Source organism: Taurulus bubalis (genome assembly GCF_910589615.1).
Source record: "Taurulus bubalis genome assembly, chromosome: 15".
Lineage (NCBI taxonomy): Eukaryota > Metazoa > Chordata > Actinopteri > Perciformes > Cottidae > Taurulus > Taurulus bubalis.
Window position 1 is genome coordinate 14,762,040 of NC_136603.1, and position 53,528 is coordinate 14,815,567.

Here is a 53,528-nt window from a genome sequence, read left to right on the forward strand (position 1 = left end):
TGAAGTAGGACATGTTAATATTTAAGACCTGAATCATCAAAGCTTATCTGTGCCTTTTAAAATGATAGACTTTCTTCTTGGCATTTATTCAGAGGGTCCTATCCAAGAAAGGAAAATAAAAAAAAAATCTTATGACTGAGCAAATTTTTTTTTCATCCTTTTCCAAAGCCGATATTCCAACCACTCACATCCCTGCGAAATATCCTGATTTATTACATCTTCAAATTTCAGGACAAATTGGTCTCCTCAAATATGCATCAACATGGCTATTAGATGAAAATGCATTCCTGATGTTGCAACATGAGAGAATGCGGGCATGGTCGTGTCACTGTGTATTAAAGGAGATGCCATGTTTTATGACCTGCAATACTGTTACTAATTTAGGGACACTTGATACGGTGCAATTAATTATAGGGAGACACAAACACCGAAACCCGCAGTGCTGTTTCTCTCTGCCCAGTTGCGGTCGCTGAGCTCAAGGTGACAGAGACACATGACCCACAGGGTTACGCATCTCTTCTAACAAGAAGAACAAAAGCATTGTGAAGCGGAACAGACCGTCATGCCAAAACACTCATAAAGAGGCATGAACTGGCAAGTCCTCGATCTCCACATCTTGAGAAATAATCACTCCCTTCTGGATGTGTTTATGAGGGCAGAGGGGCCTGTGCTATGACGCCTGTACAATATACCGAGGAAGAGGCTTACAATGCAGCTGATCTGAGCCTTGGACTCTCGCGAAGGGGCATGCCTGAAGTGACACTGTGCTTTCGTCATTTCTAAACGACAGACATGTATTCTGTTGTGGATCTATCACGGAGAGTGAGTCGTTATGAACAGAGCCAAATACAACATGAATTCATTGAGGAAGATGACATATCTCTCTGCGACCACGATGAAAAAAACATCACGCATTGTTTCGCTTTATAGCTACGGCTTTGTAATCGTAGGTGTCCTCCACATGTGCTTCAGATTAAATCATAAAAGTCAGGCATATGTTAACTTTTGCAAGGAAATCCTTTATCCTAGCGCGAGCTTATATAAGGTTTGCTGTAAAAAAACATATTTGTCCCCTGGCACTGAGCTATTGTTAAGTGCAAGGAAAGGAGAGTTGAGTCCAGCTCCTCTGTGACGACAACACCGTCCAGTGAAAGGCTCTTTCTGGTTCAAATGCATGGATCCAAGGTCGGGGCCAAGGAGTCTGGACATCTCGCAGCATGCCATCAACTCTCAAAGCACCACTACACACATGTTTTTGTGAGACCAGGGGCGGGTTTAGAAACTCTTGAAGGGATGGGACGAGCTGGGGCCCAGTTTTTAAGAAGGGGGCACATTTGTGAAATGAGTTAAAATATGTTAAGATTCAAATCTAAGGCCTGGGTTCTTGGCATGATAAACTGTACATTATTGCTAGTTACATTATTGTTTTGCATCTCTTTGTAGTCGTTTTGCGTCTCTTTAGTAGTTTGTCATGTGTAGTTGATTTATTTGTTTTTGCTTTTGATTAGCGTCTTATCAGTACACAGGTTCTGGTCCCGAGGCCCTGGGCCTTTACTCGGTGGGTCCGTTTAGTAGTCCATCCATCATACTATAACGATCACCCTCTGAATCTGATAAGAGGACACAATGTTACACAATAACATTGTAAAAGCATGACGAAGACTGAAACATACAGTGGGTATGAGTCATGTGAACCGTAGACTGTTTACAAATTAGGACAGGATTAGGATTGGGTGGATTTATGCCCCAGTGGAGGTTCAAATAATTCCATGTCAAATCCAGGGATATGTATGTTGTGTCCACCCTATTTAAAGCAGCCCTCTCGAGCTGATGGATATGGTGAGAGCACACAACATGCAGAGGATGTGCTATTCCCTTTCATGATTGCTATGGCATTGTTTCTGTCTAAGCTTTGCGAGCCTCCAAGGACATCTGGGGGAAACCAGGCATGTGTTTGTTTGTCAGGAGCCCATTTATAATAGATCCATATTTCAAAACAAAAGCAAACCATCAAAGTGTTTATCTTAATCATTACATCCTACTCAGTACAGCATTTATTAATTATGTTAAAATGAGGAAATGAGCTTCAAAACAGGAAAGAACAAAAGAAACTTTAGGATTAAGTGATACTTGATACAGTTGACTATGAATTAGCATCCATTTAGTGGATAGTTGGTTCATGTCACAACACATATGCTCGGTTTGTTTGAACCCACACAGTTTGTAGAAATGTTTAAAAAGAATTATGCCACTGTACATGCTATGATTTATTTTGGTTCCAGTCTGATTTGCATTTGGAGGAGGACAATTCCTCTGAGAATCCTCTCAGAAGAGTTGCATCAACCTTGTTCTCTGGTTGACGAATAGAGCTTTATGTGTCTCTGCGTGCTTGTTAAAACAAACGCATACCATTCCCTTTGGAACAGCCCCGACTTTAAGAGAGAAATCTGCTCTGCTCGTTTCTTCCTGAATGGTTTTTGCTATCGATATATTTTATAAAATATGAAAAGTTCACGAACAAACCGTTCCATTGACCTGAAATGTCATAAAAGTTTCCTGGAACGCAACTCGGAAGTGAAATAAAAGTGTTTGTTATTCCTGGTTCCGAGTCTGTGCTTTTGTTCTTAATTCTTAGTTATTGACTTTGTTACTTTTGAAGATTAGGATTTTGATATACTTCCTATGGATGATCTTAGAATATTATATCAAAAGGCTTTACAAATAGCCCTTCCTCTTCAGCCAAAGTTACGCAAGTGGAGCAACAGCTTAAGTACTGAAGAGTAACCGAGGCAGGAGCCCACAGCATGTACTGTAATGGAATCCAGGTTATGACCTATTTTTTGTTTAGATTCACCTTCGTTTGCATGTCATGTCTACAGCAGTTTATGTGATGAATGTAAATAGCTGTTGCAGGCTTCACCCTCTCACATTAAGGGTGCTGGGTAGAGCATAATGTCAGACTGTTCACTGTCGGCATCAACCACAGAGCATCCTGACGGGTCCGAGTTGCAAACCTGGTGACAAGACGTCCGGACATCGAGCTCCAGCCGCCTTGTAGTGCCACAGGACTACTTCCTCTAATTAGTTTCTTCATTCATCAGTCAGACCCTCCGCCACATGCCGTTGATACACAGTGATCCTGAACTTAAGAGCTCCCCTTTGATATGGAAGCAACGCAATTCATCACCTTCTCCACTTCCCATCATATCAGGCAGCTCAACACGGACAAATGACGTTGAATATAACGATTTCCCATGTGAAGGTGCTCCATTGAGTTACTTCTGATTTGACTGTAATCTGAATCTAAAGGTGTGATCACAAACAGGCCGAAAATAGCACATTCATATCTCTGGAACTCATTTCTCTCAGCGGCTGGGCCTCGCTGCGAGGTGTGGATGGGAAACGAGAGACATCGTTGTGGTGGCTACAGCTGAGAGGAGATCTATGTCTCTGCCAACTGTCCTCTCTACATCCCTCCTCAGATGAGAGCTTTATCCTTGAGGTCAAGCCCGCGCAGAACATATGCAAGTAATTTGTATAGAATAAATAACAGGATGATCTTATGACGGTCCGTGCAGCTGCTCCGGGCTTTGTTGTTGGCTTAGAGGACGCGGCTCTCTGTGCCAGGCTTCTACTGGTCACTGTGGAAACCTGGAGCTCTTTGTAAGTTCAAGCGAGTTATCGAATTATAACTTTACTAAGTGGGGATAAAGCACCAACAAATTAAAACAGGTGGCATCATACAAACTTGCTTTTTACTTTACTGTTAATAAATATTTAGTCCCACTACCAAGAGGCGCTGTCACCTATAACTGAACCAAGTGATCAAAGAGAGAGAGAGAGAGAGAGAGAGATACAGAGAGAGAGAGAGAGAGAGAGAGAGAGAAAGAGAGATCCTTATAGATGTACGTTTGTAGACTTACATTATAGGAAAAATATGATCCAAAGATGCTTTATTACAAATGGTGAAATCTGGGCGAGAAGATACTCGCACAGTTAATCACGACTTCAAATTCACACACCATCACGTGTGAAGGAGGGAGCTACTTGAGAAATGTGGAGCATGCAAATAACGGGTCATAAACTTCTGCGTCTGTTTTTTTTCTTTCTCTTTTTTATGTTTGATGATTCATTATATTGGAGAGCTAAGATAGTGGACGCAAACAGCTTTATGCATGTTGTTTTTTCACCCATTGACTCCACAGAGATATCATACCAGATCAATCATTTCCGTCACTCCGCCAGATCATCTGGCCAGTGCAGGTATAGATTATGGATCTGCTCATTTCCTTTATATGAGCCAAAGAGCAGATGGATTGCACATTAAAAGTATTCAGACGCGCAAATTGCCATTTATAAAAGCTACAAATGTGGGTTAGAGGTGACATCATTTCAGGAAGGAGAACAATTTAGAATGGCGTGATTCGAAAGGCCTCTGTAACCAAAATGCAGTCGGAGAGATGATTTAGAGCGAAATATAACCATCTTGAGTTTGTGTTATGACATCTGTTTATGGATGCATCACATTTCAGATGAAGGAAGGGTCTATGCAATAAAACCTCAATGCACCTCAAGGTTAAGATGCTCATTAGAGAGCACAACGAAGGAGGATCAACACATTACACACTGGGGAATTCAATCAGGTGCAAATGGATGCATGTGTGTTTATGGATTAATGTTCAGCCCACATGTTGGATATTGGCATCCTCTGCATTCTTACCAGGACTTATTCTGGCTCAGATATCCTGATGAAAACATTCCCTGGTGCTTTACAGAAAGTATTAACAACCTTGGTCACACGGTAGATTTACATTAGCCGGATGAGATAGGAACATTTTATCAGACATCTGTTCAACTCTGCTAATCTCAGACAGTTGGAACTGAAGTGCACTTGCAGAACCAAATGAAGCCGTGAACTGTTGCTAACACTGCACAGTGACTCGTGGTGGACTGTCATCCAAGAATACTACATAAAACCAAATCATTCTTATAAAGCTATGCTGTCCCTACGGCTTTGAGCTGGGGCTTCAGAGCTTATAAAGGGGATACAAGAGACCCCTTTAAGAGACTTTGTGGCCTCTGGGTTAAGGTAACAGTTAATTGTTTTGCTTGTGTCCTGAAGATATTCACACTGAGCTCATGAATCAAGCATGTGACTTATGCATCAAGCCACATCCCCTTGTTCTCCTCTTGCAGCACGCAGCCTGTGATTTATGGCTGGACAGTGGCCTGCAGAGGTGTTGGATTCAATGAAATACAGGGGAGAACATCTGGAAAGCCTATTAGCTCCAATTCCCAGCTTGGGTCAGTTTGATAGTGATGGCCGATGCAAGCATGGAATTGACATGCTGGTGCACACCGAGGGACACTGTGTCTTTCTCATCGAACAGACATATGTGAACCGAGGTTGTTCATATTTTAAGTAGATCAATATTAATGGTCCTACTTAAAGCGCCAGGTGAGCTAACAAGAGCCTTAAATGAGCCTCTTCCATGTGTCCCTAATGTCTCCCAGATGTAGAGCACTTCAGTCCTGTTGGCGTCCTTGGTTGGAAGCAAAAGAAACTCTTAATCTGAAAAATGAAAAGGCCTTGATAGGATAAAGCATCCATTCCAAAGCTGCGTGACACAGACAGTGTTACACAAGTCCTTCTAGTCAAGGATAATTGGGTAAAAAAGAGCATCGGCAGGGAGTGTCTGAACAAGGTACCCCTGCCTCCACTCATCTCAGCCCCGTAATAAGAGCATGGGGAGGTGTGTTGAAATACAACCCCGTCACTATTCATCCTCACCCCCTTGATGCAACAATGACTAGCATGCAGTCTGCTTTTCATTTAAGGGAATTACCTTTGGGAGGCCAGCAGACGTCTCCCAGTTGCTCTGTGTGTGTTCCTCTCATCCCTGCAGAGCTGTCTCATTAACACAGAACCCAGCAGGCTTGGTTTTAGCATAGCCCCATCTCTGTCCTGTCGAAGCCTGCAGTAGGCTGCATGGAAGCTGAAAATAATGACTCACACATTACCGAGTCCCTGTACACAGTCCCCAGCTCGAGCACCACTCCCGCTGCAGCGTAGGCCTCCAGCCTCTCTAACGACTTGACTGTAATTTTAAGGCCACTGCAGACTGAGAACGAGAGAACAAGCCACGGTTATGTTTCATGTTAGAAGCAGAAGAACTAAGAAGAAGTAGCACCAGCTTAGTCTAATTTATGACTTTCATGAGAGTTTTTGTGAAAGCTGGTGCAGCTTACCTAATGAGGTTTCTGGCATGGTACATAAGTTTATAATTTCAGTACCAAGCATGATCCGTAATTCATATAAAACTATTTATTTCAGTTTTGAGTGGAGCAGCTATTACTCTTCTTCTGTAAAACACGTTGTTCAGCCATTGAAAAGACCTAATCATTCAATCATCAGTAGGGTGGCTACTTCCTCTAGAACGCTTATGAGTTCAGGCGTCATCCCACGAGGGTGTGGCTCATATCATTTACATTTCATTAAAGCCCGCTGTGAGACATCATTGATTTCTCAGTAAACCAGGAGTTTCCATGATGCAAGCTTATGGGTGGGGGGAGCGGTAGACGTGTCACCCATCAGGAGCTGTCAGGAGCTGTCAGAGGACAGGAACCAGACCCTTGGCTAGGAGAGGCCAGGCCAGCCAGCTGTCACCTCTCCGACACTGGCTGAGACCATCCATCTGGCTGAGAGAGGCCCACCATGGGTGGAGAGGAACTCGCCAGATCCCCGACTACATGCACATGACGGCAGTAATTCGCACACACAAGCAGACATGTTTCATGTGCACATTGACACGTGAACAAATGTTTATGCACGTACAATGACATACTTGCACTTCTCTACGCTTGTACGCACGTATGAACTCGTACAATGCTGTATGCCAGGGCTATTTTTGGTAATCACCAGCACAATCTGCAGTGCTGTCCACATGAATCATTCCCCCACAGACAGATTCGGGGAACAGAAGTGACACGCTGCCATCGAGCTGAACAGACACAAATAAAGAATTATAACATTTGGCTGTAGCGCTCGCTTTCACATACACTAACTCTCTGTTTCAGAGTGAGCTTTAAACAGCATGAGGGATTTTTTCTCTATATACCTATGCATCATTATGGAGTGCATAAAAAATCCTCTGCTGGCTATAACATTTGAATCAGTGGCAAGCTTTATTTACTCCAAAATTACACATGCCACAGTAGTAGATCAATTTCTCCTTGTTTGGTTTTATCGGAATTTTTACTGCCGTGATACTCATGTAAAACAACAACATCACCGCACATTGGTCGAGCGTCAAACACATCCACACTGGCAAAGTTTAAGTAAGAGGGGTCAGTGGAGTTGCCAGACATATGGAGAGCATTTGGACCGATCCAGACTCTGCATCGACCACAACTGAGCCAACCAGAGTGTTCTACATCTTGTTTTGGTAACATCTAATTTTCATACATGTTGAATAGCCACAATTATCCCCAAAATTCTGGATATATTTTACACACAAAAAAAACATTAAAACTAATTATTCATTTGAAATTTTCAATATTTTTCAAGACTGAATTGTTCAATAATCAGTAAGTTAGATAAACCATTTAACCAAGGCCCAGTTTAAATGTGGGTGACCTCCATGTCAAACCTTCAGTTTCACTGAAAGCATCAATTATGTTTTTGAATTCATGAACAATGTCCTTTGCTTTCAATGAATACACTAATGGAGGCTCTATGAAACCAACAACAGCCAGAAATAAACTATTAGAATGGCCACAGTCACCCAGTGCTGTGGCCTATCCCTATTTTCTTCAAATTATTAACAGAGCTTGGTAGCCTAATTAATTTTAGAGTCAAGAGAAAGGTGTTATGTTTCAAAGCCAGGGAATCTCTGTGCACTCATATGCATTACGTTATTCTGGTGAACTCAAGTGATGAGAAGCAACAGCGAGCCATGAGAAATGTCATTAAAAGACTCAGGAAGGCAAAGACAGACAGAGGAGGAGAGCGGGCGACTGAGATCAATGATAATGTATCTGATGACATAGCTGAGCGAGCTGTTCCCCTCTGGTGGTCTCACCATCGACCAGCTCCGAGTGGAAGAGAGTGAATTTTGTTTGGATTGGCTTTAATCTTCACATCAGACAATGCAGGCGGTATATGCTGCAAGTCTTTTCCATTTTGCCACGAGATAATTGTGTCAGGTTCTGCAAGTGCACAAGTGCAGATACGTCAGCGTGGCCCGTTGACAGGCAGCTTGTTCAAATAAAGAACTGACAAAGCTCTAAACTGAGCGACTCCACTAGTGAGAAAAGAAGTCACAGAAACACATGCACATGACAACAGAAAACCAAAACAAAGTGATTCCCTCTGCTCTTAGAGACTGTCTGTTCATGGTGCTGAAAGGATATATTTAAAATTGTTGAAAGAGTAATGCATACAACACATAGTTACAAGGAGTTTAAAAATGTGAGCAAATGGAAAATGTAGTGACACTTCTGCCCATGCAAACTCAAGAGCGTTCAACAACTTGAACTTATCTTTGCATAATATAGTGCTGGTTGTTTTAAACAAGAGTGTGAAACCAGAGTGCAATTTTAAATTGACAAATAACAGCAGAACACAGTCAACAGCCATGCTTACAGCTTGTGAGCTAGCAGCATTGTGAGGCTGTAGCTACATAGGCAAATGGGGATTCTGAGCTAATTGTGAATACCAGCATGCTAATGCTAACAATGGAAATGCTAACATGCTTTGCCGGTGTAATGTTTCCCATGTTCACCATCTTAGCTTAGCTTGTTGCCATGCTAACATTTGCTTATTAAGTGTGGCTTCAGCTGCATGGGGTCATAGACCCCTGCAGCAAGCGCACTTCATGTTCTCCTGCAGGCTTAATAATAATCATAGTCCCAAACTTTGGCGCGTATCTCCTCCGGCAGTGTTGCCAGCACATGCGTCAAAATACATCAAAACGTGCTGCCTGATCGGGAATCGTGTGCTATGACTTTTCTAAAGGATTCGACCAGCCGTTTTCCCGAAAGGCGCGAAAAACGGTGAGAAATTGTCCCATTCACTTGAATGGGGTTTCGGCGTGAAGAGAGCAAAAAACACTCATCTTTGTGCCCATAGTGACTCGCCATAATTTAACGTAGAGAAATTATTTAAAGTTTAAAACGTTGATTTTGTATTTTGCCATTCACTCCGCAATATTTACTTTTGAGGCATAATTTATATATGAAAACTTTGGAAATATTGTGCTTGTGGTACACATGCGTTGTGGAATCCAACAAACGAATACTGTTTTGTCAGCAAGCCTGAAAGCGACATGAAGTCCGGCCAACTGCTCCATCAACCTCCATGTTAAATCGGACCACAATTTTGTCTCTTGACGGAAACGTGAGCACTTTATAAACTGATGTTACGCTCTCATTTCTAAATCCTTACAAATATTTAAGTAGACGGAAACGTTCTCAGAAGTCTTGTGCTTCTCATAATTACGTTATTTTCGCGATGCGATCCATGGTTGTCTGTCAAATACAATAGTTTGAAAGGTTGTTTTCTCATTAAATCCACAGTCCTGTCTCCCTCTGTGACACATTGACACAGCTGCTTCAAGTTAGCCAATCATGGCTGTCACCATGACAACCGGTCACACAAATGCAGGAGGAGCCAACTGACGTTGGTCAGCTGACATCCACAGTCTTAAGATATTCATATTTTAAACTCTACAAAAAACGTTTCACACATCTTATACATCATACATTGTTAGACTTAGACACACACACACACACACACACACACACACACAATGCTCTTGGGGGAGAGACAAGTGAATTTGATTGCTAGCATGAAGTTAGCTAACACAAAGTTAGCTTTGTGTTAGACAAAGCTAACTGACTGTGTGTGTCTATGTGCGCGCGCGAACGGCCGCGCGGGTGCACGAGCGCGTGGGTGCGCATACACGTGCGCGCGTGTGTGTGTCACTTTGAATCAGGACTAACAGCTCCACTGACGCTCATGTTCACATTATTAAGTCCATAACAATATTCAAGCATGTGGTTTGTTTTGTATACTGCTGCACAAATTGTCTGAGCAATCCACCCAACAGTTGTACAAATATGTCACCAAAAAAAAGTGTTATTATCCTAGTGGATATTAGTAAGAGGGGATCATTAAAGTCATTTGGATTCTTGGTCTAAAGGACAAAAAATGAGAACCAAACAATTGACTTGGACGTCCTTACATTACTATATTACTCTATACTACAGTCAACCATAAATATGAGAGCCATCTCCAAAGCAAAATCCCAAGAGAAACCGTAATGAAAACAAACAAATACTTCAAGATCTTTCCGGGCCATACAGAAGAAAATATTTACTTATTGGCCTAACAATTGATGTTTCATAGGGAAATTATTGCCAAGATGTAGTGTGACAGAGAAAGTTTGTAGGCACAAAGATGTGACCAATACTCCAAATCCAATCAGGCCACAAGGAGATGCCTAAGCCTCTGTAATTAGCTTTAAGCTTTCCTGATGTGAAGGAATCCATCATGAGACTCATGCCAACATGGCTGCCGCGGTGCACACCTTCATTTAGCCTGGAGGTCTAATAATCAGTGTGTTTATATTGCAGTCACCAGATATGAACATAGCAGCAATGTGTTTGATCGACCCTGTGTTGTTCAAACACAACCAAACAGCAATATCCTCCTCCAATTAAGTTCCTTATTAGTGGAGTAGCAACAAAATGAAAGACGTATAAATCTCAGCAATGACCTGATTTGATTTCCGCATCCGCAGAGCAAGGCCTCTGTTAATAAGACCACGAAGGAGCTGAGGTATTCGTAGTTATTAGAATTATTTCTGACGACTGACATCATTTGTGGTTCTGAGAGGACAGTCAAACAACATGCAATCTTTTACCTTACACCTATTTTATCTGTCCCATTTGTATCATTTATAGGTATATAAGTATTAATAAGTGCTTCCACTGTGTTGCATGCTGCCATGGGTATAATAATCTTTCTGCCTTGGGCACTTAAGCATAGAGGTTGAGTTTGAACCAAATATGCAGTCATAAACATCATCACCCAAGAGGGAAACTTTGTTTAAAGTAGTAAAATAATAACAATGATAAACAATGCTCCACTACTACTTCTCATAAAAGCAGGGTCCAATGACAAATCAGACCTTAATAGAGGTATTTTATAGAGATAGGAAAGGAATATTATTTCATTATGATGTCTCAGCCACATTTAACAATTTATCCACATAATTATGGTGGGTGCCCAGGTTGCACTGTCGCAGTAAAGTACGGCCGAGAAAGAGCCAAGAACTTTTATAGAGCAGATATTAATTGATTTGTCGTGACCTGCCCAGACCTGGCCTCCCTGGGCTCAGCTTCCTCAGTGGAGCAGTGCCAGGGTCTGTCCTAACTCTGCATAAAAATAAATGAGAAGCTATGGGGCTAGTCTCTAAAGCCAGAGGATATTGTTCGATTTCACGTCAGCCCTCCAGGAGGCAATTTAAACAACCCAGCTTGCTAATCAACCTGGTATAAAAAAGGCAGTTCTGGACGGAGGGTGGCCCATTCCTCCTTTTTATCTTCTTTTCTATTGCAACAAGACCAAAAGAAAGGACCTAAACAATCTGAAGGACACAGTGTAATTGGGCATATATCTAAAGGGACATTACACAGTGTAATGTAACTATATGATGTGGAAAATGAAACACATACTCTTACTTTAAAATGTCCAGCCTGGCATGGGCTGGCATCCCAGTCCTGTTTTTCTCAAAATCCAGGAAAAACTATTTTAAAAAGCCTGTTTGGTGACACAATTTTCCCAGAAAAAAAAGAATGCTTATGTAAAAATAAGTTGGCGATGATGAAACCGTTGCTCCACTGCATTTAAGACTCTGAGCCGGGATGGGAGCCTCCCTGCTGCCATCAACATATCAGAAATGTCTCAGTGGAACCACATTGTGACCCGCGTCGGAGGAGGCAGAGCCTCGATCCCCACAAATAATTCAATACTCTAATATCCCCTCGGTATTCCTTGTGACCACAGAAATATGATAGTGTTCATTCTCTGCTCGTGCCCTGAACCCACAGGTCAGGTGGTAGCAGATCACAGACTTCTATGTGACTCAGAGGTTAAACTAATCATGCATGACTTTCTCACATGGCCCAACCAGTGCCTGAAGAAATCTACACCAGCTTGTCATCCAGCAGCGGGTGAACCTGCTTTTCAAGCATTTACATCATAGCCGGTTTGACTGATAGTTTGTTGTGGCATCTTTTCACTAAATTCACCTTTAATTATGCAGACCTCCAAAGTCCCGTACACTGCATTTATTCAGCTCCTCATAAACACCCTGTTCTCCCTGAACTCAAAGCAATATCACATATCAGTAGAGAAATGTTCTGTAATCAATTCCTGTCAGGCCACATTTAACCATCACATTTTTTGACTGTGTATTCGTTCAGCTTGCCTCAATAGCTGAGATTGTCCTTCAACTCTCTCAGTGTTAAGAGGGTTATACAAAATAAAAAAACACTCATTTCTAATTGCTTATCAGTTCATGACTAGAAGAGCAACTAAACACTGCCCCCTACTGATACAAACGCATTCTTACACGTACTTACAAATATCTGCTGATGCACTGTCAGTATGTTTTGTGTATTGGTTATAGAGTTGCCGTGCAAAGCTGTCAAACACATCAGTTTGTTATATTGTATTTTATTATATCATTGCGACAATCATTCCACAATATTTCTTTTAAAACAGAGAAATCTGAGCTTTTATTAATAAACAAAAAAACAAGAAACTGGAAATCAACTACTTACACTAGTATTGGCTTTATAAATTAGTGCAATGAGACATTTTCAAAACATCCATCATCAGCCAACAATGCGCAAGAAATACAAAGTACAAATGCAATCTAGCTGTGGTGTCATGAACATGAATCAGGAATCATTAATGAACAATCAACAATGACAAATATACCATTTTTCAAATATTATCCCAGCAATGAACTTGCATAAACAAACTGGTCTCAATAAAAATAAAGGAGTGCACACAACATTTGTAAATACATGGAAGACCAAACTTTTCATGATGATCCATCATTCTAATCTCAGATTTAGTGTGTTCCTTGTATATTGTCATATGCATACAGCATCACACATATTCATCAGTCCTTTACGAACCCAGAGGGATTATTTGATGCGTGTGATGATTTTATTTTATAAATAAACCTTCAATCAAGCATTTTGTTTCTTAAAAAAATGGCAAAGACCTGCTGTTATAATCTTGTCAGTCACAACTCAGTTTATAATCATTCTATTCCTGGGACAGAGGATGCTGTATGCTGAACAGATTGTACTTTCTGGGCAATACAAATCAATTTAATTGAAATATGAACACAAAAATTCATATAAAGTCACAATATGACATATTAGTGCTCTTAAACTGATTCAAGTTAAACACATACATTCTTATTTATAATAGCTTAATTCCTTAGAAAACCCAAAATATACAGCACCATTAGTCAATTGTTAAAAAATAAACAAATTAAAAAAATACTTATTATATTGCAGCTGTTATTCAAACACATAACATGAATAATATCAAAAGAAGCGAAGAAGTTAAAAGTAATAGAAATCTTAAGAGAAAAGGTAGAAACTATCCTTTTTCTGTGTGAATTTAACTTCTGGTTATCTTCACTTCCTCCAAACTTCGAGTCATTTCAGGTGAATGCCACTCTGTGAGACCGGCTGTTGCGTTGTGTACAAGATGTTATCTCTGTTGTGTTTCTTCCACTGACGCATTTCGAATGTTTGTTTTACTGGTTTCAGGGACACCATCTGTGTCTTAATAACAGAGATAGATGAACCTCCCGTCTGCTTTCAACCTCTAAACTGTCCTTTTTCACAATATAATTGTCTGATTCTTTCATTGTCTGCTTCTTCGCCGTACTTTTGACTTTGCATTTACGTCTTCGTACTGAACGTATTCTCTTTGCCTGCCCTGTTGTTTTTACAGCTTCACTTTCACTATCTCCCTCCTTCTTAAAGCTGACCTTGTTGACCAAGTTGCATGAAGGCCTACGCAACAACTTCATCTTTCTTTTGTCCTGCTTCATCCCTACTGCAGCTCTCATTGTCTTGCGTTTCTCCTTGAAGGCCACACTGGACCTCATTTTGATCTTCAACAGCTTCGCCCTGGCCTTTATCTGACTGCCCCTCCGTCTCATCTGAGTCAGTGCAGGTCTTGAGATCTTCTTCTTCATCTGGTAGTGCATGTTTAGAGTCTGGGGACTCTGGACAGGTATCGGTGTTCCTGTTGTCTGGCTTTGTTGGTGTGGGGCTCTGAGGATGCTGGGAGGCGGCTGAATACAGATCTGATTCTTCATGGTCACTGACACCATCTGTTTTACGTTTATCTGATTCTTCAGAAACAGGTTCGACAGTTTCCTGCTTGTTGTCTTTGCTTGTGTTTGTTTCTTCTTGTGACAAGTTCAAATCATGTAATAATGTCCTTGAACCTCTCTGTTCAGGACCGTCTGACGAGTCCGATTCTCTGACATGTTTCTCGGCAGATTCTCCGGTGACCAGATCTGCGTTGGCGACTTCCTCGTCTTTAGGCGTCGTGTTTAAAGAGCTTTCGGTCAAAGGGGAATGTGGCTGAGCAGCAGGAGGAGTTTCAGCCTCGGCAGGAGCAGAGTGAGCCTCCTCATCCTCATCTGCCTCCCGCTCTGGTTCTGAAACAGACAGTACAAAGCATAAAAAGAGCGCCTGCCTGCTAAGAATTTGCAAAAGGATTAAATTGTTCTGGTTTCAAATCAATCAGTCTTACTACATGGGGGTTTCAAAATATGAGGAGAGCTAAAAAGCCATTTCCCAAGTAACCCACAGATGTATTTGAAATACGCAATAAAGTGATTCAAATGTAACTCCTCCTGTTCTTCAGTTAGACTTTTCTGTCAACATCAAGAAATGCCTTGCACCCTTTAAGGATGATCATTGGTCGAGGTCAATCTTTCCTCTATGAGCAAGGAAATACAGATTTGTTTTTCTTATATGTCAAGATTAATCAATCAACTAATGAAACAGCTGCTGCTTCCTTTTGCGTCAGCTATGACAAAGTATGTTTAACCCGCCGTGGGTGTTTCATCCAGAGTTGCGTACATAGACGCTACTCACACTGGGCTGTACTGTAGAAGAATGGTGTTGTCTATTAGTTGTGCTTGATAAAGTATTTGGGTAAAGTATACTAACTGTGAAGTATTTCACTTTAATTTTTTTTTTAAATTTTTTTTCCCGATGACTATTCTGAATCCAGCTCAGATATTGTAGTTTCCAAACCTGGATGTTCAGGAGAGAAGGGGACTTTTGGATCAGACTGCGTGTCTTCACTGAAGTGGTCCGCCACGCGAGCAGGTTCTGGTTCATTATCCTTCTCCGAGTCTGAGGGGTCGCTCCGTGGGACTTCTTCCTCTGAAGACTCTCTGTGTGGCCCTGCATCAACTTTGTCGTTACAAGCAAGATTATTCAGATACAGAGGGGAAGGTAACGCACTACGCGGGCAAAACACAGTTTTCTTATGCTCGTCTGGGTCATTTTGTAAGCAGAAAAAATAGAAAAGGGAAATTGAAGTAAAATAATGCTTTAAGAGATTAAACCACACAGAAGCAGTCAAAGCAAACCAATAGTTAGCAATGTGTGATGGTAATAATGAGTAGTACTGAAACAATATATTGATTAATGAATTGGTTGATCAACAACATAATAATGAATAACATTAATGGTAATAATCAATAAATACTCAAAGTCACTTATACAGCAAAAATGTGAGGACTTGCTGCTTTTCTATTATTTATTTTACTGTTAATTGCAATACAAATACAAGCCTGTGCAATGTTTCGGACATGTCCTGGAAAGAGTGAACAGCACACACAATACTTTGTAGAACTCTTTCTACGATGTATAAGTCATAGAAAATAACATTTGCTTTTGTGTAACCTTTTTTGGGCTTCTCATCTTCTTCGTTCTTTTCATGTTCTGTAAAAAAAAAGAGAAGAAGATAGGAATTAAATAGTTCAGAATAGTTTCAATCAAATTATAATCTGACACATTTCCTGAAATGATCTCAATATAATCCCTCTATTCAGTATAATACACAAAATATCCACCACAATAAAAAATACACACACAATTCATGAATATGTATCTAAAAGGCAAATGAAGAACGTAAAAGAAAAACGATAAATAGTAAAAACATGTTAATAGTATTATTATCATTACTAAATCCTATTATTTTAATACAAATGTTGTTTTGTATTTCCACTTCCTGCCAAGGCCTCTTTCTGGCCTTCAGTTATTTGACTGAGGCTTGAGATAAACATTTTGTATTTTAAATGATAGAGAATATGACACAATGTTATTTCACCATTATCTGAAAGAGGATTTGTTTTGCTCCGTTATAGTATGCAAACACGTTTCTTAGCAGCCTTTACCTTTTACAGCGTCATGGTCTGAATCTGTGTCTTGTTCTTGGTTACTAGCAGGTTCATCAGAGCTCATAATCCTATTACCTTGGAAGAAACGGCCAAGTGGCTGAGTAGAGGGAAGAGTGGATTCTCTGTGAACAAGAGGCCTTCTTTCAGCCATCTGAGCTTTCTTCATATCTGACCCTGAAACAGATTGAAATAAAACATATAATGTAACTCCCAAGAAAAAAAGAACAAGGTCAAAGAGTTCTTAAGACGATATGACCTTTAATCTGACCAACGTTTTCACATGAGAGCCATGGACCACAGAGTGCATCTACGGCCATCATCAAGATACGTAATAAAAATAGATTTAACAGTGGATGCAAAATAGTACTGCGATACAAAGTTCCCTTATTTAAATGTCCTTTTGTCAGTGTGCTACTGTCTCTGCCTCTCCATCTTTTTCTAACCCAACAGCGCCCAAAAGACTTCCTGCGCAGTGTCACTCAGCTCGTTGTGCTCAGATTTTGAAAAACAATAAATAATTAGGGATCCAAGATTTTACCACCAAAAAAAAAATTTCATACTGTCAACTTTTCAGTTACAAACACCTGGCCGGCCAAAATTATTAGTCAAGATTAATACGATTTGTCTATTGTCAAGACATTTAATAAAACAATGTTTTGACAATCTATGAATTGCCTTCGTCCTTTATGAGGGATGAATGCCAAACTATCGCTGGTCCAAGCGTGCATAGAGTGTCATACCTTCTGTTCTGCCAGGTGGTGACGGATTTTCCAAATCATATTTTGCAAAACATGCTGGAGCGAAGAGCATGAGGACAGAAAAAGAAGACAGAAACTTTAAAGTTGAGTTAGATTCAATAAAACAGCTGCTTGTGTTAAATAATACTGCATCTGAATAGTCTTCATACATATAAAACGTATTAATATAACGTATTATTACCATTAGTCTACTGTAGCTCCTAATACATGAACATCAGTGTATATATATTCTGTATATCAACTAGGTTGCTGAAAAATAAAATCATATTCATTTTAGGATCAATTTCTACATTTGAATCTTTACCTTTTTGGTGTTGTTTGCAGCACAGTATGGCCAGACCCACGAGGAGAGCCACGACGAGAAATGCAATGACTAGGCACACGATCAGTATTACAGATGAACTTTCGTCTGCACAGTAACACAAAAGTTAAACTTTACATTACATTCAGTAGTACCGTAAAACTGCACATATTAGTCTAGATTTTAACATGAACTCTGCCTTCTCTAATGAGGGTATAACCGAAGGATATATTCATTATGAAAATCACTTTAAAGGAGATCTACATTTATTTCCTTATTACTATCATTATTATTGATAACGTGAAGGAAACACACGAGCACATTTTTCTGTTTCGTCTTCTTTTGCTGTCACCACTGTTGCTAAATAAAGCTCAGCTGAGTCTGAAAGATCAAAGTCTCTGTTTTGAAGTCAGTGTCATTGTCAATGCAGCTTAGCAGGTATTGTTTCCGAATGAAACGCATCACAAATAGTGGGCTACTTATAGGAATATCCTGTGTTAATTAGTTTCTAAGAGGACATTTGAAAGCTTACCTGGGTAGCAATCCTTTGCAGTGAATGTAGCTTCTTGACTACTCAGAGTGTTGCTCACATTACAACTGTATACTTTATCATCATGTGTATCCCCCAGAGATATTCGTAGCTGTGAGCCAGGCCACACGTCTCCATGTGTTCTCCACTCAAACTTCATCAAGGACCGAGGTGGTCTGGGCTCTGCAGAGCACACCAGCTCTCCAGATACGTTAGAGCTGCCGCCATTGTTTATCTCACAGGATATGGTGGGCTTGGCGACCGTGTCTTAATGAGAACATCAATGAACAAAGAAGTTAATACACAGCAAAAGGAATACTTATTTGTTATATAATAACACCATTTTAAAATATAGCACAGGGTATAAAGAACATACAGTGCTTATAGGGGAAAAAAAATAAAGAATTAGCATCATAAAAGAGGCCGACGTAGAAATAAAACTGTTTTCTGTTCCTCTGCTTCTATGTTTAAAACACTTTTAGGAAAGAGTGCGGTCAAGACTACACTGACTGTTGGTACAAGATACAACATCAACGCCAACAACCCCCTGACTGAGTCCTGCCATACAAGAAACTCACAGGAATTTCTACTTTGAGTGTATACTTCCTTCTGCTTTTGGAACAAACACCCATAATTTTCTTGAGAGCAAAGTCTCTGAGAGAGCAATTATAAGAACTATAAAATCCATGTTATGGGTGACATATAAAGTAATAACGATGGTTTCGATATCTGGATCTCCTCATGGCTTTGCTGGGTGTGGGGAGCAGTCCTGTCTCCTGGCTTCTGCACGGACCAGAAAGCACCAGCATGCAGTCCAAAAGGATTCTGACACTGCTATGATGTTACAATACATGATTTACTAACAAAGACAAACAATTTGTCAATTTCAAATGAATAAAGGTGTAAATATTTCCCACAGCCCGTTCAGGTTGTATTGTTTTACACTAGTGAATCACAAGCTTTTCCACAGAAACAAATCCCTACAAAAAGATCTAAATTGAAATGATAAAAAAGTATTTGCCACCCCTCAGGCCAGTATTTGGTAGAGGTTCCTTCAGCAGCACAACAGCCTTGACTGAGTGGAAAGGTCTGCATCTATCAGGCTTGGACAGCTGACCTCTGCAACCCCCCCATTGTGTTGCACTGGACTGCTGGAAAATGAATCCTCTGACAAGTTGTTGTCTCTTGACAGCTGCACTAGGTTTTCCTCAAGATTTCTTTGTAGCTTTGATGCATTTATTTTCCCTCTGCTTTCACAAACCTGACAAGGCCACCGATGTTTTGTCGTTACTGCCGTGGTGTTTGCCACGTGAAAAGATACAATATTTCTCACTGGCAGTTGTATCGTCTACTAAGCGACAAGATTTTCTTTTTTGCAGTTTTTTTTTGTGTGTTTGGTTTTATTTCAAGTCATTGAAGGGCATGGAGTTGCAATAGCGACACATCAACGTCTACTTATATAATGTAACTTTAATATAACTTTGTTGATCGATTACATACAGTATAAGCACAAATAATTGTAAACGTACCTATGACCTCTAATTTATAGAAGGAACGATGCAACGCTTTGTTGACGTCTACTTCCAATTCATAGTCCCCGCTGTCTTCAAATCTGAGGTCGATGATGTCGAGTTCGGCAGAGACCCAGTCAAGAGTGATCCTGTTTTCATAAGGGCTGAAATCCTCTTGCTCTTTGCCATTAAACTCCACCACATTTTTGCCGTTGTATTTCCACAGGATTCTATCCGGATGTCCAGCGATGTCTGGCTTCAAGGAGACCTTCTCCCCCTTCAGCGCATATTTTGAAGACTGTCCAGCAACTAGACACAGAGAATAGAGACTTTTAGAAACATGCAGCGTAATGTGTGAAAGTACATTTGTAACATTGAAGGGTACGATGACAACTCAACACCTCAGCACATGGTGTTGCCAGGTCATTAGGTGTACATCCGTACAATCTAATGTAATCCAATAGAAACAATTCAGCAATAAATCCTATTTGTATTAATTCCACATGTTAAGTGTTTGGTAACACTGTGTTGAATAGGTGTTGATTTTAATCTGCAAACATGTTTGAGACGAGTGAGTGTTGGTGGTGTGCTGGACAGCATCATGCAGAGCTCTTTCTGACAAAATAAAAAATTCTATGATATCAATTGATTGTGGTTGTTATTAAACAACATTGCCAAATATTCCCTTGTTCCAGCTTCTCATTTGTGAGACTTTCTTGCTTTTGTGTGTGATAGTAAACTGAATATGTTAGGTTATAGAGGGTAAATGACATCAAGTAAGGAGTCAGAGAAAGACAGATTACAATCAAACACCATGTCACATCACCTTATAAGCAAATGTAAATAACATGAGAGAATCTGAGCCATGTCAGCTGAGACAACTCCCTCATCTAATGAAGACCATGAAATGCAGTTGAAATCTCCAGGAAAAAGTGAAATCAGACTATAAATCAAGATTATTTTGTTACAGCATTCATGATAATTCAGTCCTACATAACACAACTCTTGCATACAGTCTCCACAGAAAGGATCATTTTAAAACAACATAGTGGGATAGTTGCAGAGGCGTTATTAGATTGTACAGGTCTAACTACAGGTGTAAAGTCAATGTAAACACCAGCATACGTAGTTATAACACATTATTTATAAAAGGAGTAGGTGTATTTATTATTATTCCGAGGTATTGCTGTATTCCAACAATGCATGGGACTATGAATGAAACAGTGGATTGTTTTAGGTCATCAGGTTTATACCAGTCCATAGCATACCAAGGACATAGTGACATATTAAACAAATGTAGGCCTTCTTAACTTTCACTGGACTTGTACTGCAGCTGTGTGTTGCTGTACTTTTCATGTCGACACAAAACTGCAAATCTTAGCTACACCCCACGCACAAACTCACCTAGGCACGAGGTAATAAAGATGGAATAAAACAGGAAATACCGAGCAGCCATTTCAGAATGAGCTCACACAACGCGTTCACTCCGGCGCAGGTGTTGCAGTGATACAGGTGAAACGGGCGAAACAGGTGAACTGCCTTCCTTGTGGTAAATAAGTTCACAGTTTGTTGTGTTAACATAAACAAGTTGGGACAGGCTCGACCAAACTCTCGGGAGTATCTGCGAAGGTAATCCGAGGAGGAGCGTGTCTCTGCGATGCAGGTTCACGCCTCAAGCGAAAGTACTTTGACCAAAGAAGAACAGCAGAGAGTCCCACTGACTTCCTGACCTTCACAATAAACGGACCACTTAAAGGCTTCACCTCAACAGTATATAGTCATCACATGCCCCCTCTATTCCAGTCTGCACTGAAAGGCACTTCAGTTTTGTGTTTACATTTTTTTTAAGAAAGTGTGTATTTTTTTCTTAATTTTTCCAATTTAAGCATTGAGGTGGCTAATAAAGGGCCATCCGTTTTAACTCTACACATTTGCTCGCATAAGCTTTGCTTTATTTCATGATTTGAGCGACTTTTGTTACTGGACATGTCGACTTCGTGTCGGTGCGTTTTATTTTGAAATTATGCCGGAAGCTTGATCTTTTTGTTGTGTTCCGGTAGAAATACGTCAGGAGTTTAAGGAATACGCCCACCTGGAAATAAGCATAGTTTTAGTCTCTCATCTATAACACTATTTTCAGTGGTTCGTTTGACACAAAGGGTTATAATGTTTTTCTGTGCAGATAGGAGAATTCATATTTGCCTTGGATTAAGATATAACTTTGTGTATTTCATAATTCATATGTATTTGAATGAAACAAAACAAATTATTGTGATCACTGGATAGCGATTTTCAAAGTAAGTTACTTGTTTTACCCATCTTCTGGGAACACAATTCAGATTACACAATCATATACAAAATGGGGACAATTTCCTGTCCCCAGAACGTAAAACGTACTATAATTAAGGGTGAATATTGGATTTAAGATGTATGGTAATGTTAGGGTAAGGTTCGGCTTGGGTTAAGGTCATAGGTTAAGCATTAAGCTGGTAGCAGTGATGGTTATGGTTATAAGTCTTCAGGAAATGAATGCCAGGCAATGTCATGTTCCTAGAAGTCATGAAAAAAACGTGTGTTGTCTGTGTGTGTGTGTGTGTGTGTGTGTGTGTGTGTGTGTGTGTGTGTGTGTGTGTGTGTGTGTGTGTGTGCGTGTGTGTGTGCGTGTGTGTGTGCGTGTGTGTGTGTGTGTGTGTGTGTGTGTGTGTGTGTGTGTGTGTGTGTGTGTGTGTGCGTGTGTGTGTGTGTGTGTGTGTGTGTGTGTGTGTGTGTGTGTGTGTGTGTGTGTGTGTGTGTAAAACAGTAATAACAAAACACCAGGTGCAAGAGCTTTGGTTTGGTTCCTCAAACAAAGTCACATCACATGCTTAAATGCGTTACCTAAATTATTTACGTATGCATATATTAATTTCATCAAAATATTGGTCAGCATGTTTTTGCAATCTTTATATTAACTGGAAGCCATGAAACAATGTATTTCTTGGTATAAATAGTCTGATATACCAATGGATTACATTATTGTTTATCATACAACATGGTGAATGACTCGTAGTATTCCAAATTGGTATACAATTACAAAAATATGTACATAGCAACGCATGCAAAACCTTTTTTCTCCTTTCCATCACTCTCCTTGTGCTCTTCACATGAGTCTCTGTCATTTTCACTCTGAAGCAGGTGTTACTCTGTGTATGTGTGTGTAGGACTTCATGAGTGTAACACTGCCGTGGTGCGACACTCCCATCGGTAGCACACACTCCTCTGTCAACGCCCCTCGGGTAGAGTCCCAGCACATCACTGTGGAGATAACTTGGTTCTTGTTGTCCCGCCCCCCAGTGATGAAGAGTTTGTTGTTACAGGCAGCGATGGCGCAGCTCGCCCTCTCGCCTAGACGGGTCACAAGGGTCCAGGAGTCTGACAGAGGTGAGTAGCAGTACATGGCATGCATGGCTCCACCTGGGAGCAGGCAGAAACAAAATAACATTTTAGTTACTAAATATAGACACACTTGCTGTATACAACATGTGTTTCAGTTCCTTACACAATAAACCAGACACAGATGACCACATTCTTGAAAAACAACAATTAATTGAACATGTTTTCTTAATTTGAATGCAATCATTCTTTAGGAGTCTGTGTCGACACGGCTTTTCGCACATTGTGTTCATCTCACTTTGGAATAAAACTCTTCATATACACCCACACGTATACATCCTCCAAATAAAAAGTCACCAACTTACAGTGATGGAGGAAGGATTTTCATACTTCAACATAAAGAATACTCCCTTACGAATGAAAATGTAATTTAAAAGAAGCATGGAATTAAAATACTCTTATGTAAAGTACAAATACCTCAGTGTATAAATGTACTCAGTTACTAGCCACCACTGCCAACTTACCAACTATATAGATGCAGTCCTTGAAGGTGACTGCATTCGTGCATTTGGTTTCGATGGGAATGGGCGCCCGCAGATCCCAGCTGTCTGTGCCAGGTTCCCAGCACTGAACCTGATCAGTTGCCAACTTTCCATTCGGCCCGCCACCAATCACATAGATCCATCTGTCAAAACCTGCAGCAGCAAAGGAGCTCACACCGACTGCAAGAGGAGTCACCTGCAAGCACAGCCAAAAGGGCATTTAATGGAATATGGACAATCTAAGAGGCATAGAAGTAAATATGTGAGTTATATTGTTTTAAAGAAGTGCGCTCTATGGACTCTCGGATAGTTAACACCTAATGTACACTATTATAGTATTGTAATTAATGGTTATTACGGAGGTCCAAAGTGTTCAATGATAACACAAAATGATAATAACTAAAATAAATCACATGATGATCACATGAATACATTGTAGAAAATACGAAAAATAATAAAACATATTCAAACGAAGCTCAGTTTTATAGGTCTATTATATTTTATTTCATAATTCATAAAAAATTCATAAAAAAAATACAAATGCCCTTTTTCAAAAGACGGTTTTATGTTTTTTATGTTATTTTTCCAATAACACATCACTCTTTATTTTATAATGTCTCTTTCAAGACTTCTTATCCAATCCATCCATCTTCATCTTGCAAGCTGAACAAATGCTACCAGAATAATCCATTGAGTACCTGCGCAACCACAACAATGTCAAGGAATTCTGAATGCTGCTCATGAAATGTGACTTTTGAAAAGGGGCAGGTTAAAATAGAATGGCTATAATGAAAAAAACAATCAATCTGATGTCTGAGGAGGTTTGGTTGGAATGGAATCTAAAAATCAGCATGAACTGATTTCTAATTTTGCTACTTGGGAGGAGCAGAACCCAGCTGTAAACTTAGCAAACAGTCTATTTACTGTTTCTGGCCGCCTGATAAATGTTATGTCCAATATGGATTATAATTTTAGCTCTATTTGGGCCTTCACCGTCTTCTGGGCGGAGTATCTGGCTCTTTAGCTGCCAAATGCTTCATGAGGTATAAACTGCTGACTCAGGTGCTGTCAGTTTGTCACAATGAGCAACGGCGTTCACATAAATGAAGTTGTTATTGTACATATTTAAATTCCAGCTGCATTAAGGATGTGTGATGTAAAATTTACAAAAGCACTGTTATATATAATTCTTGTATGTTTACCTGTGTCCAGCGATTGTGAAAGGGATCATAGGCCTCGACGCTATTGAGTCTCTGAACGCCATCAAATCCACCGAGCGTGTACACCTTTCCCCCACGAACTGCCATTTTGTGTCTCCAGCGGCCAGTTATCAGGGACTCAATTTGGATCCACTTGTCCAAGGCCCCGTTATATTTCCAAACATCATGCTGTGTTTCTTTACCTCCTGCAACAACAGAAGCATTACGCAATATGGTCACCACTGAGTTTTTAGTGACCGTATGTGCTCTACATTGGGCCACGCACGTACCATTCTGATGTAAAATCCCATGAACTATAGTCTGAACTTTCACAGCGTACGTGTTGCTGAACAATTCAAGTAACCACAGCTGGGGTGTCAGTTCCTGAGTTGGGAAACACCTAAACCCACAACAACTGTAACGGCAGATTATGTCACATCTGCCGGTTGTTTTGTTCAGTTGCTCACTGTGGATTCACTGATCATAAGACTATTGTTTAACTAAGAGAAGCTCAGGAACATTTATAACAACCTGTTTAGATCATGACGATGTTAGAAAAATGAATGCATCAAGAGAGGACAAAAAATCATTACTTATCAGAAACATAATCAGTAGAAGGGGAAGAATTGCACTTTCATCTGCACAGTAGGGGATCTCCTATGCACATTACAGTTGCTTAGCTTCTTTATATAACACCTGAATCTCTCTCACCAGAAATATATACTTCATTGCGGAAGGTGATGCACGCAAACTCCACCCATTTTCTATTTTGGGATTCATCTTCCATCTCTGTAATTGGAAGCTTGGCAACCTCAAGCCTGCTGCGTCTGAGGGGGTCCAGACAGGTGACAGTGGAAATGAAGCGTTCATCTTTAGTGCAGCCTCCAATGATGAGGAACACCTCTGACAGAAAGTGCTGCACGCGGGGCTTTGTTCGTTCAGATACCACCTATAAACATGTTATACACAGCACATTAAACTATAAAACAATGAAATACAGCAGTTATTTTGATCACAAAATGATTGTTTTGATTCACTAAACAACACTAAAAAAATGTAACATATTAAAGGGTAGCTTTTGCCATTGGTGGACAAAGATGATGATCATTTTTTTAATATTACTAATGTCAGATGTTGCATTTTTGGTCTTCCCTGCCATACTGACCTCCCTGCCGGAGAGGTGATAGAGTCGGGCCTCTTGCAGCAAGGGAAAAGCCTCGCTGCAGCGTCGAATCAATTCATCTGACTCCACTTTTTCTACAAAATAAGCAGAATCCAACAGTGGCAGTCGCACATGTGAAAGCAACCTGGCCAGTGAAGGATAGCGCTCATCCTGCCGGGCTCTCACCCAGTGCATAAGTGCTTCAAAAACACACTCCTCGCACTTCACGTCAAGGTCGTCCCTCTGAAGGACGGCCTCCAGCGACTCTGCTGGCAGCTCCAGGAAATCCGGCTGCTGGACGACCTGGGAGAACTGAGTGGTGATGTAGTCTTGAGCCCTGGCCTTCAACGCCGGCAGGGCATGGCTTTCAGCGAGATTCAGGATCCCAATGCAACTCTCTAGGTGCAGAGACTTGCTTAGAAAGCCAGCGCATGCATCCACCACACGCAGGAACTACGAGAGACAAGGCCACCACAGGCAGTGGTATCAAGATCAAAACTGAGACGGCACTCTGATAAAATCACACACAGGGTTTCTCAATATCGTGCTCGATAAGCAGATACGGTAACATGCAATTTGTCTTAGAAACCCAAAAGGTCATACAAGGTTTTCCTTGTATCGGTCGTACAAGGTTATCCCTGTATGACCGATGCCACTTTGTAACTTCAATTAGAAAAGTGCTACTATATATACTACATGCACGTCCTCAAATTGTACCCTACATATTAATCTCAGTTCTAAACCCTAGTGCCAACAAGGATGCTTGAACTTCTTTTTAATAAAAACTAAAACCCTGCCTCCCCCCTTGTGTGGCGCAGCTGTGTAGTTAATTTAGGCCTGTATGGAAAACTGATCCTAAGTGTGAACAACTGGGCAACTTTCACTTCCCTCTTTTACTCATATCTCACTCCGTATGATGTTTGTTCCATGAATGGGGGGAAAGTGTCTCGAGTGAGAAGATCAGAACAATTTCAAGACTTTAAATCTAGTTCTAAACTACCGCAATTATATCTCTGTCATATAACCTGTCTTTCTGGATGTATATAAACATGCTTTTTGCTGCTAATTCTGTACCATTGTGTCTCCTGCCATGCCTTTGATAAACCATGCGCTCCAACTGAGTGATTCAATGACACATTATATTTGATAAACAGTTAACTGTTGCAGTTGGGTATTATGACTCTGCCACTGGTATCTGCCACTGAATAACCACATGATCATGCATGTGTTTCCACTTGCGTAGAATGGGAAGGAGTTACTCATCTGATAAAACCCTTTCACACCCAATTGGTTCAAGTCAAAAATGTGACAAGCTAAAAAACAAAGTGTTTTTTCTTTGTTGGTTCATTTACGTTTTGAGGATTTGTTTATGATCTTGGATCAGGTTTTTGTAGTCAGTGACTTAACGTAAAAGGCATGCTGACATAAAGTAAAAAATCAGCTTCTTTGATAATTACAGTCAACCTTTTGTATAGAACTCTTTGCAAAAGAGTCTGTGAATCCGACGAGGTGTGCGACGAGGTGTGCGAAGTACACTAATCTAGTATCTTCTTTAATTTGTATTGATAGTAATAGTCATTTTACCTGAAATTGACTGGCAGCCTCTAGTATTCTCTGGACATTTGAGTTTGTAAGGAGGGCACGGCTGGTGTAGGTATACTCCAGGAGGGAGTCCATCGTCCCGCTGTCCACACCCTTTATTTCCACATGCTCCTCATGACTCTCCTTCAGACCACTGCAGAACATGGCTCTACACATGAAAAATATATTCAGAAAAACAAGCAGTGCCATTACAGTGGTGTTAGACAATTTGAGATGTATTTTACCTGAAGTACTGACTGGCAGCAGCGAGTATGGCTCTATGACAAGGGAAGTCATGTCCCTGAACACACAGGACTACATCGGTCAGTTCTCTGTTCACTCGGAGAGTTTCCATCCCTCTCTGCAGCTCCACGGGTAGACCTCCATCTTCCCAACGTGACTCGCTTGAGCCTGTCAGGCTGTTTCTCGCCCCGTCTTGGCCGGAGTCCTCTGCGAGAAGCAGCAAGGGACAGTCTGTCGTCCTCTCCAGTGAGCCACTCATCATTTACGTCAGAAACTCACAAGAACAGCACGCAGCGACTATAGTTGCACCTGCACCTGTAGAAAGATCCCTGTGGTTTACGCCTGCAACAGTTGTGTCGCTTTGAGATGTGGATTTAGTTTTTGTCTGCACTCTTCATACTTCCTATTCCTGTTCTGTGAGTAGCATGCGTATGTAGCAACGCTTGTTTCTAGACACTTCCTCTTCTGGTTAATTTCCCCTAAGTCACTCAATTTTCCCCTTTTTCTCTGAAACACAATACCAGGTCTCCTCCAACAGAAAACACTAAGGATGTTTCTGCAAATGACACTCGTCATCGTATCTGCATGGGTTTAAAGTGGATTTAAGTGTAAAATCTAGAATTCATATCTGTTGTTGTCTGTCTGTCCATTGGCTGTCAACATAATGATTTTGTTTGACGGTCTTGGTGACTGAGGTATAACTGAGGCGCCCCTGAACAAGGCCCTTAATCCCTGATACATTAGCTCCTAACCGTTTTGTCTTGTCTATTAGTTTTAGGTTCTCAGATTGTACTTTTTTTAAGGCCTGAAGGCCTACGACAAAGCATAGATTAGAACAGCATGGGAATAAATACATTTGTAGATGGTGTAGGTACTTTTTCTTCATTTTTATATACAAAAACATATAATTAATAAATATTTCTATGATTGAAAGTAGTAGTTTAAGTAGAAGCAACATATTTACCACTACATTGTGTTTTAAAACGTATATCTCCATATAGTATTATTATGTTGTTGTATTTTCATTAATTGATATGCTATATTATAATATTATTTTCTATTTTCATGATTATTAGATATTAGTATGTTATAACAATGGGCCACCTGTCCAGCAAGCACCCGGCAGGCCGAGAATGGAGGCGCCTGGTTTGCAAACACCTCATTACGAACAGCAGGAGGAGCAGGATGTCTGGTCCCCCCTTAATCACACAGTAAGCTATTGTATGTATGTACTGTATTTCTGGATTCCAGCTGCATATATGTGCACAATACTCTTACAAATGAAAAGGTATTGTATATATTTATTTCAATGTATTTTATTCAAATAGTTCTCTATCTGTATTACCTTTGAACTCTCTCTGTGCTGCTCACTCTTCTGGGATCAATGCAGTATTTTCTTATTTATATCTTAACTTTACCTCTTATGAATGGTTACATCAAATTTCCCAGCATTTATTTACTCAATCAAAGCAGTAACTGAGGCTAGATGCTGAAACGTGAAAGAGACACAGCTGCAGCAGGGATGCATGCTTTCATCTTCTCCACTAAGGGGCACTACTGCCTCATTGGTGCATTCAAACACAATCGAAATGAGTCCAATCTTATTTTCTCTTTAAATGTTGGTGGAAATCATGGCCGACATAAAGTATGGAAGCCCATTTCTATCACTGTGATGAAAAATAGATACATATATAAGATCCTGTAAGTAATTATGAAATACTATCTCATAATTATGAGATGTTATCTCATAATTATGAGATATTAAGTCATAATTATTAGACGCTAAGTCATTATTTTTTAGATAGTATCTCATTATAATGACTTACAGGATCTTTATTTGTTCATCAAAGTGCCGAAATGGGCTTCCATAATGTTGCCTAGATGAATGAACGAAGAGGCTAATCGAATTCTGGTAAACCGGAAGTTAGATAGGCTTTACTCAGCCTCTGACATAAAGTTGTACAAATAGTTCGTGTAGTTCGTTCGAAGGGCAAACGCTTTAGGTCGATGTCAGAGGATGCAGACAGAATACACCAACTGCCTGCAGCAGAGAGCATCGCATTCATTTCACTTCACTTCCCATTATTGCAGGTATGGTTCATGCGCAATGAGCGCTATGAGCGCTTTTTCTACTGCATGAGCCCGAACGAGGACGATGTGAATTTACCGACCGCTCATACATGTCTAACCCAAAATCAGCTCGAGTGTAGCCCTGAGGCAGAACATATTGTGAGTTTGTGATCCAACACTCCGACTGCACATGTACTTTGTGAGACACATAAGTGACAACGATAATAGATGAACAAATACAATGCCGCAAAAATGCGTGGAGAATGCAGGAAATATCTAAGACTTCCTCTTACTGTACCTACAGGAAGCATTAACCACTTAAATGTCTGTGCAAGGGCACATACTGATTTTCGCACAGGGACACGCACTAAGGGCCTGGTCTCAAGCTTTGGTGTGAACACTGTTACTTCTGAGGCAGGTTCAGGATGAAGTGTTCTCTGACATCTTTTTTGAGGGCCAATTTACTCTTTTGTCTGGGGCTACTGCACTGCGGTAAGTAGCCTACACTGAATTGCTGCAGTTGGATTGTTGTACATATTTTGTTAAAACCTCAAAAACTAAAAAGAACAGAAATAAAGTATACTTTTTATATTAAGGAAATACTTCACACACTGTAAAAAGTTAACATGTCGTACTATGTGCATAGTATCTTGAAGACTACAGAGCTTTGCTTCACATATACATAATATTTTGAAAAACAATCTCCGCATACCTTACTTACTGTGTGACAGGTGCATCCGAAGGCAGGTGCAGTTTACAAAAAATAATGGTTTGTCCAATGTAATCAAATTAATATTTCATTGTGTCCGTAAAAAGTCAAATAAAGGTTAGATGCTGGATTGTAGCACACATATTAAAACATGTCTGAATCTTTAAGGTTTAATTGACTTCACCATCTGTTTTGACTGTGCTTCACACAGGAGAAGCCAGAGTGCACACTGAAGTACAGGCTGGGCCTCTGTACCGCGTGGTGGGCTCTCCGCTCTCCATCTCCTGCAATGTGAGTGGTTTTGCCAGTGAGAGCACGAGAAAAGAAATTGAATTTCGTGTCAAGAAGCCTGCAAATCCAAAATCTGATATCAACATCATCAGCACAGCGGACGAACAATTTTCCTATGCCGTGTATACAAGTCGTGTGAGGAGCAAGGAAATCACTGTGACACATGTGAGTCAAAACTCAGTCTTGTTTGAGATACAACGCCTCGAGAAAGGTGATGAAGGGGAATATGAGTGCTCTGTAATCAACTATGAATATGCTTATGATGGAACCTACAGCGCTATGACAACAGTGAAAGGTAAGCAGTCACCGTTCTACTTTTGAGCTTTTAAGAAGTACTTTTCAAGGTAGCCGCATCGCTGTATCTTAAGATGGCAAAAATGTGTGACTTTCATGTCTTTGTCTCTGTTTTGGATGTGGTGCCATAGTGATTGACAACTCCCTCAGTGTTTCATCAACTGCCTCCACCTCACTGAGCTATAATGAGGGTGATGCTCTCACTTTAACATGCCAAGCCTCCAGCAACACCGTCCAGCACACCCATCTGTCTCTCGTCTGGTATCTCCACAATGACAGCGAGGACAATGCTTGGCCTATCATTTCTCTGGATAGAGATTTCACACTTAGCCCTGGTCCTGGGTTTGAAGGGCGTCACCAAGCTGGACTGATAAGGTTAGATAAAATGGGAGAGGCCACGTACAAGCTAAACATGGCTCAGCTGGAGCTTTCAGACCAAGGCAGGATCTACTGCCAGGCTGAGGAGTGGATCCAAGATCCGGACAACTCTTGGTACAGTATCGCACAAAAGGATGCAAAGGAAACTACCCTGAATGTTAAAGCCAGAGGTTAGAAACAGCTATCATCTCACAGATTTTATCTATCAAATAGCACATATGATATGAGTCAATACGTTCTGCTTTGTTCTTCCTCAAGGCAATGGCTTCTTGACAGGATGTGTGTGTCTGCGTTTGTCTCACTGTGTTTATTTTTGTGCCGTGAGTAGAGGTGGTGCCAGACACGTCGTCTCTGGTGGTGAGAATCTCGGCACAGTCGGAAACTCTGCAGGAGGGGCAAGAGCTGTCGCTGTACTGCAACGTGGACTCGCAGAACCTGGAGGAAAGGTTCTTCTCTCTAGCCTGGCTCCGGGCAAATGTTGAGTTGGCCCGCATTGGCCCGACAGGCATACTGTCTGTGGGGCCAGAGTACAGTGGGCGAGTGAAAGAAGGAGAGCTCAGGGCAGCCCGGATTGGGGACAGAGACTACCGTCTCGTATTGCAGCCTGTCAGAACCGAGGACCAAGGAGAGTACATCTGTAGAGCATGGCTTCAGGACAGAGGCCAGGATGGTGCCTTTACACAGCAAGCAGCCCAGGACTCCAGCGCCCAGCTGGTCAGTATCTCAGCCACAGGTCAGTCAGCAAATGGGCCCACACACAAACAGACATTTACTCAGGCTTTACTTGTCTTACCTGCATGATTTAGCCTTGGTTTTCTTAATTGTATCTTGAAATTGAGGCTATTATTGGTAAGATAGTATTCTAAATAAAGTGAATGTGTTTCCATCTGTCTCATTGCAGAAAGTGGCCTCTCAGTTGAAATGCAAAACAGTGTGGCTGTTAACGAAGGGTCCCGGCTGGAGCTCACCTGTAAAGTGCACCGGGTCAACGGTCAGCTCTCCGTCACTTGGCAACGCAAATCAACATCCACATCAGCGGCCACGTTCACCAGTGTCATCAGTCTGAGTCAGGAGGGTGTTACGGAGAAAGCGGAGGAGTTCATGAGTCGCAGAGTACAGGCAACGCGTCCAGCGGGTGACACCTTCACCCTCGAGCTCGATGAAGTCACGCCTTCCGATTCAGGTGTCTACCAGTGTGCCGTGTCCGAATGGAAAATCAATAGCAAGACCAACAGCCAGTCACAGATTGCCACTGTGACGGTGGCTCCTACAGGTAAGATGTGTCCCCGTCTGTCTGCGCTGTACTAACGATTCAAGACAAATGAATGACGAAACCTGCATATTGAGACTGGTTTCTCTCTATATATATTTTTGTATCTTTCTTGCAATTTCCATTTGCATGCAAGAAAAATTATAAATTAATTGGAAGGCATTTGCACAATCATGAGGGAAATTATTCTGAATCGTAATCAGCACAAATTGTGCACTTTTAGCCCAATTACAAGTAAATAAAAATAAAAAATACTTTTGTTGAGTTGTGTAATACCGGTAACAGTCGGGTTCACTTCTTGGGCTTTAGACCTGACATTTTTGTCAATATGTATTTGTTGAAATGACTCGAGACTGTCTCAATGCATTTTCACATAATAACGGAAAATGTATTTTCTCAGAAAGTGTTAAGACCGCTTGAAGTTCGTTCTATGTTGCTGACATAGAAAGACTGGCATAGAAATGTTTTAATGTATATTTTGATGATTATGGGCATACTCACCTTGTCTTATTTTAAAGAAAGAAATCATATTGAGAAATTATGTGCACGTGTGATAAATTCTGCTGAATGAAGAGAAAAGACCCACATTTACTCGCATCTCTTTTTTACTTTGAACACTCATGATCACATGACATAGGATCACCAACTTCTGCTTCCTCACTCACCACCGCAACAGCGCTGACTATTTTACATTTTTCCTCCGCTCAGATTCTTTTCTTAAAGTGCATCTGATAAGTCGCAACAGCATCGTGACTGTCGGAGAAAATGTGGAGTTGATGTGCCGGGTCAGAGGGCCACGCGTACCGATAACACTAACTTGGAGCCTGCAGCGTCATACCCCAACCCCAGATAACATCCTGACTGTGTACTCTGATGGTGCCATCAGCTGGTCTGGAGACCAGCAGCGCTACCAGCTGAAAGTAGTGAACAAAGAGAATGAAGTCATTTACTATCTGCTTATCAATGGTGCGAGCCATAAGGAGGCGGGAGGCTACCAGTGTAGGGTGTCTGTCTTCCTGGAGAAGGTTCACAAGAAGTTGCCTCCATCCAACCAGCTAGCTGTTTTGGTGCAGAACCCAGGTACCGTTGAGATTTGTACGGCTAAATGTCGTCTTTGGAGCAATTTTGGATGAAAGCTGTATTGTGCATTCTATTTCTCTTTATTTCTCATATTTTTCTCCCTCTCATAGTGAGCAAGCTGGTGCTGAACACCACCCCTGCCTCGACAATAAATATCAACACCGACATAGAAATAAAATGCTCAGTTATCTCCAAAACCTCTGCCTCCTCCCGCTATGCTGTCACCTGGCTGCTCCAGCAACAGGCACAAAATAAGACCGTTGTGAGCTCAGACCAGGATGCCCTCGTGACATTCGGACCCCAGGTACAGCTGAGCCACAGGCAGCGAATCAGCATGAAGCGCACTAAGGGCCCTAGTTTTGAGCTTAGTATTCGGCAAGCTCAGATATCAGACAATGGCTCATACATATGCGAGGTGGTGGAGTGGCTGCAAGATCCTCTTGGGGGCTGGTATCAGCTCTCACCGGTGTCCAGAACTACAGAGCTAACAGTGGTCGAGCCTGGTAAGTTTGTGTTAAATAACTCACTGATTGAGAAACATTTAAATCAAAATGTGTCTTTAGTGTGTTTTCAGCACTGACAATCAAATGTGGTGTTGACAGTTTTATGCAGGTTGTTTTCTTTACTTTGTACATATGCCCTACTTGCTCTTCTCTTTTCTTATTACAGGTGAGTGTTGTGTTGTTAGTGTTGTTGTTGTGATTTCTGTTTCTGCCCTTTGCAAAGCTTCCTAATCTCCACTTTGTCTTCTCTCCCTGCTGGCTTCTTCCCTGTCTGTCTGTATACTTGTGAAATGTAATTGTAAGCCCCATTGATTGGTTTGATGAAGTTGAATAAAATGTGTCTATTTATCTGTGTGCTTTTTCGCAGAAACAAACCTGTTTATTTTAAAGGAAGAAAAGTTGTTGAACATGAGCAGATCCCAGGATTTGCTGATCCCCTGTCACATCACCAACCAATCCAGCAGTCAATCTGAGTTCCAGATCACATGGTTTTGGCAGAAAGAGACAGAAACCTTACAACACCCCATATTCACAGCTTACCGCAACTCAACCCTACAAGACAGGTTTGGGAAGGGTGATCAGCTAAGATTTGGCCATCCTTTGCCCAACCAATTCAGCCTGACAGTCCTGAAGCCAAGTCCTGAAGATAGTGGCCTGTATTTCTGTGAGGTAGAAGAGTGGCTCCCATCTCTGTCTCATGGGTGGAGGAAGCTTGCAGTGAAAAACTCAGGATACTTGACTGTTAATGTCTATGCAGAAGGTAAGCTTAATGTGATGCAGCATCCCTCAGCAAATAACAATGCTTGAAATTATATAAAATGATGCATTTGTGGGCACCAGTAAAACATTTCTTTGTCTTCTTCTTTGCAGGAGATGTCAAAGCCGTCTCTGAGCCAGAATGCAAGTCGGATATCTGGATGGGGATTCTTATAGCGATCGTCATCTGCTCACTGTTGGTCATGTTCCTACTGGTGCTGAAGATATGCAGGAGCAAAGTCTCAGGAGGAAATAAGTTGGATCAAAATCTGTGGGCAGAGCCAGAGCAACACCCACTGAAAACCAAACCCAGTGCAGATGACTGAACCTCACAGACCAGAAGAGGAGAGGGATAAAAATGCACTTCTATTGATGTAATATTATGCAATGTTTAATAATTCAAAAAGTTGCCCTGTACATATGTTTTTATTAATTGTTATTCAAAGTTCAGTAATTTTCAATTAAATGAATCTGTTGATAATGTTTTAAAAAAATAGTATAAATGTTTTACTGCCCGTGCAGCTGGGAATAATTTTGCCTTCATGAATTAATTAAATTCATTAAGCCTTTAAAATTAACAGGAACTTTTCAATTTACAGCTAGAACGTATCACCAGCATAGCTGAGCTTGGCAGGAGATTAATTTTATAAAGCAACATGTTCTGACTGACAAATTCCTGCCTTATGTAGCAACATACCAGGCAGCTTGATACTGTGTCTTTGATGGGGAGAAGTCAAAGCATAGCATGTCTAAGGGAACAGCTAAGCACAACGTGTGGTATTGGTTTCGGCAAGTAACACAGAAATGAATCAACCAGGAAGTGCTCTGTGGTTCTGCAATAGCACAGGATGACTGTGTGGTCGGCAAATGTGCTGAAAAGCATTTGGACAGAAAAGAGTCACAGTTTATACGATGAAGGTATCAAATCTGCCAATGCAAACATTTAATGTCCGTGTGATTCTCAATGTTCACTTATAGATAGTAATATGTGTATGAATGTGCTTCAAGGAGTCTTGATAAATTAAACATTTGTCATAGTTTTGGCTGTACTCAATCACATTGAAATTAAATTATTTACTATGAGATTAAATGTCTGACTTTCTAGGTTGTTTCAGGGTGTTCACTTCCATAACAATGTAGGAATTGTCCATTTCCTTATACATGGTCCCACAATATATGACCAGCAGATCAAAGATCCCAAATACACAGCCAGAACATTTTGTGTTCTTGATTGGCCGTCTTTCATTTCAATTGTAGCTATTTTAGACTGTTAAATTAAATTGTATCCCCTACAATTGGGTGGAAATAAATAAAAATTGTAGATTTAAGAATCTGAAGTACAGATTAAAGTCGGCACTCTAACTGAAAACAAGTCTCCCTCTCTAGCACGGGCTTGTACACACATGAATGCGTTCTGTATCGCTGCTATAATGCAGTTGCTGAATTTTAACAGATGTTCCGACTCAACAAAATTGGATGCTGGAGAGTGATTTAAATCAAACATAAACGAGAAGAAAGTCATGTCTATCTCTCTCTCTCTTTCTCTCTCTCTTTCTCTCTCTCTCTCTCCCTGCATCAGCCCTATCAATGTTTAACACCAACATCTGTATGAGAGACAAGAATAGAATCCATCGCTTGCCTTCACCTTTGAGGAAATGAGCACAGACACCAGATTACACCCATACAGAGAAATGCTCTTGCCGATAAGTGTAGATGTACAACTTAAGGTAAAACTAACAGCGGTGTTCTGAGAGACTAAAAGCTCGGACCTTCAAGGCGTAATCGTCTCAGCCCCTGAGAGATGATGCACATGTAGCACTGTCTTTGGTCTTGAATTATACCAGCCCTTCACAGTCCAGTGGACTGGCTCCTTCCAGCCTTCCTCTTAACTTTACTGTAATACCACTGTCTTGTGTTTCCATGGCAATGCCTGTCAGAGCAAAGAAAGAAACACTGAATTTGGGAGGCAAATCAGTGCTTGTGTCTTTGCAGCAAAGACTAGATTTACGGGGGCAAACTACAGCACACAGCCGTGCTAGAACTCCCTCCTCATGATATTTGCTTAATAAAGTCAGCATTAGCATAATAAACAGTAATTTCATTAGTTTTCGTTCTGACACTGAATGCAGTGCATGAGGCACAAAGCAGAATTTGTTATGTTTCTCTTTCCAAATATCCCAAACTCATATGTGTTAGAATACCTTTTGGTTCCCACTTTACCAGCTTTGAGCCGGTTATCTCTATTGTTATTATCTCACTCCAGATCTGATTTGGGGTCAGCTTTATGCTCTATCCTTCATGTGCCATGAATGGACTACATTTATGAAAACCACGTAGCCATTGTTCTATAACATCTTGAACTGCAGCCCCTTGAACTACAGGAGCGTGAACGCTGTAAGTGCACACACAGATAACCACTTCTATGAAAGCTGTATCATGCGGAAGGCAATATCACAGCAGTATCTGGAGTTAAAGAAACATGTACCTGTTAAGGAAACTGAAAGGTGATTAATCTGAAAGCTAAAGCAATGTCAATTTGCAAACCAGTTCACTTGCATTCCGTTCAGGTTTCCTAGTGTCAGAACCCTGGCTTAGAGTATGCTGTCTATCTGGTTTATTGGCACACATAAATGTCCCGGTGCCATAATTAAAATAAGTAATGCTTTCACTTACGCATTTTGTGATCTTCCTACTATTCCTAGTGGAAAAATTGGTAATTCCTAATTGGTTTCAGTAAAATGTCTGGACAACTATTGGATGATATGTGTGATCCAGACACAATGTATTGTTCCAGACATTCATGATGGACATGAATCCACCAACTTAGTTCAACTGTAGTGCCACCATGATGTTGACAATCTTACAGAGTGAAAGGTTTCAACTATTGCATGATTTGTTATAAATCTTAGTACCAACATTCATGTTCCTCTCAGAATGAATTTCAATACATTTGATAATCCCTTGACTGTGTCTCTAGTGCCATCACCTGGTCAAGATTTCAATTAGTCCGATATTTTGGTTTATAACCAAAATACATTTCCATCAGCGCTGAATAGGAAATATTAGCATGCTGCTAAAACACCAGACTAAGATGGTGAATATGGTAAATACTATATCGGCACAGCTTGTTGGCATTGCAAAGGAAAGCATGTTAACAGCTGGCTTTAGACTGTCATGAGAAGTCAAAATGTTCTCTGTAAGAAATGTCTATTGTGGTCTACTGGGCTTCCTGCTTTACTGTTATCTGAAGCAAACACTCCCTATGACTCTGTATGTGCTGTTAATGTGTATTTAATCATGTCCTGTAAAAGCTATGTTTCACACACGCACACACACACACACACACACACACACACACACACACACACACACACACACACGCACACACACAAACGATCAAAAGTAGTCCTGAACCCTCCTGAACAAGAAGATAATGTGTCCTGGCAGAGGTAGGGGCGACATGAGGGGATAGAGACACTCAAACTACCATCTGCACAAATTATGTAATGTGTCTCTTGAAATCTGAAAGTCTTCTCTGAAGCACTTTTGCCTCCCCTCACCTTAGCTCACTGAATCTCTTTGCTTCTACTCTCAACTGCTCTCCGGTCTCTCATGAACCCATCTTGCCTTTGATATTCCCTTTTCTTACAAGGAGAGGACACGGGCCTCACAGAAACGCCTTCTGTTCCTCCCCTGAACCGAAAGCTACATGCTTTTACACTCTCTTGTCTCTCCACATCAGTCTTATCATCCTCCAGCACTAGAGGGAGCAATTGTTGCTCAAACGGACAGAAACATGTAGTCGTTAACATGTTAACGTAGAAAAAGGTGAGAGTCAAATTGCAGCACCCAATCTGAGACTTTAAAACTTCTTTCTTTGCCTTTACTTGTTTTTATGAGCCAACTTGTTTATACGAGTCCTCTCAGAGCTCGGTGAGCAAGTCTGTGTGAGAGAATAGAGGATGAAAACACCTCAGACCACACATTGTCACCCAGATTAGCAGCGTTTGAGAATAGTCGAAGCAAATTGAGCATGAGTGACAGCCACGGTCTCTTGACGCAAACGCAGAGTAGGAATTACCTCATTCATCCGAGCCCAGCCCAACACAAGTGTATAGACACACAAGCTGTATACAACTCTTTAAACCGTTAAGAGCTGTCTGCCTGTTCTTGCTGAGGCCTGATTGTTATCCCCAGAGACAGCGTCGGCTGGTAGAAGGAGCTGGAGAGTCCAAAATAAAAACAGCTTAAATGGTGCAATATGAAGTAATAGCCTGTTCTGCTCCCTGTCAAGGGAGCTCTCAACAAACTCAGAGCTCCCGTTTTTTCTTTTTTTCACAGCCGTATTCTCACATACTGGAACTGCACAGATGAACACCCGAAAGCTGCTTTATCTGTGTGCTTCCTGTTATGATACTGTAACTTACCGATATGCGTCTTTCATGTTTGTGTGCTGCATATGCATGTTGTCGCTGCTACCTTTGATCATATTTGCAATGTGCCGTATGTCTCCTCTGACAGAAGATAGACAAACAAACAGAGAGGAGGATTCCGCATCATGTTTCAAAAGGAAATCAATCCTGCTCTTTTGTTGATTTGTCTATTGTGTTTTTTTTCTTCATAATATTGCCGGTGGGCACAAGAATAAAATGATGAATCTTAGCTGAATCTTGATTGAGTGTATTTCTCCGTTGTCTTCCCCTCTCTCCTATCCTCCACAGACCACTCCATTTAACATGACAGCAATAACATTGACATCCCGCTGACAAACAAAAGATAGATTTTTCGTTTTGGGATTACATTCAACATATTTTCCAGCGCTGATAAAATGATAAAGCAAACACAACATTGATACTTCTTGATTGGACTACAGGGGCTTTTACTGTGAGACTGCAGCTTTCCTGTGGTGCCAGCCTTGCAGCTATACTCCTAGTTGTTATCATGACTGTCATGATTCATACTAGAATCATTCACAAACCCTCTTTAATAAACCATTGGGCCTTTATATCAAAGAGCCATGTGACAGCAGCAGGTGCCCAATGTGAATAACTGATGACATATACAACTAACACAGTGGGAGTTGCCATGCATCTATTTGGCTTGCAAATGACGTGCTGGCAAGGGCAATCTAAATCAAGCATCACCAAGGAGACAGAAGAAGCACGATGTCTGAGATGTCAGACTTTTCAGTTTAGCACAACTGTGATTTCTGACTGAAGTTGTTGCAATAAACTTTCCTGGGTAAGAAAAAAGGGAAAACAACAGTTAAGCTGGTTCGCACTGTGTGTGTGTGTGTGTGTGTGTGTGTGTGTGTGTGTGTGTGTGTGTGTGTGTGTGTGTGTGTGTGTGTGTGTGTGTGTGTGTGTGTGTGTGTGTGTGTGTGTGTGTGTGTGTGTCTGTGTCTGTGTCTGTGTTTGTGTGCAGTTTGACGTTATCTGATTGTGATACAGACAGAGCTGCAGCAGTGAAGAGGCCTCTTAGCTGAGGGATGAGAGTGGGGGAAAATGTCAGCTGCTTCCAAAAAACATTCGTCCATCAGTTTTTCAGAGCCAGTCAACAAATATAGCTGTGCAGCTATCAGGGAACTCTATCAGCATCGGCCATGCAAGCTGCTAATCAGCCAATATATCAGCCCACGGCACCGAAGGCTTCCCTCAGTCCCAGTGGCCAACGGGGTCTCGCATCCAAAATGTTTTCCTGGAATTTAGAGGGAGAATACATGCCACGGTATTTAACCACCTTGTTGTTCCACAGTTTATGAGAGGAATAAGACCAGGAAAGAGAGTTTTGCTACAGGGAAAATATGTGCATCTTCCTCCTCACTTAATTTGCAGGCTTTCTTCTTGACGTTGTTTTCATGTCATTGTATTCTGTGCAGGGCTTCACGGTGGTGTAGTGGCTAGCACTGTCACATCACAGCAAGAGGGACCGAGGTTCGATCCCCCGATCCCGGGCGGTCCTTCTGTGTGGAGTCTGTACGTTCTCCCCGTGGCAGTTCCCTCTGGGTTCTCTGGCTTCCTCCCACAGTCCAAAGACATGCAGCTCAGGTTAATTGCACTCTAAACTGCCCGTAGGTGTGAATGTGAGCGTAATGGTTGTCTGTCTCTATATGAACCCCAAGATAAACTGTGACTTGTCCAGGGTGAACCCTGCCTTTGCCCAATGTCAGCTGGGATCGGCTCCAGCACCCTGATTAGGATAAGCGGTTTGGATAATGGGATGTATTCTATGCTACTTAGTATATAGTGTCTTTATTTAGCATAAATAACTTAACTTTTATTCCATTATATCCACCTACACCACTATGAAATGTTTTTTCCCCCTACACCATAACAAAAATGAAAGTAACTGGAAAGAAAGAAGTAAAAACTTTCAGCATCCTTTGCAACTTTAAAACACTATAATCCAGCCTTTGTGGATTACTGTATTTGCTTGAATGCGTGCCCAAATAAAGCAGGCAAATACAGTTAGGCAGACTAAGATGAAGTACGGCTCAAATCAGACAGATCCATCAAACAAACAGAGCCAATCTGATTGTGTTTGCTGTTTTCTTGAGGTAAATTCTGCACATTTGACGAGCTATATGCAATGCCACAAGGACACCAGCATCCCTACTGGAGTGAGATAATTGTGTTCACTGGCACAAGTGTTTCTCTTCTCTGCACCGGCATGTGTACATCTGACGATTCGTCTGCACTGTCTGAGCAATCTCTTCACGCCATAATGCCAGTTTTGACGGCTAGTGAGCTGATGTTTTCATTAGCAGTGGTTTAGCTGCTGTCAACCCCCCCCACACACACACACACATCACACACACACTCCTCTTCCTCAGTCACCAGCAACGACGCTCCGCTGCGCCCATCAGCTCCCATCAGCTTTTCTCTGCATGTGAGGTGCTCCCCCAACTGCTGTCGCACTAACTCATGTTGCTAATTAGCTGACAAACATTGTACAGTTCAACTGAGGGCCCGGCTCATTTACAGCACTCGTGTTTGTATACATCTGCAAATGTGCACCCCCTTATGATACATATGAACACTGACATGCATTTGCCCATACAGTGTACACACTTAATGTGTCATGTTTTACTTACAGAGCACATACATTCCATAATCTACAATTCTAATGTACATGGATATATATTTATTTATACTGTATATTTACAGAAGATATAGATACAGATATATAGATATAGATGTAGATTCAGATACATATATATATATATATATATATATATATATATATATATATATATATATAGATAGATAGATAGATAGATAGATAGATAGATACAGATCTAAATAGATGTAGATACAGATATATAGATATTGTAGATTTATTTTATGTATTATTATTATTTCCACTTTATTAGGTCCACCTAGCTAGATTCAGCAAGGTGTTGGAAACATTCCTCAGAGATTTTGATCCATATTGACATGATAGCATCACTATCTCCCTCACCATAACACCAGCAGCCTGAACCGTTGATACGAGGGAGGATGGATCCATGCTTTCATTTTGTTTGAAATGTTTATGCCAAATTCTGGCCCTACAATCTGAATGTCGCAGCTGAAATCGAGACTCATCAGACCAGGCAACGTTTTTCCAATCTTCTATTGTCCAATTTTGGTGAGCCTGTAGACATGGATGTATAGATATAGATGTAGATGTAGATGTAGATAAAAAAAATATATAGATATAGATGTAGATACAGATATATAGATAGATAGATATATTAGATTTAATATATGTATTTATTTAGATATATAAAGATATAGCTATATATATATATATATATATATATATATATATATATATATATATAGCACTTTGAGATTGCTCAAATATAAAGTGCAATACAAATACAATGTATTATTATTATTATCATTATTATTATTATATGTACATATATGTTCTATATGGCTATGCACTCATCCTCTTAACTAAAGTAGAGGATCTGATTACCATCCCCCTTTCAGAACCCCGTGGCTACCATGGTAACCAACACCTTGAGAATATTAACATTAAGTGAAAAAGATGAATCGTGAATTGACCAGTTATGACTGACATTTATCTCTGCTATATCTAATTTGTTATCGATATTCATGCATTTTCTGACACTTAGTATGAGTTCCATCATCCAGTTTTGGGATGCTGTCTATGTGTCTTTCTCTCGTGCAGCTCGTCTCTCTCTAGGCAGCTGGTTGATGTGACAGTGAGACAGGCAGGTCTGTCACACATCATCAGGGTCTTACAGTGACACAGTCGGCCTTTCAGGGCACACAAATGGTCTGGTCCACGTCTACGTCTACGTCATTTTAGTTCTAGCCCAAAGCACAGGCAGATTCAAAGTCATGATGGAGGTAATGAGAGTTCCCATGATACTTTTATGCGACGCTTTCTTTTATTCATCATCTGCCAGTCTCGGCCTAATTACATAGAGTACAGATGCCACCATTACAGAAGCTGCTCTTTTTATTTCTTTTATGGTTTGCAACCTTGAATAAGGACATTAACCGGCAGGCAGAAGCACAATATGTCTATTTTTGCAGCATTTAAATTGCATGCTGCTGATGGTAGTATTGATTGACTGTAATACTTTAATGTGAATACTATTGTGAACCAGTCTTTTGTCATTCTTTTGCTTTTTAGTCAAAGAAAAAAAATTTAAAAAGGGCGTAAAATTGCTGATGCAATGAAAGTTTAAACCACTTTGCAGCCCTGGAGACTGAGCATGCAATCAGAGATGTAAAAGCATATGATTTTCTTTTTTTGCAGCTGATTGGGGTGTGGCCAAGAGTGCAGCATGCTTGAACGTTTCACCATATAGAGAGCATATAGCAGCAGTTTTCTACTCTGTGCAATTCTTTGCTGATTTATCTTTTACGTTTTATTCTTTAGAGTACCAGATCATCCAAGAAACTTGCCCATAACAATTTAACAATTAACAAATACATTCTGTCAATCTAAAGTATTTTTTATTCTGAATAATGACAGTTGAATATGGAGAATATACTGACCGTGGGGGTATTTATAGTTTACAACTTACTGGAGATGCTGCCAAGTTTTTTCTTTTACGCTCTAATAACACAAATATTTTCTTCGCATTTAATAAGCTGTTTACAGCAGAGATAGCCAATTCTGGTGCCGTCACAGCTAACATGAAAGGCAAACCTCAAGCAGGAGACAAGCGTGTAGCCCGCCAGCATGTTTGTCACACTTAGCCTCGCTTTTCTGTATGTAAAAGTTGTAGCGTAAGTGAGTTTAGATCCTGATTTACGGTCACTTAACAGCGGAAGCAGCTCTGTTAATGAACCATGCACAGTATATTTAGCACTGTATGTGAGTTGAGCAGGGGAAGCTAAACAACAATAAAGCTTTATCATAACCTTGTGTCAGCGTTAGATCCTAAACACTGTGTTGGTGGTGGTTTTAAAACAAGCTGCCGAGGGCTGAGATACAGGTTTTACCGTAACAAAACTTACAAGTCTTTCATCCTGAGCGTCTCTTTGCCACAGCAGGCCCATTAGGCTTCATGATGCAGTGTGCAGTAATTGGTATTTCTGTTGGTAAGCAGCTTCTTTATCCCACAGCTGAGCCTCATGCTGTGCTGGAGACTGTCGGATATCAGAGCTGCCGAGAACACATGCCTGAACCTGTGCAGTGAGCGACATATCACTCAGATAAACACTTCAGAGGATGAGCAAACTCCAATACGTCACAGGCGAATTTCAATCATACATTTCGTTGGGAGAGATTTGGTTTGGTTTTTGCTCCACATCTTGCTGTGACGTACTCCCCTTCAACCTCTCTGTATATGATAAGCACAAAGCTACAATCTCTGTCCCAAAGGGATATGGCTGCTGCATTTCCCAAGCATACTCAATAAGATGACCTTAACACAGCTAGAGGGGAATTCATGAATTTACTTTTTCTTTTTTTAATGCTCTGTGTCATCAACATTGGCTGTTCAGTTTACACAAATGGCAAGAGGGTGGTTGCCCCTTTGATGTGGTAATACGCTGTTTTGATTTCTGTGTGTGAAGCATGTTTTACGGTGAGAGGCATTCCCAACAGCTACTACTTCAAAATCAATTAAAACTCTTTTGCTAACAGCCCTGCCTGGTTCAGAAAGAGCAAAACTACCCCCTCTTCTCACTCTAAAATGTAAAAATGTGAAGAATGGGGTCCAAGCAGAGCGTAGATATGGAGCCTGGGGAAATGAGAGCAGGCATCATATCTTTACTTCATGTGGGCTGTTCACAACTTGCTTGCAGAAGGCCTTTAGCGTGTATGCTTGGGACATGGGCCAAATAGGGCCAATACATTGCTAGTTTGTTTTTCCAGACAAATGTCTTTAACTAATTCATGAATATATTTGCAATGCAATGTTGAGAATGTATTGCATGGGTAATCAAACTAATAAGAAATGTTTTGACATGACTTGGTGCCTCCAAATATCCTATTCATTTACTTTGCACGAATGAAAGTCTTATTAGGAGAAAAGCAACATTAGAAACAGCCTTCAATGCTCAAGATTGAAACCAAAAATCACTTCAGATCACAACAAGTATTTCCAACTGGATTTAAGATGGAATTGTCAAGACTTGCAAAATGTTGCATGTTATGATTCGTACTGTTTCGAGGGTTTTCGAAAAACTGATGTGTGTCAAGGTTTGTTTGGGCAAGATCGGAGTGTGCGTGCATGACCATCTGCAGGTTCACACGTGTTGCTATTTTGCAACGTCTCTCTCTCTGCAGAATAATGTTTCTCCAGATAAAGCACTGTGTACCTCTGTTTATAATGCTCAAGGACATTAAAACCCCACATGAATGTTGGTGAGATCAAAAAGGAGAGCAGGCTCAAAGGCATGTGAGGGAAAGTGTGTTTGCGTGGTACTGCTAGCATGAGATTGCATTTGCATCAGAGTATGGTTTTCATAGGAAGTGGAGGCTTTGTGTGTCCTACTGTGTGTGAACGTGTGTCTGTGTGTGTGTGATTGTCTGCGTGGATGAATATGCAAGTGTGTTTGTTTAAGAAAGTGAAGCGCATGACTCAGCCCGAGGTAGGAAGGCAGCAGCTCATGTTTCTTCTGTTTGGCAGGCAGCAGAGATAAGATCGGGCTGACCCAATCATTTAAGAAGCCCTGGGCTTTACCTCTGCTAAACATCACACACACACACACACACACACACACACACACACACACACACACACACACACACACACACACACACACACACACACACACACACACACACACACAGATCAGAAATCTTTATCTGTTAAATCTCATCTCCTATAAACGGCTTGATGAAGTATCAGTGCCCAGATCTACTTGATCTAAATCAAGGTAAGCGCTCAGGTAAAACAATTAGGGTAGGAAGGGTATCGAGGTAGGTAAGTAGGTAGGTAGGTAGGCAGATAGGTAGGTAGGTAGGTAGGTAGGTAAGCAGGTATGTAGGTAGGCAGATAGGTAGGTAGGTAGGTAGGTAGGTAGGTAGGCAGGTAGGTTGGTTGGTAGATAGGTAAGCAGGTAGGTAGGTAGGTAGGTAGGTGGGTAGGTAGGTATGTAGGTAGGTAGGTAGGTAGGTAGGTAGGTGGGTAGGTGGGTAAGTTGGTATGTAGGTAGGTAGGTAGGTATGTAGGTAGGTAGGTAGGTAGGTAGGTATGTAGGTAGGTAGGTAGGTAGGTAGGTAGGTAGGTAGGTAGGTAGGTAGGTAGATAGGTAGGTAGGTAGGCAGATATGAAGGCTATTTACTACATTGGTACACTCAACACTCATTACGAGTAAAAAGGAGAACATTGCCAATAAGCTGGAACCTTAACAGGCCCATATCTGAGTCTCTTGCTGTACACCAAATGTAATGTGGAACTTATTGTGTCATAGCCATCAATACCTCAATGTGACCTTCAACTGGATTTAATACTTGTGCCCTGGAGACGGTGACACTCAGTTGTCCCGTCTCACATTTCACTGCCAGTGATGATGTCACATAGTTTTCTCAGCACTTTTACAGAGACAAAACCAAACAAGTTCATAGCTTTGCAATATTAGTAATATTTCAAACATTCAGAGATTTGGGAGCTTGCTCAAGAATAAATTAGCAGATTATAAGTGCATTGCTTCTTGCTTCTGTTTTGTATGGATCAATCATTTATATGGCTTCCACCCGAGGGCATGTGGAGATGGGCTGCATCCCCTCGTTCCATCGACAAGTGGTGGAAAAACTGAGCTGAAAGCCCACTGTATAAAACAGAAGATGTCTATTTCACTAATTATGAACCAGTTCTCTATGAAATAATTGGTACTGAATGTCTCAGAAACACATGCGTTCTAACTGTATAACACATTTATACACAAACATGTCTGACACAGGTTTTGTTCTGCTACTCCTGATGAATGACATCAGTCTAATGGCCACTGTTGTTTCATTTACATCACTTAAAACACAAACAGATACCAGATCTAAATGTGTGAAACAGGATTGTAGACTTTCAGTAGGTTACCACTGGTTGCTTAACAACAACAGACAGCATTAATAAAGTGTTTGAATATGTCAGGATATATTTACATGCAACCGTTTATAATAATGTCAAAAAGAGGATAGAAAATAATGCTTTAGATTATGTTATAGTAATGCAATAATACAAGTATAGTAATCATATTATTGTTGTTTAATACCTTGCATACAACATCAAGCAGTGTTAGACCTGTGTTTAACATTTTTTTGGGAGCCGAGCTGTGAACCCTGATCGGATAATAAATGTTTTGTTGTTGTGTTGTCCCAAGAATAAACCTGACATCATCTGGTTGAAATCACTTAACTGCTACTATTGAAGTCACAACTAACCTGTAATTTCTCCAGACTTCACTGCGACTTCAGTATGATTAAAGTGGTATGGTACAACCAGCCACAGTGATGATATATTTCTCAGTATTATATGGAATATATTATACTACGTATCTATTAGATAAATTAATTAAATTATGTAGTGAAACAATGTAAAAGTAAACGTTATGGCTCCACAGTTAGTGTGCTAACATGCTATCATGTATCTATTAAGCTTAATAACATTTCACATGCAGTGCCCCTCTTTTGTTACCAGCTTGAATAATGGTGGGATTCAGTAATCTGTTTGCGTATTAACTTTTTTGCCCACATCCTCTCCCAGTCATGAGTCATATCAGTTGTATGGGTTTGTGGGGAGAATTGGAGTTACCTTGTTCTGCATACACAAAGCAAAAGCTCCAGTAAGTGTGACCATGAAAAGCAAATTATGTTTTTCAGCCTGGAGTTGATAGATAGCATCTGCTGTGTTGTTGTTACCCAACAGTAAAAAGGACAAGCCTGTACCTGAGAGGGATGATGATGAAATGTGTGCGTGTTGTGGTGTTGTGTAATGTGGTTTGTGTTTTGGGGCGTAAAGTCGAACAATCTTCACAGCATGTCTGAGTTCACCTTGATGCCCTTGGCATTATGAGTTATTTCCTGAGAATACATTGTGTGTGTGTGTGTGTGTGTGAGTGTGTGTGTGTGTGTGTGTGTGTGTGTGTGTGTGTGTGTGTGTGTGTGTGTGTGTGTGTGTGTGTGTGTGTGTGTGTGTGTGTGTGGCATATGCGTCACTGTGTGTCACTTTGTCCAGTACATTGTAAATGAATAATGTATGACATTCAGCTGTGTTTGCACGTTGGGCAACACCTACATTATCAAGATGAGAAAGAAAGCCAAATAAGGAGAAAAAAAACAAGTCAGAATTGTATCTGACTTGTTGTTATTCAGTTTGGCCTGGTGGCTCTGCTGCTGACACGGTATCTATATTTCCACCTGGAGTAACTCTGTGTAATAATGCTCACAGTAAGCCGAGGCTGGGTGAAAGGATCTCTTGTTGCCCAGGTGTTCAAGTGCTTGTTCACTTTATTCAAAAGCCATAAATTGTCACAATAATAGCTCGAGCAATATAAAATATTTCTCGTCGACACCTGTCAACTAATAATTACGTGGTGCTCAGCCCTTGTTGCAGCGTCAGCTCAGCTGTCACTTGAAAACAAATGAGATTTAAATAAACATGTTATTGTTGTTACAACCACCTGCAGAGGTCGAAGGAAAAGAGCGAACACTTTCACTTGAGTGTAATAATTACTGCAAAACCTGTGAGTGGTTGAACTCCTTTGCACATGCTTACGTGCATGTAAGCAGGGATCTACTGCAAAGTGACTCTTATTCAATGAATTACAAAGAAATTACAGTGCAATCACATGCATGCACTTACAAAAATGAACATGCATTCCAACACACACATAAGTAACGGTACATATAAAGCAATCATGGAAATAAGAGCTTTGTCGTGTTGAACGGAAAAAAAAGATGACAAAGAAAGGGAGAGAGGGGCTTTCAGAGGTGATGGATGGAAGTAGACACTGACAGATAGAAAGAAAAAGTAATTTCATATTAATACTCTACATTAAGAGCCCATATGATTAATATTTAATCGGCGGGAAAATGTAGCGACTTGTGCTCTTGGCAGGAAAATGTAATGCAAAAGAAATCCCTGTGACTCTGGCTATGAATGTAAACAGCATAAGTTTAAATAAAATACAATAAAAAAAACAGCTTTTGACACTTGGTTCATAACATCAAGGCAGAATTACATTCCTGACTGCACCAGCCTCAGCTGTATATAATCAAAGGTTATCTGACAATGCAGTGTGTAATCTTCCGAGCTGATGTGAAGTGTGGCATAATACATTGGAGTGTATTACTTTGACTGTGCAGTGACTCAGCTCACATTAAATCCTAGATAGAAGAGTGGTTCTCTTGAATCTGGTTGGTCCCCAGCTAGAGTGCTGCCTTCTGGCTGCTGTCTCTCAGTCTGCTGACTGTCAAAACCAACGGTTTAATACAATATGTCAGGTGGGTACCTGCCACTATACACTCTCCATGCGCTCGTGGCCCTCTATTACAGAAGCATATAGTAGCCTGACACATCTGTGTGGATGAGGAGAATTGTTGATGGTTTGCAAAGTATGCTTGAGTCTCATTCTCCCATAGTTGTTCTTCACATAAGCAATGCCCACACCACCGTTTTACTCTATAACCCTACTTATACCACGTATAATGTCTCTAATTCAAATTAACCACATATTGCAACATAACTTTTTATGTATGTTGTTTGTATTGTTTGACAATGAAATGTGACTTCATCTGTTCTTTGTTCATCTGTAAGCACATGAACTTTTTCTCCATCCCTCTCTCTCTCCTCTTAGCAAAGCCTCTTTGAATAAATGACCAGAAGGAATTTCAAATGTTTTTCTACTGCTTTTTGACTACATCAGAACAAAGAGCTTTTGTTTACTTATTTATAATTGTCTTATTTGTTTCAGAGATAATTTGTGTAACATCCAGGCTCATTGTATCCTATGCGTGCCCAAGCTTGCAGTTGGGATTCTTCAGCAAAGTGGTTTCACATGTTTGTGTTGTTTTACATGTGAGTCCATGTTTGTGTTGTTTTATATGTGAGTCCATGTTTGTGTTGTATCACATGTTAGTCCATGTTTGTGTGGTTTCACATGTGAGTCCATGTTTGTGTTGTATCACATGTGAGTCCATGTTTGTGTGGTTTCACATGTGAGTCCATGTTTGTGTGGTTTCACATGTGAGTCCATGTTTGTGTGGTTTCACATGTGAGTCCATGTTTGTGTTGTTTCACATGTGAGTCCATGTTTGTGTTGTATCACATGTGAGTCCATGTTTGTGTGGTTTCACATGTGAGTCCATGTTTGTGTGGTTTCACATGTGAGTCCATGTTTGTGTTGTTTCACATGTGAGTCCATGTTTGTGTGGTTTCACATGTGAGTCCATGTTTGTGTGGTTTCACATGTGCGTTTTAAATGTAGGTCGCAATTACACCGGTATCTGTTTGTGCACATTAATTTAATGTGTGTGCATATGTGCATTAATTGAATGTGTAATGTGGCATCTGAATATGTGCATGAGCTTGTGTGGGGAATGTCTCTACACACTCCTCTGTGTATAACTGACATCCATGTGAGACTAGAGCAAAATGCACAGAGAAATCCAATGAATCATTCATGTACTTCTGGGACTTACTATGAAGATGTGTGTATGATGAAATAAGTGAACAAATCTCTCTCTCTCACCACATAGCACGCTCTGTCTGCTATCTTAACCTTGCTGACATCAGCCCAACTGAAACTGCTTTAAGGGTACTTAACTATTAAGGTCAAATAAACACAAAACAAAAGTCGGCCTGAAACAGTATCGAACTATTACAAAAGACATTGGTAAAAATAAAAAAAAGACTATCAACTTTAGGTGATGAACCCTGTTATGAAGTGCACACCATGCAGACTCCTCTGTTTCCATGGAGACCTATTATAATCCCCAGCACCCACTATACTTGCACACATTAATCTAAAGCCCTTTTCTCTCCAAGCAAACATACTTGTGGATAGTTTCCAAAACTGGCGTGAGACGTCAAAGGTGATCTCATCTTCAGTGTGAACATTATGCTGGACTCATAAGGTAACTCCCTTTTTGCTGCCTGCCTGTGCAAACTGTACCATCCCTCGTCCATGCAATAAGGAGTCTGTGGAGAACTCAGCTAAATTTAGCTGCAGCAATATGTAGACCAGGTGTAATGCACATGGCCTACCTAGCCAGCTCTGTATTAATTTGGCTGCATTGGACTGGATAGATCTTTGGAGAAGCCCACATGCTTTGTTGGCACGATATCTGCTAAAGCCTTTGCTTTCTCTCTATAACTATGCTACAAAAACAGTTTCTCTTTTCTGTTTCTATCATGACACAGTTTAGGACAGAATATTTATTTTTATTTTGTATTACCAGTTTGGTTAACTTTTATCTAGTTGTGAGGTTGCAGTATATTAACGTACTGAACTTTATTGGTGCCTCTGTGCTCAGACCTATTTCACCAGTTGTTTAAGGACATTTTATATGAGTTGAAATTCACGTGCACAGCAAATGGAGAAACATCTTTTTTACTCCCTCCAAAAACTGGTATTCATGTTGAATGCAGGAAGTTTTCGGAACTTGCGATTCCCAGTTGATAAAGAGAATACCAGATGGGTCCATGGCAGTATACTTTTTGTATGCACATGCAAAGGCTTGCTCATTTATTTATGTAATACAAAGGAGGGAGCTTTGGATTCCACTAAGTTAGAGCTTTTTGGATTCAACAATTCTGTCCTTTCCAGAAAGCACACTCTTTTACAGCTTCCCACCAAAGCAGCGTGATCTCATTGTGCTACTTTCTGTTTCCCTGCTAACTCCCATTTACCCTGTCTATTTTGAGAACCTCTTAATATTGCAGCACAGAGTCATGCAAATCAATAAACCTCAGCATATGTCAAAGTAATGCTTAGTTTAGCTACTTATGAGCGAAATCAAAGAGGGATGGAATATTGCAATCTCTGAAAGGTGAATTGTAATGTTGTGGGGGGAGTGTTTGTTCTGATATTTCCACAGTTCCCAAGCAGAGTGGCACCTCATTATGCTGATTCCCAGTCGTGTGTTTGGCGGTGTGGGGTAGGAGAAAAAACAAGGGGGGGTGGGGGGGAGTGATATCATATTTCCTGTCTATAACACACAGACTGCTGGGGAAATTATGCATGAGAAAGTGACTTTTCTGATCAGCACAAGGCAAGAATCATAACTGAATAGTCTAGTATTAAGACATGGATTTCTTTCTCTCCCCTTTGACAGACCCTTTCATCATGCATTTTAATATGCAGTAGTGTGTGCTTTTGTGGCATATGATTAATGTCAGCCTCAAAAGGTGGTTAAAGTTTAGCCAGCAAAATAAAAAGCTGAGGAAATTGGACGCTCTTAGAGGCTTTAATTATCCTCCACTTCACTTAACCTATTCACACCATCAACGTCCTGGCCTAGAATTGGAAATTCAGAAATGCAAATGTGACCTCTCCCACAAAGGACCGTGCCCACGCGGCCTGGGCGTGGTCTTTGAGGGGGGTGTGGGCGTGGTCTCTGGTGGGGTGGGGGCAGACAGCACGCTGCTAAGTTTTCAAACAGCCTGGCGAACAAAAGTGATTTTCCAAACAGGAAGCAGGAAAACAACCTCGGAAGAAGCAAGGCAGTGGACTGTTTCTGTCTGGGACCAGATCCCAGCGTTTGGGAAATAGATTGTAATCAAGCTGTATGAATTCACGAGTAAAGCCGCTTTTTTCTTTCTTTTTTTGGTCCGTTAAGCCGTTTTGTCGTAGATTTTTTGCGCATTTTAGTGTTATGAATTAGGACACACTGGCTCAGGTGCATAGCCGGTGTTTGAAGTTATTCATTGATTAATCTGATTTATTGTGGCAGAGCACAAAGCCTTGTCGGCTCCATCTAGAGCGCCCGCCCATTGGGCTTTCTGCGGAGCGATAGTGGAAGATTGATTATAGTCTCCGGGAT

General features: G+C 40.8%; 2 protein-coding genes across 2 annotated transcripts; one reads left to right on the forward strand and one right to left on the reverse strand.

The window, feature by feature from the left end:
* Positions 1-22,587: 22,587 nt before the first annotated feature.
* klhl6 (kelch-like family member 6) lies at positions 22,588-27,980 on the reverse strand (the record flags this gene model as incomplete). The annotated part of the gene is made up of 7 exons (XM_079231324.1): positions 22,588-23,075; positions 23,519-23,732; positions 24,739-24,941; positions 25,447-25,684; positions 25,901-26,350; positions 27,482-27,647; positions 27,724-27,980. The coding sequence occupies 7 exons, from the start codon at positions 27,978-27,980 to the stop codon at positions 22,783-22,785; spliced, it is 1,821 nt and encodes a 606-aa protein (XP_079087450.1). The 3' UTR covers positions 22,588-22,782.
* Positions 27,981-30,216: 2,236 nt separating this feature from the next.
* Positions 30,217-36,149, forward strand: LOC306747288 (immunoglobulin superfamily member 3-like; the record flags this gene model as incomplete). The annotated part of the gene is made up of 9 exons (XM_079230328.1): positions 30,217-30,283; positions 30,712-31,086; positions 31,217-31,633; positions 31,792-32,196; positions 32,365-32,736; positions 33,442-33,813; positions 33,924-34,316; positions 34,684-35,076; positions 35,187-36,149. The coding sequence occupies 9 exons, from the start codon at positions 30,217-30,219 to the stop codon at positions 35,396-35,398; spliced, it is 3,006 nt and encodes a 1,001-aa protein (XP_079086454.1). The 3' UTR covers positions 35,399-36,149.
* Between the last annotated feature and the right edge of the window lie 17,379 nt (positions 36,150-53,528).